General features: G+C 33.9%; 3 protein-coding genes and 3 pseudogenes across 3 annotated transcripts; 3 read left to right on the forward strand and 3 right to left on the reverse strand.

The window, feature by feature from the left end:
* Positions 1-1,616: 1,616 nt before the first annotated feature.
* LOC141559858 (olfactory receptor OR51C1-like) lies at positions 1,617-2,570 on the reverse strand. Its single transcript, XM_074297515.1, has one exon. It carries the CDS (start codon positions 2,568-2,570, stop codon positions 1,617-1,619), a length of 954 nt encoding a protein of 317 aa, XP_074153616.1.
* A 21,909-nt stretch (positions 2,571-24,479) lies between these two features.
* On the forward strand, positions 24,480-29,650 carry LOC141562444 (olfactory receptor 51F1-like; annotated as a pseudogene).
* A 3,615-nt stretch (positions 29,651-33,265) lies between these two features.
* LOC141562445 (protein snail homolog Sna-like) lies at positions 33,266-33,931 on the reverse strand (annotated as a pseudogene).
* A 4,751-nt stretch (positions 33,932-38,682) lies between these two features.
* LOC141562446 (olfactory receptor 51F1-like) lies at positions 38,683-43,948 on the forward strand. The gene is made up of 2 exons (XM_074302482.1): positions 38,683-38,696; positions 43,006-43,948. Exons 1-2 carry the CDS (start codon positions 38,683-38,685, stop codon positions 43,946-43,948), a joined length of 957 nt encoding a protein of 318 aa, XP_074158583.1.
* Positions 43,949-48,655: 4,707 nt separating this feature from the next.
* LOC141562447 (protein snail homolog Sna-like) lies at positions 48,656-49,312 on the forward strand (annotated as a pseudogene).
* A 10,041-nt stretch (positions 49,313-59,353) lies between these two features.
* LOC141559859 (olfactory receptor 51F2-like) lies at positions 59,354-60,319 on the reverse strand. The gene has a single exon (XM_074297517.1). The coding sequence runs from the start codon at positions 60,302-60,304 to the stop codon at positions 59,354-59,356; it is 951 nt and encodes a 316-aa protein (XP_074153618.1). The 5' UTR covers positions 60,305-60,319.
* Positions 60,320-68,970: the final 8,651 nt, after the last annotated feature.

The raw sequence follows: 68,970 nt of genomic DNA on the forward strand, positions 1-68,970 counted from the left end.
GTGGATTTGGAAGTAATTTACATAGAGAAGATGCTTGAACATGCAGGAAATAATGAGAACAATAAGCGATCCCTGGAGTATAACCAAGGATTGGTTATGGATGATAGTTCAATAAAATAGTAGGGCAGGATCATTTTCACAAAATCTCAGGAAGAAAATAATACAAGAGGGAACTCAATAGATAAGTCAAAAAGAAACAGGAATGAAAAATACCTTTAGATTAATAAAAACTGATCATTGCTTGCATTGAAGGGATTAGTTTTATTCAAATTGTAGAAGAAATAGTCTTGTATGAGGTTGACAGTTCAATGATAGATGATAAAATCAAGGTGACACATGTTGATTATTTTTCTTAGGAGTTTGATTTTGAACATAAAATATATAGAATGGCAACTATAAGGCTTATCAAATATCAAGATACCTGATAAGGAAAACTATATGGGTAACAAAATGATCAGAGAGGCTTTGATTTGATGAGTATAAAAAATTAGGGAACTCTGAATTAAGGGGAATGTTGGATTAAATAACTTCTAAAGTGTCTTTATTTCTGAGTTTCTAAAACTAGAAATTTTATGCCTTAGCAAATACAAAAAGATTTAAATGGGAAAAATATAATTAAGATATCTATCACAGATTAGGCTTTTAAAAGTTATTTGAAGAAAATAATCTTTTCAGAAGAGGGTAAATATTGGTATATGTGATATTTGGTCAAATAGTTTGTGTATCATGGTACTTTGTACTTAGGGATGTAACAAAAGTCTTGATCACAAGTTTGCAGAATTCAGAAGTAAGCAATAATTTCAGGAGAACAATGCATTCATTGATGGATTAAAATATGTTAAGTAAAAATTGAAATAATTTATTACCATTTGTACTTTACAGAAATCAGTGTGATCATTAATGTTCTTCTGGAAAGAATAGGAGATATTTTCATCTCAAATAAGGAGCTAAACGTTCAGGGGAAAATGTTAAGGACAATGCCTGGGTGAAGGGCAGGTCAGTTCTCTGAGAGCCTCCACATCTGTGAACCATAACATCTGAAGGAGTTGCAAAGCAGCCTTTACTGACACAGGTGTTGCTTGTGGACTGGGAATGAAATAAATTGGAGGCAGAGGGAAAAAGAGAAAGGTCAGAGAACAGTAACTGCTTTCAGTCTCCTTTTATTATCATCATCCTCTCACATGAAGAGATCCATTCTACAGGTCTAAGTTAGACCTTCAGCAGCCACTGGCAAGTGGCTCCCGTATCACAAGAGGAAAAAACCTCAATTATGCATTGTTTTCATATTAAATTAAAATTCAACACAAATAAATCTAGACATTATGTTGCTGCTGAACGTAGAGATAGTTACAATTGGAGAAAATGACAAAGTATCATATTTGTAACAACTAGAACTATCTTAAATTTGATGAGACTGCATAGAAGATGTTGCTCACTCTGGTTGACAAAGTTCAAAAGGAGAGAAGAAAATCTTCTGATATGGATATTGCAGAGTGTTCTTGAATGGGAGTTTGACTGATTATATAATTTTAAGTTTCTTTTTAATTATAAAATTATGCCATAAAAATAAAAATCTTATTGGAAGATATTTTTTCTGTGCCTGGAGTTAGTAATGGTTAGACTCGGACTGCCTTGGGACAAAGAACTTTGAGCAAAGCTTTACGGATCTCTTTAGTCTTTACACTATAAATTATTGGATTCATCACTGGGGGAATGAGAAGATAAATATTGGCAATGAGTGTAGGCAGGTAGGGAGGAGCTTGTTTCCCAAATCTGTGGACAAAGGATAGACTGACCAATGGAATATAGAAAATAGCAACAGCAGTGATGTGGGAGATGCAGGTGCTGAAGGCTTTCTTGCGTTCCTCTGGTGATGCAATGTTGAGGATTGAGCGGATGATCAGTATATAGGAGAGTAGGATTAATGTGGAGTCCACTCCAGCAACTAAGATTGTTGCAGTTAGCCCAAATGCGCTATTGATCTTGGTATCTGAACAGGAGAGTTTCATCACATCAGGATGGAAGCAATAAGAATGACGAAGCACATGACTGTGACAGAAAGAGAGGCGTCTGAGTAGCAGGATAAGGGGTATTAAGATTGCTGTTGCAACAGTGACAATCGCAATTCCAATTTGGATGATTCTGGAGTTTGTGAGAATAGTAGCATATCTCAAGGGGTTGGAGATGGCCACAAATCGATCAAAAGCCATGGCTAAGAGTACTGAAGACTCCATAATAGTGAATAAATGAATAAAGAACATCTGAGCTAGGCAAGCATTAAAACTGATTTGTCTGGCATTGAACCAGAATATTCGCAGCATAGTCACTAGTGTGGAAATGCATAAACCTAGGTCAGTGGTGGAGAGCATAGAGAGGAAATAGTACATGGGCTCATGGAGGCTTGGTTCAGTGATGATGACAAACAGGATCATACCATTTCCAGAGAGGGCTGTTATGTACAGACAGAAAAAAGGGATAGAGATCCAGGTATGAGCATATTCTAATCCAGGAACACCCGTCAGAAAGAAGGTCAAAGATGGTAGTGATGTGCTATTAGGTAAAGCTGGCATGATGGGATGAAGATTTTTTTTCCTTATGAGAGGTTAATATCCTAAAATAAAATATTTAATTCATGTTAGCTAGAATATGAACCTCTTCTATCACTGACTGCTCATGGTAGAGGCACTTGTATAACTCAATGAAACAGTGAATTATATCATGCAAAGTACTAAAAATAGACCCATCATAGTGGAGAGTTTTAACAAAAGGTGATCTGGAAAAGCAAATGACAAACCATTCTTTTATGACAAGAAAACTCCATACAGGGTCATGAAGAGTCAGATGTGACTAAATGATCAAGCAGAAACAATCAGAGTATAAAATCCCTCAGTTTAATGGAGTATTCCTAATTCTTTAATATTACCTTCTCTGGGGGGCAGCTTGGTGGTGCAGTGGATAGAGCACCAGCCCTGAATTCAGGTATCAAACACTTAACACTTCCTAGCTGTGTGACCCTGGGCAAGTCACTTAACTCCAGCCTCAGGGGGGGGAAAAATATATATATATATATATAGATATATCTATATATATATATATATATAGATAGATATATTTATATATATATAAACCTTCTCTGCCTTAGAAGGTTCCATGTAGCAATTTCTCAATATTTTTTCTTTTGAGGGCCAAATGGGTGGTACTGTATTTAGAGCACCGGGTCTGGAGTCAGATGTGGATTCATATGAGGTATGTAACCCTTGGCAGGCCATTTAACCTTTATTTGCTTTAGTAAAGCACCTAGCACAGTATCTGGCAAAGTGAAAGTACTAAAAAAAATGTTAACTATTAAGCATTAATATTCAAATGAAGTTTCTTTTTTTTCCTTCCCTTTTCTGTGGTATTAATTTTAATAAGCTGTGCTTTTAGGGAAGGGCAGAAATAAATTTTATTCCCAGGAACCATAATCTGGTGGGACAAAGATGAGAAATTTACTTATTTTTATCTGGCTCCTCATTAGAGTGGGAAACATGATTTTTTATCATAGCTTTTTATTTACAAGATATATGCATGGGTAATTTTACAGCATTGACAATTGCCAAACCTTTTGGGGAAATATGATTTAAGAGTATATCCCAGAATATTCCAATTCACTCTTATCTCCTGGAATGGGGCATCTTGGGCCTAAATATTGAAATGTTAAGGTACACATTCTTATTGTCTTTATGGAATGAAGTATAGTTTCACTGGAGTTGAGGTCAGGATTGCATGGCATTTCTTCCACATGCCAGCTCTTTATTTTTAGATAAGACACCTCATCTTTGTGAACTTTTGCTCACTTGAAAATAATTCCATATTTTAATGACTTACTTCAAAGGGCTAGTATACAAATAAAAGTAGAATGCTTGAGATAATGTGTGATGTGTTTGCAGATTCTATATGAATTCTAGGTATTAGTAACATCCTACTCACTCTAGGATCCAGCAAACCTAGCATCCTCTCCATTTCTTATATACATAACTTCATTTACCATCTACATGCCTTTGCACTGGCCACCTAACAAACCTAGAATAAATCTCTCTTTAGCTCTTCCTTGTGGAGTTCCTTTCTTCCTGTAAGATGCATTTCTACACCATCTTCTGAAGAAAGCTCTTTTTGATTCTCACAACTGGTGAAGCTTTTCTATCAAATTACTTTAAATTGAACTACTTTGTATATATGTGTATTTATTTTAATGTGTAATTATGTATATGTAGATTGTATGTATATAATGTGTATAAATTGTCTCCCCTATCAGAATATAAGTTCCCAGGTAGTAGGAATTGTTTCATTCTTTTTACTTTTGCCTCCAGAACTTGACACAGTGAATGAAACATTGTAGATGTTTCAGAAATGAAGATGGATTTATTTTTATACTTTTATATCATCTCTTGTTTAGAAATGGGGAAAGCATGAGCAGAATTGAATTTGCTAAATATCAAGGACTTATTCAACAGAGGGAGAATCAGTTTTATATGTCATCAATACATTCTAAAGGAAGAAAATTTCCCTTACTATAACATCATCAGAAACTTCAAAGATGTTGTCTTCAAATGTATGTTAATTATGAAATAGATCTGAAAAGATAAATATGTTCAGCTAAATAAAGAAAATAATAAAAATCATGATAATACCTGGAATTTAAATAGTACTTTATAGTTTATAACTAGGTCATTAGTTAATTAAAACAATCCTGAAAGAAAACACACTTTAACATAGAGATGTTATAAATAACAACACATTCACATTATGTTAATTGATTGGTTACAGCATTGCCTTTAAAACCCATAAAACATTTTTGATGGCCTCATTCCTCTCCTTGTTTCTCTTTCTTCTTCCTTCTGTCTTTCTGTTCTTTTCCTCCTCCTTTCTCTAACTCCCTGTATTTATATATCTTCATTTTCCTCTCTTCATATTAATGGTGTATATAGGTTTATCTTCAAATGTGTACATTAATAATTGTATATGATTTATATTTTGTATATTGTATATATGTATTATTACATACATGTATGTATACATATATATGCATATTTTAGCAATATTATTTCTAGTATTCCTAATGTTTAACATGTCCCAAAAGACTATTTATTGATTGTGATGCAACAAGAATTATTTTGTTTGTAATGTCTCAAAATTTATTGTGCAAGTAAATATCATCTTTTAAAGATGTTCTCTTTAATATCCAATGACATTGTTCTTGATCAAATCAAAAGAATAAAAATAATCTTCAGAGTCTAGTTATGAGCTTTATAAAAAGCCAATCTTCTTATATCTTGTATATTGTAACTTCTTGTCATTACTTAAAAGATATTCTCCAGCTTCTTCACTCACCTTATTCAACAGCTTTCATGATATTAAAAAAAAAAAAAATAACAACTTGTTGCATGGTCTGAGAACACATCCCCAAATGGTTAAGTAATGGCATTATCACTGAAATAAACAGATCATAAATAAAAGGATGAATAAATGATCAAATAAATAATAGTGATGATTATATTGATTAAAAAAAGTTTTATCAGTACCTGTCATTTCATTGTTGGAGGAAGCTGTTGGTGGGAATTTCTTTCACCTATTCATATTGACTCTTTGCCAATATGTTCATAAATTTATAGAGGTACCTTGCACATGTCCCCACAACCAATAAATGTAAGATTCAGGGATTTTTGACTCCAAGATCAGTCCCACATGTCTTATACTCCATTACTATAAAAAATAACAATCATGATTGATATTTTAAAAGTATTCTAATATTTTCATAGTCCTTCACATGGTTTATCTCATTTGATCCTCAAAGTAATGTTATTGGATAGTTATTGAAAATTTATTGACTCCATTTTACAAAAGAAGAAACTCAGGAATGCTAAATAATGGGGTAATTACCTTACAACTAATAAGTTAAAAGAGACATGATTACAATTCTGGTTTTTCTGTGATTCCAAACTAAATTCCTTTTTCATTTTCTCAGGCATCCCAAGGGGGTAACTATAAAGAGCAATACTCACTTGAATAGGTGCATTCTGGGACATTTGGTAAGAAAAGAAAAAGCAAGTCTATTTAATTAGAGCAACAGTTTTTAATTTTTATGGTTCCGGGGTACTATTCACTCTTAAAAATTATTGAGGACAACCTTAAGAGTTTTTGTTTATGTGAGTTATATCTATCAATATTTATAGTCTTCAAATTTAAAGTATTTTGTATCATTATGAAAATATATTTGACTTCATTGATCTTCCCTGAAAGGATCTTAGAGATTCATAGGCATTCCTGGACTACTCTTTCAGACCTGCAGACTTAGAATCACACTATTTGTATTACAGGGGATATTTTATAGAATACTGAATGAGGTAACACATTCAGTGATTTCTTCATTCCTCTAATTCTGTGATACTGAGACTGGATAGTAGTGCATTGTTCACTCTAAAGCAAAAATAAGCAGATTATCTTATTGTGACCAAAGTTAAATCTCTTTTCTCCACATCCCAATCACTTTATACCAAACTACAAATCATGTGATCTTCAATAAATAATTCTTGTTTAAAATATTGTTAATTATTCCACTTTATGTCTATCCCCACAGTGTCAGTGACCCCTTCAACATACCTTTAGAATAATTAAAAAATTAAACATTCTGGAAGTTAGAAGGATTCCCATTGTTTGCCTAGATCCACTACCTCTTTACATATAAATCTCCATTATAATATTCCTGATAAGACAGAATGTTTAGTATGTAATAATAAATTGGCTCCCTGACAAGTGACCTCCAACAGACAAATCTAGAATCTACTCTTTGTAAAGTATTCCATATGCCATTTAATAGTTCTAATTGTTAGAAAGTGAGGAAAGGTAATTTAATATAAATTATAATTATAATGATCTAATGTATTATTTTTGGCAGGACCTCTGGTTTCACCAACATGTGGAGCATCTGGCAGGACATTTTCCTCTAGCAATTAAAATTCAGGAATAGAAAAGTAAATAAGCATTTTTAAGTGCCTACTATGTGCCAAAAACTTCATGAAGCATTTTACATGTATTATCTCATAACTTGAGAAGAAGCATGATATAGTGGAAAGAGTACTGGCCTTAATCAAAGGATTTAGATTCAAATCATACCACATACCATATGTGACTGTGGGTAAGTAAATTAGCATCACTAGGTCTCAGTACTATAATCTGTAAAGTAAGGGGATTAAACCATACAATTTCTGAGTTTTTAATTTTTTTCATTTTTAATTTATGGAATAAAATAAGCATTTCCATAACATAGACCCTATGAATTTCTGAATTTTTTGAGAAGACAGCAATTATTTCATGATCCTTTACAATTTGAATTCAGCATCACAAAAGTAAAAATTGTAGGAATATGTAACAGGATTCAGGAACTGAGGTTTTGGCTTGAGTTAGAAACTAGGTATCAGGCAAACCAAACATGCTGAGAGTAAAATTTTCTTTATCCTTTTTGCTCTTTCCATTGGACTTTACTTGTAATAATAACAAATAATGATAATATCTTTTACATAATGCTTACTATGTGTTAGGCACAGTAGTAGGCATTTTCCAAATATTACCTTATTTGATCTTTATAACTCTGAGAATCAAGTATTACTTTTATTCCCATTTGATGGTTGAAGAAACTGAGGCAAAATGAGGCTAACTAACTTGCCCCACTCTGTTGCTAAAATGGCTGAGCTAGATTTGAACTGAGTTTTTTTTTTTTACTTCTGGCCCAGAATTGTATCTACTACAAGATTTAACTTCTCCTTTCTAAATATTCACGTGGAAGTTCATGTAATTCCAAATGTATCCACAGATTAAGGTATAGAGACCAGGAAAAGGGTTTTATCTGTTAATGATAAAGTTATGGAGATGAGTGACAGGAAAATTATTAAAGAACCATTCAAAATTTGATAATTTGCTGCTTAAAGGAAAATTATTTTATCTCATTTATGTATCAACCAGCAATGGATTTATCAATACACATTTATAATAATTACCCTATACAGTAGAGAATTACAAAATGATAGGATGTTATCAGAGAAGGGACTAATTACTCACCTTTAGATTATTTGGAAAGTAGAGGAGTCACTGAGTAATGGAGGACTGATTAAAAATAAAAACACTTAGTGTCTCAATATTCACTGCCAACAATTTTTTTCTTGTATCTAACTTAAATTTCTTTTGTTGTAATTTGAGCTCATCTGAAACATTGTAGGACAAACAAATAAATATACAGGGCTGCATCTGTAAATAACTTCCTGCTTCAGAAAGATCTCAAGAGAAAGGGAAAAGATTTGGCCTATCCAAATAGAAAAACAGCTTGGAGGAGGAATAGTGGCTAATTAATGGAAGAGTTTTTATATGGACCCATTATTTTTTGAGGCTGTTGAAGTAGTCTACAGAGAAATTTATTCCTATGGGGAGAACTCTATGAGTCAGTGGCATTTTAAGCCTCTCTGTCCCTGGAAATACATTCTCTGGTGACTTAATGTACAAAAAAAATTTTCTTCTTTTCACTTTATATAGCTGTTGTTATGATTGACTATGGGAAGTGTGTTTAGAGGACAGATATAAGGGACAAGGGAATATTCTCAGATGTTTACTTTTCTGACATGGGAGAAGAAAAGTTATTTAGTATATGAAATGGTGGAGTCATCAGAGAGGCAAGAAAGTTAAGGATTCAGGAAGAAAGGTAGTCCATAGGAGGATGGTACTTGCTATTCATTGGAACTTTTTCATTATTATGGCAATTAGAGGAAGCATATATAGACAGAAGCCACATGAATATGAAGGCTTGATATCTTTTTTAAAATGATAAAATTAAGGGATAGGTTAGGAATGTACTAGAGAAAATAAGAAGGAGAAGTTAGATGGTGCAAATTATCCACCATAAAAAGAGACAAGAAAAAGGTTTTACAATTGAGGGGGAAAAAAGTAGAAGAGAATGAGAGTGAATCTTACTCTTATCAGAATTGGCTCAGAGAGAAAATAACATACATACTCAGTAAAAGTATAGAAATTTATCCTGCAGGAAAATAGGAGTGAAATGGAATATGGGAATGGGGGGAGAGTGCTATATTGCTAGAAGGAGTGGTCAGTACCAAAACACTTTTGAGGAGGAACAGGGTGAAGAGGGAGGGAGGCAGAGATAGAGAAAAGCGAAGACAGGAGAAAGTGGGAAGAAGAGAGAGAAAGAGGGAGGGAGGGAAAAGGAAGGAGAGAGAGAGAGAGAGAGAGAGAGAGAGAGAGAGAGAGAGAGAGAGAGAGAGAGAGAGAGAGAGAGAGAGAGAATGAGAATAAATGGGGGGGGACATATTGTTAGCAATAGTGGTTATAAAAGAAATTTTGAAGCAAGTTCCTTTGATAAGCCCTCATTTCTCAGACATAGAGGGAACTGAGTCCAATTTATAAAAAAGTAAGAACTATTCCCCAATTGATAAATGATCAAAAGATATGATCTGTGTCCAAAGGGCTATAAATTTATGCATATTCTTTGACCTACCAATACCAGTACTTGGCATCAGTACTAAAAGAGATTCCAAAAATGTACAAAAATAATATTCTTAGCAACTCTCTTTTTAGGGGAAAAAAAGTGAAGGGATTCCCATCATTTGGGGAATGGCTCAATAAACTGTTGTGTGTGTTTATGATGGAATATTAATATTTAATATAAAATTATGAGCAGGATGCTCTCAGAGGAAAAAAAACTTATAATGTCCTCCATGAATTCAAGCAAAGTGAAATATAATGCATACAAAATAGTAACAATGTTCTGGGATGATCAGCTGTGAATGACTTTGCTATTCTCAGTAGTAAAATCATCCATGATTAATCTGAAGAATATATGATTTAAAAAAAAATCCTATCCATGCCCAGAAAAGGAAATGATTGTGTCCAAATACAGATTGATGCATTCTCTCTTTCTCTCATTTTTTAACTTAATTTTTCTTGAGGGTTTTTATTTTCATTTGGGTGGGAGATCTATATTTGTTTTTTACAACTTGACTTTCATGGAAATGTTTTGCATAACTTCACAAGTGGTTTCTCAATTGTGGATTGGAATAAGGGAGAGAACCTAAAACTCAAAAAGCTTAAAAACAAATGTAAAAAAAAAAAATATTTGTTTTGAATGTAACTGGGAGAAAATATTAAATAAATTTTTAAAAATTCAAAACAAAAAGAATAAAGGTAATCAACAGTATTAAAAGCAATAAAGAGATTAAGAGAAATACATTTGAGAAAAGGCCATTGGGTTTTGTGCTAAAAAGAAAATAGCTCTTTATTGGCCTTAGAAAAAGTAGTTTCTCTAAACGGATTCTCATCAATTAGAAAATGGCTGAATAAGTCATAGTATATGCATTTTATGGACTATTATTGTTCCATAAGAAATAATCAGCAGGATGATTACAGAGAGGCCTGGAGAAACTTATATGAACTGATGCTAAATGAAGTGAGTAGAACCAAGAGAACATTGTACACAACAAGATTATATGATGATCAATTCTACTGGAAGTGACTCTTCTCAATAGTGAGATGATTCAGGCCAGTCCCAATGATCTTTTGATGAAGGGAGCCATTTATACCCAGAGATACTACTGTGAGGACTGAATGTGGATCACAATATAGTACTTTCACTTTTGTTGTTCTTGCTTGCTTGCATTTTGTTTCCTTTCTCATTTTTTTCCTTTTTGATCTGATTTTTTCTGTGCAGCATGATAATTGTGGAAATACGCACAGAAGAATTTCATGTTTAACATATATTGGATTACTTGCCTTCTACAGGAGGGTGGGTATAAGGGAGGATAAAAAAAATGGAACACAAGGTTTTGCAAGGTGAATATTGAAAAATATCTACACATATGTTTTGAAAATAAAAAGCTTTATATTAAAAAAAGAGAAAAAAGCAGTTTCAGTAATTCTGGGGAAAGAAGATATTTTAATGAGCTGAGTTATAAATAAGTGTCAAATTATTTTCTTTATCTTTTGCATTCATAGTTACTTTTTTCCATTTTGCTAGTATAAATGCAAATATAATACTTTACTCAATTTGTTTAAAACTGTAACTCACAACCATATTTTAAAGACCTTTAAGCATCTTAAAAAAAAAAAGATTGATGGTGCTTATGTTCACCTTTGAATGATGTTATTTGAGATTATAGTTTTAATTTTTTTGCTTTTGGTGAATATTATATTCTATTCATTTCTCTGATTTTCTTGTTGCTACAGACTGATTTTAGGTTTTCTTTTGAATTGATACTCCTTTATACTTATAGGCCTTCTCTTTCCCTGCTTTTAGAAAAAATAATCATTACTGAAATTGTGAAATTTAGCCTCTACATCCTTTTCAATTTCATGAATGGAATTTTTCCTCTGGTGATAATCTGTAAATGTAACAAATTAGAACTTTGCTTCTATATTCATAATTTACAGATGGGCTTTCTTTGATCATTTCTTCAGTATGGCATTTTGGAAAAAAATGTTCTTTTGGTAGACCTATAATCTTTTAAGTCATTTGTACTTTAACTTCAAAATCAGTTGACTCAGAATTTGTGTGGCATTTCAAAGTTAGTGTGTTTGGTGACATGAATAGAATCAATGAAACAATTTTTATAATGACTACAACTTTGGGAAGAAAAACAACTGTGAAAACACAATTGTAAATGACACAATTGCTAATCATGCTGTCAAAATGATAATAAATTCTCTTAGAAGTTTTAAATACTGTGAATAAGTTGACATGCCTAGGCAGTATACTTTCCAGGGATCACTAATAATGAAGTTGATGCACATATTGTCAGAGTTAGCTTAGTGCTTTGAAGACCCTAAAGAAAAGTATGTGAAAAAAGAGGAATTAGACTGTATACCAAACTGAAGGTCTACAGATCCTTTTTGATGACCTTATTGTATGCTTGTGAAACCTGAACAGTATACCAGAGCCATATCAAGGAACAGAATCTTTCCCATTTGAATTGCTTTAAAAAGATGCTAAAGATCACCTAGCAGAATAAGATACCAGATACTGAGATCCTTTTTCACATGAAACTGACAAGCATTCAAACTCCTATGGATTGGCCATGTTGTTCAAATGCCAAATCTATACTTGATTAAAGTGAAAGTGCTAACATAAAGATACGAAGAAATGATAGAGGGACACTTTCGAGGTCTCTCTGAAGTACTTTGGAAACGATTGCATGATGTGGGAGACGTTGGCAAAGACACTGACTGGGACCACCCAGCATGATGTGCCAGCATTAAAGAAGACACTGTGTTTTATGAGCAAAACAAAATTGAAGTAACTCAAAAAAATGTGAGATGTGTAAATTTGAGAATTTCCCCAAATGTTCACATGAACTACTTGTGTCTGACCTGTGGCAGAACATCCTAAGGACACACTGATCTGATTAATTACAGTTAAATACACTCTTACTTGATTCTAATATAAGGATTTTGTTTTGATTCTCTTTAAGAACAAAAGACAACTTTTAATATTACCATAACTTACCACAGTCCCTGGCATCTGGTAAGCACTTAATAGTGCTTGTTGATTTGATTTGACTTGACTTGATTTATGATTTTCCTTTGAATTTTACACATTTTTCTTTTATACCTATGAATCTCATTATTGGTTTACTTAATTTCACAATAACTGCCAATGTAACCACTCTTTAGGGGCCTTTTTTTTCTTCTCACATGTCTTCTTGAATTACTAGTGTCTTGGCTTCTGTGTGTGTGTGTGTGTGTGTGTGTGTGTGTGTGTGTGTGTGTGTGTGTGTGTGTATGTCTCTGTCTCTCTTTGTCTCTCTCTTTGTCTGTCTTTCTCTCCCTGTGTGTATATTTCTCTCTCTTTCACCAATTTTTCATTATCATCTTCTGTATGGGATTCCCTATATCTTAGGTATATTGGTATGGAAATCTGGTTGATTTCTAGTATATAGTAAAGTCTAAAGGGAGGATACAGCGTTGATTCAGGTCTTAGAATCTAATCACATGTAAAGCTAGTTTTCAACCTTCACTTTTGTGAGATTTTGAGTTCCCCCAATTTTTTATCTTTCACTCCCTTACCTTCTTTCTCCCCAAGTTAGCAAACAATCTGATATACATTATAAATGTATAATCATTTTAAATATATTTCCCTATTAGTCATGTTGTGAAAAAAATCAAAATAAAAGGGCAAAACCACAAGGAAAAAACAACAACAAAGTGAAAATAGCATGCTTCAAACTATATTAAGTCTTTATCATTTTTTCTCTTTGTTCAGATAGCATTTTCTATCCTAAATTTATTGAAATTGTCTTGGATCACTGTAGTACTGTGAATAGTTAAGTCTTTTATAGTTGATCATCACACAATCTTGCTATTATTACTGTGTACAATGTTTTCCTGGTTCTGGTCACTTAGCTCGACATCCAGGCTTTTCTGAAATCTGCCTACTTATCATTTCTTATACAACAATAATATTCCATTATATTCAAATGCTATGACTTATCCAGCCATTCCTCCAATTATGAGCATCCACTCAATTTCCGATTCCTTGCCACCAGAAAAAGGGCTGCTACAAAAATTTTTTGCATATATGGGTCCTTTTTTCTTTTATGATTTCATAGAAATACAGACTCAGTAGTGACACTGCTGGATCAAAGTTTTATAAACTTTGGGGAATAGTTCTAAATTTCTCTTCACAATAGTAGTGTTCCAGTTTTTCCCCTTCAACACTCATCATTATCTTTTCCTGTCATCTTAGTCAATATGAGAGGTGTGAAGTGATATGTCCGAGTTGTGTAATTTGTATTTCTCTAATCAATAGTGATTTAGAGCATTTTTTTCATGTGACTATAAATGGCTTTAATTTCTTCAATGAAATGCCTATTCATATCCTTTGCCCATTTATCATATGGGGCATGACTTATGTTCTTATATATTTGACAAATGAGGCTTTTAACAGAAAAACTGGCTGTAAAATGTTCCCCAGCTTTCTGCTTCCCTTTTAATTTTGGATGGTTGGCTTTGTATAAAAACTTTTTTAAATTTAATGTAAAAAATTATTATTTTGCATTTGTTAATGTTCTCTCGTTTGGTTATAAATTCCTCCCTTCTCCAAAGATCTGACAGACAAACTTTCCCTTGTTCTCCTAATTTACTTATAGCATCATCCTTTCTGCCTAAATCATGAACCCATTTAAATCTTATTTTGGTATGGGGGTGAGAAGTTGCCATACTATTTTTCAGTTTTCTCAGAAACTTTTGGAAGTTGGAGTCTTTGAGTTTATTAAATAATAGATTATTATAGTCATTGACTATAGTTCCTTGTGTTTCTAATCTAGTTCACTGACCCAACATTACATTTCTAAGCCAGTACCAAAAATTTGATGACTACCACTTTAGGTCTGGTGTGGCTAGGCCATCTTACTTTACATTTTTTTGGTGAATTCTCTTGATATTCCTGATCTTTTGTTTTTCCAAATGAATTTTGATATTATTTTTTCTAGCTCTATAAAATTATTTTGGCAGTTTGAAATGACGTTGAATAAACACATTAATTTAGGTAGAACTATCATTTATATTATATTAGCTCAGCCTACTCATGAGTGATTAGTATGTTTCTAATTGTTAGGTATAACTCTATTTGTCCAAAAAGTGTTTTATAATTGTGTCAGTACAGTTCCTATGTTTGACTTGGCAGATATGTCTTGCTTCTGGTCTTTGTTGGTATAGAAATGCTGGTGATTTTTATGGGCTTATTTTATATCTTGTTACTTTGCAAAAGTTTTCTGTGAAGTCTGGGCTAGTTCCTCTGAGGGGCTCAGAATCAGCCAGAGTCAGCATAAGCAAAAGTCCTTTCCTCACGCTGGGCGCCAAAATGTGATGTTCTGTTGTCTCTATATTGTGATCCTTCTCTGGGAGGAGGTTTCTTGTGGTGCTTCTGGGGAGGCAGCCTTCACTTTAATTACAATTCAATAATCCCAGAATTCAGTCCTAGATGTGAATCTCCCAGAAGTCCATGAGGAAGGCTTTTTCTTTAGACTTGTGAATCTGCTCTTGTCCAAGTGTCCCCAGTCAGCACCACAGTAGAATCTCAAATGCTCTTCTTCCTGAATCCTGGCTCCTTAAATCCTCCTAGAGAATGGGCTTGTGGGAACTCCTTTACAACCAATGAGCTAGTTCCTTTTAAAAGTGTAAACTCCTTTAAAGGTTTGAACTAAAGGTGTGAACTCTGAGCTAGAGAATTGTTAAGTACCAGACTTAGCACTTAGTAAGGAACCTAATATCTCCCCCTTTCTTTTGATTTAGAACATAGGGTGGTCATGACTTTGAAACAGGTATACATAAATCCATCAATATAGGAGATATTACATATAATTACATAAATTGCATAAACACATAGTATCATAACACATGCTAGAAGTGATGTAACAAATAACATGATCAAATAATCACAAATTGAGAATTTATACATGTCCATAAGTCCTAGAAATAGTTCAAAAGGAATCCATTGTCCATTAGTTCATGTGCCAGGAATCCAATAATTCCTGCAAGTTTTAAAATCCTACAATAGTCTCATCTTGTATTAGGGAATACAATGATTCCTGCTGGTTTTAAAGTTATTTAACAGTCTCCTTATCAGCCATGCTCTTTCAGTGTCAGATGTTTCTTAGATCTTCTCCTTTGTTTTGAGGTTTTTCTCTTTTTCTTTCTCTCTCCAGGTGCTTGTTGCCACCCATCTGTTTCCTTCTACATCTGTTTCCTTCTGTCTGTTAAAATACAAGCAAACCCTCTCTCCCAGGCAGTTAACCTATCTAATTTCCTTCTATTTACCACTTTCTAAATCTCTTATCATCTGGCAATTACATTGGAGCTGTTTGCACTGGACACTGCCCTGTTGGTTTAATAGGCCTGTATTCTCCCCAAATGCTATCTGATTGTTTTTTTGGCTGACTGCTCAGGTAATCCCTTTCTTCCATGTAATTACTTTTTAGCTGATAGGTCACATCAGAGTCCTGACCTTCTAAAGATTCTTTGGGTATAACCTCAGTTGCCATCATACCCCACCTATCTTTTGATTGAGTTCTTGGAACTGGGCCCCACCTTTCATTTCTCTGGGTCAGTCTACATTCTGAGGACCAGTGGAAGCCCTTGTGACATTGTGCACATGGGGCTTTAGGTCTTCTTTCATCCTGTCTTCTCACTCTATCTCCATATCTACACTGAGCTCTTAGATGTCCAACTTTCCACATTGAAAACATGGATAAGTTTCTCTAGAAGTCCTTTGCCAGGAAGGATCCTGTCTTTCCATGTTCAGCATAGTCTGAGCATAATGAGTATTGGTGCCCACTGTAGCACAGGATCTTATGATCTCCTCTAAAGAAGCATCTTTGTCTAGTCCCCATATAATTTTTTTTGCAAATCTCATTAGCATTTCCCATAGCCAAATGTGTAGTCAATATTTCTGTAGCTGCATTTTCTCCAATAGTTCTTTTGACAGCAGTTAGCAGAAGTCTCACAAAATCCGCAAAAGGTTTATTGGGACCTTGCTCTATTTTAGTGAAAGCCTCCCCTCAATCTTTCTGTCTGGGGAGGGAACCCAAAGCTTTTATTGTAGCCTTAGAAATTTGCCCATAATGTCCATCAATTGGAGAATGGTTGGGTAAATTGTGGTATATGAAGGTTATGGAATATTATTGCTCTGTAAGAAATGACCAGCAGGAGGAATACAGAGAGGCTTGGAGAGACTTAAATCAACTGTTGCTGAGTGAAATGAGCAGAACCAGAAGATCACTATACACTTCAACAACAATACTGTATGAGGATGTATTCTGATGGAAGTGGAAATCTTCAACATAAAGAAGATCCAACTCACTTCCAGTTGATCAATGATGGACAGAAATAACTATACCCAGAGAAGGAACACTGGGAAGCGAATGTAAATTGTTAGCACTACTGTCTATCTACCCAGGTTACTTATACCTTCGGAAGCTAATAATTAATGTGCAACAAGAAAATGGTATTTATACACATATATTGTATCTAGGTTATATTGTAACACATGTAAAATGTATGGGATTACCTGCCATTGGGGGGAGGGAGTGGAGGGAGGGAGGGGATAATTTGGAAAAATGAATAAAAAAAAAAAAAAAGAAAAAGACAAGAATATGGATAAAAATATGGAAATAAAAAAAAAGAAAAAAAATTTGCCCATACACTGTTATGGTATAATAAATCTGTTCTGAATTCTCTCCATACTGACCTTCACTTGCTAGTTGGTCAAAAGTGAATTGTATGTTAACTCCTGTTTCCCTATTACATCTAACTTGAATCCTACATAATTCATAATACTATGAAAGCCACAACAAGTTTTGTCCAAGTTCTAAACATGTCCTTTCTATGGATTTCCAATCATTAGGGATTAGGATTTCATAAGACAAATTATCTAGTAACATCTTAACATAAGATGGTGTGGCCCTCTAAAGGGTACAACCTTTTTTCAAATCTTTAATTTTATCCAAATTAAAAGGAGTATAACTTCTTCTTTTTTGACCTGAAGAGTCAATCTCTTCAATCACAGGATATGCATCTATAAAATCACTTACATCTTGTCTTTCTCGATTAGCCTTAACCAATGTTTTTTCTAATCTTGTCATAGACTGCTTCACAGGCGATTCTGTTTGTGTCACTGCCTCTTCCCCTCTTTCTTCCTCCAACCTGAAGAGTTAATTGAGGGAGGAGATGGGAAATGCTCCTGTTGCACGGAATTGTACTTAACTCCATTGTTATCTGAATTCATTCTTCTCACCTAGTTTAGTTGAATACTCCCTCTCTGGCGCTTTCTTCTTTTTTTTTAGTTTAACACATATAATTTCTTAAAGCCACTTGAATTAACTTGTATGTATGAAGTGTATCTTTGGAAATTGAGTTTGTATTGGAATTGTAGTATTCACCCAATTGCTCTCCTACTAATTTCCATTCCTCTAGATCCAATTCTTTTTCTATAGAAAAACAAGAACATATGACCTACACAGTTTTTAAAAGTTCAGTGATCTCCTCCAAAATTATAATCAATCCTTAGCTTTTCATAACCTTGACAATACTCTCTAAACATTTTCCCTGAACAGAAACTGAAGGCTTTTTTCTAAAAAATTTGCCCCATTTTGCTGAAATTCTACTTTAGCTCTTTAACCAAGTTTCCTTGTTACTCATGTTTATTTCTGGGTCAGAGAGACCCAGACTCCTTTATAACCAATGAGCTAGCTCCTTTTAAAAGTGTAAACTCCTTTAAAGGTTTGAACTAAAGGTGTGAACTCTGAGCTAGAGAATTGTTAAGTACCAACAGCACCTAGTAAGAAACCTAACAGCTTTCATTGTTTCAAGAAAAATTTTAGTTGATTCTCTAGGATTCTTTAAATATACCATAATATCATCTGCAAAGACTGTTTTCTCATTGCCTACTCTAATTTCTTCAATTTCTTTTTCTTCTCTTATTGGTGAAGCTAATATTTCTAATACAATATTGAATAATTCTGGTAAAATCAGACATCCTTGTTTCATCCTTGATCTTTTGGGAGTACTTCTATCTTATCCTTATATAGAGCATTTTCTGAATCTACTAAAATAATTATATAATTTCTGTTAGTACATTGAAATTTGTGAGTGACTGGAAGGCTCAAGATATTCTAAATGTAATAATAAAGTTGATAAGAAGGCAAAGATGAAAAGTAATAAGTAATGAGTTCTGTTTTGGATATGTTGGATTTGAGATGCATAGTCAAAATTCATTTCTAAACATTGTAGAAGCATTTGGGGTGGTCAGAATAATCTTTAGGGGAAAGATTAAGGGGACATCAATAGATCTGGGAATCCTTTGCAAAAGAGAGATAATTGAATCCATGGGAGCTGATGATTTCTAAGGGAGATAGCACAAGAGGAAATTGAGAGGAGAACCCGAAATAAAGCTTAGGGAACACTAACACTTTGTGGGCATGATCTGGGATGTCATGAAAATCTAGAAATGATACTATCCAGGAAAATGGTGATGAAACCTAAATAGAAATCTGCTAGATACTTTACTTCCAAACCCTATCAAAAATAAGAAACAGGAGAACATTAAGAAAGGAAGACTAATTGAGGTTCCCAGTTCATTTTCATTCAATATGATCTGGCTGAGTGATGCCATCTCTTGAAACTTAAATTCAATTATCATCTTTCTGCAGATAATTATTAAATGTATATATCTAGCCTTAACCTTTCTCTTGAACTGATATCGCAACATAATCTCTAGTTAGACATTACAAATTTCCTTTTGATCATCTTAATTGGATATTCCTTGGGTATCCCAAATTCAACAAAAAAGAACTCATTATTTTCACTCTGCCCTCCAATTCTTCCTTTTTTCTTAACTTCATCGTTGCTTTTGAATATACCACCGCCCTCCAAAGACTTAAAATTTTGATATAATCCATTATTCCTTATGGTACTTGTTAGGATTCTTACAAGGTACTAAGTCACTGAAATGGATATAATTATCTAATTTAGCATGGTTGATCTGATCCTACAAGGAGATGTTATGGTCCAGAACTGGAAACAAGGTACTTATGTACTTATGTACTTAGTTCATACCTTTAAAGGAGTTCACTCATTGGTTCACACATTAGACTTCATACCTTTAGAGAGCATATAAAAGGACAAGCCCACTGGGAGGAGATTCAGAGTCAGAATTCAGTCAAGGAGGGAACTTTGGGAGTTCACAATTAGGATTGACTTCCAGGAGATTCACAAGTCAGAAACCCACAATTCCACACTCTTGGAGATTCAGAGTCAAGATACATTCCCACTTCCATGTTTGTGCTGGCTGGAGACATTTGGGCAAGAGCTCTCAGGAACCAAGGAGAGAGGAAGGCCTCTAAGAAAGCTAACTGGGCCCAAGGAAGGAGAAAAGACTTGAAGGAGAAAATAAAGGATTTGGACTTTAACTCCTGGCTGCATTTGGAGTGATTATTCTGAACTGAAACTAAAGCTGCCTCAGAAGCTCCCCAAGAAATCTGCCCCCAAGAGAACGATTACAATTTAGAGAAGAACATTACTCATCCCACATATTTAATTCCTTGCCATATTGTATTGTTCAATCTTTACAACACACACATATATATAATACATAAGTATGTATATATATGATCTTTATTACTTTTTCTTTATTTAGACAGGAACAACACTCATTCAGGCCCTCAGAATTGTCATCTATAATACTGCAATAGTCTTCCATCCAGTCTCCTTGGCTTAAATTTCTTCCCAACCTAATCCATTCTCCACTCAGCTATCAATGTGCTTTTCTTAAATTCACTCTCCTTTTCAATAGCTAATTTTTCTGATATGCAAATCACTTTACAACATGTCCCCTTAATAGTTTTTTTTTCCATTTTACTATTTCCTTTGCATTCTCTAATTCAGTTATACTAGTGTACTTCCAGTTTCTCTAATCCTGCACTACAACTCTAGCCTCCATACCACCATATCTACTCAGAAAAAGTTATTGATATAATTTGGTTTGATTTACTTTTAAAGCCCTTTGACACTTCAATTAATTAGGCATGGTATAATAGTACATTGGCAATATTTTTGTATTCTTATGCCCATGTCAGCAAAGAAAATCATCCCCATAGACAACGAAAGATTAGATCTGTTGTTAATTGGCAGTTCTTTAAGGGACAATCATATCTGTGGAGTGACTATTTCATTCAGTCCCACTTTTATATATAGGCTTGAAATTCACAATTAAAGGAGCATGTTCTTTCTAGTGGTGAATAAAGGCAGTCATTTCTTCCTTGCACATGAACCTGGTAAGATGGAGTGATTTTGCTTGACTTTTTCTATCATGAATTTTGACATTTGTTGAGATTGCTAGAACTGCTCTATTATATAGGAAACAGAAATAGAGACTGTACTTATAATTTCATTAGTACTGTATATGGAAATCTCAAATGAGGAAATTCTCTACAAATGAAAGTAATATGTGCCCTATATATGGCTTAAAGTTTTATTAAGTTGGTATTGATGATAAATAACTTGTGACCAGAATGACACAGGAACATTTTTCAGAAATAGATCTTCAACTCAGACTTTCTTGGATAATCATCTAGATCTTTATCTATGACTACCCCTAGGTGCTTTTTTATCATATTGGACTCTATTTTGCTTTCTTGTTGCTATAGATATGTTTCTCTATATGGGATCTGAGCTAGCAGAGAGTAGAAACAAAGTTTGTTCCACAATGTCTGACTCAGGGAAAAGTATATTTAGTAGTCACTGAGTATAAGTCTATTGAATTAAGTTGAATTATGGACCATAAAAGAGGTGGGGCAGTGGGAAAGAGCATCTTAGCCATATAAGTAAAATAGAAGTAGAGGAAATTCAGAGACAAGGAAAGAGGATGAGAAGACCCTACCTTCAATTGTTAAGATTGTTAAGCCTCCGTAAGGTTTTTTTGGGTTTTTTTTTTAATATCTTAATTCTTCTCAATGTAAATTTAAACCTTTTTGAGGAGACAATGGAATCCATGCAGTTGCCTCAACTGAGACCCTTGAAATCACTTTGAATGATTACTTACTAAGGAGCTATTTAGGTTTATATCACTGTGTTTCATGAATGAGCAAATAGGCATGGATAATACTAGTGGCAGCTAGGTGGGGAACTAGACAGAATGCCAGGCCTAAAGTCAGGAAGATGATTCTCCCTGAGTTCTAATCTGACATCAGACACTTATTAGCCATGTGACCCTGGGCAAGTCACTTAACACTGTTTGTGTCAGTTTCCTCATTTGTAAAACAAACAGAGGAAAGGAATGTCAAACTGAGCATAAGAAAAACAATTGACCAAAAACAATATGGGTGATAGGATTAGAAATAGGGAACTAAGACAATGCTACGATAATTTACATAGTTTTAGATATTGCCTTTTATGTTTGGGACATTCTCCTTTATTTCTTAGCTTTTATTGTTGACATCTATTCATTTATTTTTTAAAAATCAGTTTTGCTGATACTGTTTTACATATTTTACCTCCTCTGCTTTCTTGTTCTTTCCCTTGTAACAAATTAAACCAATTAAGAGAAACAAACTACACAGTGAATCATATTTCACAGTATTATGCATTATGTTTTTCATCTGTGTTTCCCAATTGTTTATCCAAAAGAAGAAGGTATGTTTCATTATTTGTTCTTTGGATCCAAAATTGATCATTATGATAACTCATTATTTGATTTCCTTTTAGTACACTTTGAAATTTATATTCCAATAGTCACTGTGCTATTCTATAAACATTTTTTATGATATATGCCTTTCCTATTGTTGCTTATTTCCATCTATGTAAAACTTTCTACATTTCTTCATATTTGTTTTAGTTATGTGTTGCATTCACATATCCAAATTTATTGAGATATTGCTGAAAGGACATTTGTTTTTTATCTAGCTTTTTTTTTTTGCTAGTACTTTTAAGAGTGCTTTGTCATATATAAGATTTTTCTTTCTGTCTTGGACTTCTTTGGAATATATGCTTATTCAGGTAAAACTAGAACAAAGGACATGAATGATTTAATGCCAGGTCTCTTCCCCTCAAACCCAATTTCAAACTATATACTTGTTAATAACACTAAAGATCGCCAAATTAGAAAGTACTCATCTGTCTCCTTTATTTGTTTTTCATTCATTTTCACTCTGTCTTCAATAATTAACTCAATAAATTTGGCATTGGTAAGCTAAGTGTGATCGTGCCATGCATAGAGAGCTAGGTCAAATACTTGATAGCTGTGTGATCCTGGGCAATTCACTTTACTCCTATGAGCCTCAGTTTCTTTTTTTGTAAAATGGGGAGACACCAGGGAAAGAAACAGCAAACAATTCTGGTATTTTTACAAAAACAAAACAAAACAACAACAACAAAAAAAACAACTAATGGAGTGCCCATGAGCTCATGAAGAGTTGTACATCACTGAATGAGTGAAGAACAAGTACAAGAACAGAGCTAAATATAAACTCTGTGCTTATCTAACAAGAAAGAAAGATGTATAGTATAATCCCAACACCTCAGGATTTTACAGTTCACTGCTGTTGCTTAGTCATTTCAGTTGTGTTAGATTCTTTTGTGATTCCATTTGAGGGTTTTTTTTTTCTTTTTGGCAAAAATATTAGAACAGTTTGGCATTTCCCTCTCCAGCTTATTTTTTATGAATGAGGAAACTGGGGCAAATAGGGAAAAAATACTTTCCCCCAATTACACAGCTAGTAAGTATTTCAGGCCAGATTTGAACTCAGGAAGATGAGCATTTTTGACTCTAGACATCAGATTCTGTCCACTGTGTATACTACCTAGCTGCCACAATCGTAATTTAAGAAAATGATAAAACACTATGACATTATAGAAGAACAAGAAAACACATCAGAAATATTAGATAAATCTTTCTAGAAAGAATAATATTTCATCTACTCAAAAGAATAGATTGGATTCTGAAGGGCAAATTAGAAAAAGTCATTAGAGGAGAAATGGATTTGATAGGGAAAGCCATGAAAGCAGGAAAGAACATTACCTATTTAGAAGATAAAAGCCAATCCTGTTAGACCAGTGCCAGTGATACGTATTGAGAAATGGGAATTCTTAAGGTGAGTTAAGAAATTGGAAAGCTTTTGATGCAATAAAAGAAAGTAGAATTTTATTCAGCATACAGTAGGGAATTGCTCATGTTTTCAGAATATGGAACGAGATGATTAGAGACTTCAAAATTTTGTTGTGTTCCTTCTGTTCTTCCAATGTAATGTCCTTTCCTTGATCCACATATGTAAGAAAAAGTAGAACAGTTCAGGATATTGTGGTACAGATGATAATTCAGAGTTTCAACAAAAGTATTTGAGATTTATTAACTTCTCTTCCAGAAAAAAGGGCCTTTTCTTCTTTAACTTCATGAAAATCACTATTACTTCTATTTCTTCACCATCCATGTACATTGTATTCCATTGAAATTTGCTTTTCATTTCCCACTAATCCAAAACTTCTCTCTCAAAGGATATCACTAATGCCCAATTATAAAATCCATTTGCATTTTGAGGATTTTGTTTCTGTGAAACATTTCAATCAACAAAAGCAAAGACAAACATACAAATCACCTGTGGATAAATGGGAGAAATAAATGATGTAGTGCTCAGCTTCAAAGAATTTATGTTCTCCTCAGGTGATATCAGTGAGAAAACAAATAATTTTGCACAACTCTGAAAATCCACCAATAAAGGTATATCAGGGAATATTTTGTGGATAGGGTAGTACCTTAAAAGAAGATAAAAAGTCACAGAGGTAAGATTATAGTACATTCCAACAACAAAAGACAATTTGTACAGATGCATGGAAGTTGATGTGGGCCTGTTGAGTTTAGCAAAGAGTTATTAATCAAATAAAGTTAGGATATAGAATACATGAAAGATAGTATTATGGAATCAGATCAGAAGATCTATCATGGAGGTATTTTCATACAAATTTAGTAGCTGATATCTTTTCGTAGGAGAAATAGGAAGGAATATTCTGGAGGTTTTTGAAGTCATTTGCATTGAAAAAAGACTAAAGATAAGAATACTACTTAGTTTATTAAAATAGTTAAGGTGATAGAGATAAGTGAAATCAAATAAGCATGAATAGAGAAAAGGAAGCAGGCACTAAAGGGTGCATGAAAAGATTTTCAGAACTTGGGAAAATAAATGGATGTGAAATGTAAGAGAGAGGGAAGATTTAGGGATGAGACCTACTTTATGAACTTCAATGGCTGGGAGGACAAGATAAACATGAAAATTTATGGAGAACTGATAGCTTGGGAATAGAAGTAGAAAGCAATGAAGTAATTGATCTTGAGATACTATAAAGAGTACCCAAATATAAAGTTGCCATCAACTAGCATGGGATGCAGGAAGAGACAGTGAAGAAAAACAAGTAGAATTTAAAAAAAAAAAAGCTTACCCTAGGTGAATCAAATGCAATACTACACTTTATTAGTTTATTCAAGCAAATAAGACCCATATATCACAGAGAAAATTTGCTCTTTCAAATGGGAAAAGCAATTGTGCAAGGATAGCATATTATCTTGTTGATATTTCATATTATTATTTTGACTGGGCGCTGTACTTTCCCAATATTGGCAGTTCCTATATATGCACCTATTCTTCTGAACTTTGGTTATTATTATGTACTATGTATCTGGGAGAGTGGCCAAGGACTTATATCTGTGGGAAAAGATGTTGCACCTTCCTTGAATTCAACATGACCTCAGGGATCATCAGTATTACTTAGGATTTAGATTACTTAGGATTTTGATTAGTGTGGTAGAACTAGAGTTCAGATGGGATATCAAGGTGACATATGAATATTTGAAAGCCAACTGCAGGAAGATGATAATTAAATCCTCTCTTCCTAAGATATCATCCTTTAATAGGTCACCTTTAAAAATGAAATTCTCTTACTCTTCCAAACATTTTGAAGTAAAGTGGAGATTTCAATGATTTCATCATCATGTCTCTTATCTTTTAGTTTTATACCTTATTTTTAGACAAATTCATTTTACCTCCTATTTTTAATTTTATTATCTCTATCTGAAACCTTGAATTCCCTTCTGAAAGGTAGATTATGGGTACCTTATTTTCAGACATTTAAGCCTGGATGTCCCACCAGCCTTTCATACTTATTACTTGTAGCTGAGCTTATCTTCCTTGAGTGTCCACATCCCCTCAAATGGGTTACCTTCGTCTGCCTGCCCCATTTATTCCAGTAGCATTACACACCAAATTTCTTGTGACCAAAATCTTGGTGGTTTTTATGTAGCTCTTTCTTTCAATTCTTTTATTGTCATTGGCAAAATCCAGTTATTTCACCTTATATACAATATTTCTCTTGAACCAATGTTTTCAAATCTCACTGCCACACTTTAGTCTTATCTCTGTCATTCTAATATTGGTTTCCTCTACTCTTTCTCTTCTTAAATATATTCTACCTTATAATCCCATCTTGGTTATGTAAAGATCTACTGAAGATATTCTTCTATTAAAAATAATATTCTATGTTTTTCTTTTGTTTACTGAGGGAATATTAAATTCTTGTGCTTAGTACTAGACAATCTCCACTGTATAGAACTAGCTAAGATTATCTACCTTTCCTCATACTACTCCAAGTCATACTAAACTTAAGCCAATCTATACTACAATCAATCATTTATCTCATTCTATACATTCACACCTCCATAACTTTCCTCAGACTATTCTCAGCTATAAATCTTAAATTAAGAAATAGATGATATCTTTTCAAGGGTGCCTTAGAAGATGTTGAATAATAATAGAAAAAGAGGCCACTAGAATGTGCAGGCTGCATATTAATATAGAAAACTACATTAACATTATCTATAATTAGTTGTAGCTTGTTTATTTTGTTAAATGTTTCCCAGTCAAATTTTAATTGAGTTTTGCAATACTTGAGAATGTTGTGGGTCCCATGAAGCCCAAGGAGTCCATATTTGAAACCTCACTCAGATTTTGACCCAATAGGGAAAGTCGATGCTCCCCCCAACCAGTCTGGCATTGACAATTGACTCAGGGATTTTCCCCAATATATCTCAGTGTCCTTCCTTTCCTAATTTGAGTAGCAATTACCTCTTCTCAACCACACCCATTTAAAAAAATTTTTATTATAGCTTTTTATATACAAAGCATATGCATGGGTAATTTTTCATTATTGACCCTTGCAAAAACTTTTGTTTCAACTTTTCCCCTCCTTCCCCCCACTCCCTCCCTTAGATAGCAGGTAGTCCCATTCATGTTAAATATGTTAAAGTATATGTTAAATACAATATATGTACACATATTTATACAATTATCTTGCTGCACAAGAAAGATCAGATTTAGAAAGAGGGTAAAAATAACCTGAGAAGAAAAAACAAAAAGAAAGAGTGGAAATGTTATGTTGTGGTCCGTACCCATTTCCCAGTGTTCTTTCACTAGGTGTAGCTGGTTCTATTCATTACAGATCAATTGGAAATGATTTTGATTCTCTCATTGTTGAAGAGAACCACCTCTATCAGAATTGATCATCATATAGTATTGTTGTTGAAGTGTATAATCTTTTGGTTCTGCTCATTTTACTGAACATCAGTTCATGGACTCCAAGAGTCTCTGTATTCATCCTGCTGGTCATTTCTTACAGAACAATAATATTCCATAACATTCATATGCCACAATTTATTCAGCCATTCTCCAATTGATATCCATTCAATTTCCAGTTTTTAGCCACTATGAAAAGGGCTGCCTCAAACATTTTTGCACATACAGGTTCCTTTCCCTTCTTTAATATCTTTTTTGGGATATAAGCCCAGTAGTAACCACACCCATTTTTAATATAGAAAAGATCCATGCTCAGATCTCTCTTTTAAGTTTATACTCCCATTGAGATTTTCAGGCTATACATATCTCACATAGCCTAAACAACTGAATGAATTACTTTGATTTAACCTCTGTGAGTAATTGTAAGTATATGCATTTTTAGCTTACTTGCTATTGGACATACTAATAAAGCTAATACTGGTACTACTTTCTCAAGGACTAATTCCTATAAACATTCAAACCTGAGGCTTTATTCTACCCCAAGATTTACAAAAAAGATAACAAAAAATATATATACTTTTAATTCAAAAATCAAATGTGACTGATTTAGGCACATTCAACCTTGTAAGAAATCTCTAATTTTCCAAATGTCCACATGATGTAAATACAAACATACATGCACAAAAGAATATTCTTTTATAAAGAGTAAAGACAAAAGTGGGTAAATAGTGCAATCAAGTTCATTTCTACTTGATTCTGAAGAGGGAATCCCAAAACTGAAAAATCCTTAAATGAGAAAACCTTCTTCAACTATGCCTCAGAGAGGGGACTTTACCCCAAGCACAAACAATTTTATCTTTCTTACTAAGTGGGGATATCTCAGTCCCCAAACACATTGATTTCAATTCAAATTCTAACCCTGGCTGAAACCCAGCCAGGAGCCAACCTGGGACTTCATCCACAAGCCCCCTTCAACTTGTACCCCAAACCCCCTATTAGAAAAGAGCCAGACTGGAGCCCTCTCTTTGCAGAGGTTCCAAACGTGCAAGCTACCATGCTTGGCACCCCAAGAGCCTCTGCCCACTGGAATACTGTATCCAGTGCCCTCTTTTCTTTACCAAATACTTTTTACTAATAGATTTGAACCTTACTTCCAATCTCCATATCAATCCAAGTTTTCAGGTCTGTAAATTTCTTTACAGAAAACTGCTTGTACCACTACTAGACCTCATTTTCATTTGGGTACCCCAAATCTAGACCTCATAAATTCAATACTTACAGAAAACAACAATAACAGACAATACAGAATTTTATCTTTATATCAATGCTTAATAATTTAATCAGACATTCACCCTTTCATCAAGGAATCATTGCTTTAGTGTAATAACTGAAGTACACCTTCAGCTTTAGGTGTATTTTATTGTTAAAGAAATAAGACTATGAGTTGGTTCATTGAAGGAAACAATTTTGAAGTGAAAAATCCAAGATATCATTTTTAAACATTGTGAAGGAATTTCTCTTCTGTTCCTGAAGAATTTGAACTCTATGAAAATAAATGCTGTCTTCCTAATCTACAATGGTGACTTTAAGCAACATCTCCGTTTACAACCTTCCATCTCATTGGCATCCCAGGACTTGAAGCAGCCCATATCTGGATCTCCATCCCTTTCTGCTGTCTCTATACTATTGCTCTTTCAGGCAACAGCATGATCCTGTTTGTCATCATTACAGAGCAGAGACTTCATGAACCCATGTACTATTTCCTTTCTATGCTATCCACTGCTGATCTGGGCTTAATTGTTTCCACAATGTCAACAACATTGATTGTTCTTTGGTTTGACTTGAGAGAAATCAGCTTAGATGGTTGCATTGTCCAAATGTTCTTTCTACATGGATTCACAGCCATAGAAACTGGTATTCTGGTGACCGTGGCTTTTGATCGTTTTATGGCTATCTGTGACCCTCTGAGATACAACACCATTCTCACTAATGCCAGAATCCTTCAGATTGTTTTGGTGATACACATGAGAAGGATACTGCTGTTGGTACCCACACTTTTGTTGCTAAAATGCTTGTCATTCTGTAAAATGAATGTGCTTTCCCATTCCTACTGTCACCACCCTGATGTGCTCAAATTGTCATGTTCAGATAACAGACCTAACAGCTTCTGGGGTCTAACTGATCTCATTTTGACTTCAGGGATATATATACCATATATTATCATCTCCTAAATCATGATCATCTGTTCTGTTCTCAGTATTGCATCACCCACAGAGCAGCACAAGGCACTTGTGTGTCCCATATTGGAGCTGTTGCCAATTTCTACATTCCCATGATTACCCTGTCTCTGGTGTATTGCATCTCCTAAAATTGTACAAACAATGATGTCCAACATCTACTTAATCCTTCCACCTGTACTCAACCCTGTCATCTACAGTCTAAAAACTGTATAGCTTCGTGGGACTTTGCTCAAATTGCTTCTTGCAAAGTCACCTCCTATGTCATGTTGAGATTAGATGAGATAAAAAATGACATGTTATGGTAGAATAAAAATATATGTGTGTTTACATATAGTGAGAAATGAACTGCATTTCCCCAGATAATAGGCTTGGGGCTGTGAATACCCATTGATGAAAAATATAACTTGAATTTTAATGAATATATACTTGTTCATGTGGCTCCTGTTGATAGCATCAAGAAGTTGCAGTCAAAAACAGCAAAAGCTGAAGAATTAATGGAGACTTCTTCAGCCCTGGAGTCAGATAAAGAAGAGAATCAATCCAGTACTTATATGGAGGAACAAAAATATAACATAGACATAACACAAATGGTAGGGTGATTTTGCAAGGAAATACAAATGATTTGTTGAGAACTCCAAGGAATCTCTTCTTCACACTTTTTTCCCTGAGGCTGGGGTTAAAGTGACATGCCCAGGGTCACACAGCTAGAAAGTGTTAAGTGTCTGAGATCAGATTTGAACTTGGGTCCTCCTGAATTCAGGGTTGGTGCCCTATCCACTGCACCACCTAGCTGCCCCACTACTTCACATTTTTGGTACATCAACAAATATTGTCTTGTAATCACAGTACTTAAAAGCTTATAGATTCTAAATAATAATTCGGTGGCATCAATAACACTGGAAGAACCAATATGAAGTTCCTATTTTAAAAAAGAGGGACAGAAAGGACCTACTTAATGTTAAATTTAGAGTAGTTCTTAGAGATGACAATAAGTGTCACTTACTATGGATAACTTTCTTGAGTATAGAGAAGACAAAAAGAACAGATGTTTAGTTGTTCAAATATTGGCAGAGTAGTAAAATGGTGTATAGATTTGACTTGCTTTGCTTTGCTTGACCCAGGATCAGGAGTGAAAGGAATAGAAGGTAGAGAGAATTGGAAAAGGAGGACATAGGAAGGAAGGCAAAGATCAGCAAGATATAAAGGACACACATCCCCATAATCATATCTTTCTAAAAGTTGAATTGCAGGTCAAAAGATAGTGGGTTCTTCTTCAGTCAACATTAAGCAAGATGTGGGTTATTACTTGGGCATGTTGTAGTGAAAATACTTGTTCCAGACTGGATAGGTCTAGCTGACTTTTATTTCCATTTCCTCCTTTGAAATTCTGTGATTCTCTGCCAACGGCAATCCTAGAGTGGGACTACAAGGTGCATAGAATATTTGGTACAAAACAAGTTTTCATAATGAGATGACATGAGTTTTTTTTTTTTGGAAAACTACAGATGTATAAACTTTTGTATTTCTTAAACAAGCACCATCTCTTTTTTAAACTCAGTGTCCCAATTCTCAATGTTTCAGTTAGTCTAATTTAGAATTCTTCTAGTTTTTGTAGTATTTCTCTTTTTATCTTCTGTAACAAGTAGCAGCCCATAAAATGATTTTGTCTTCATGATGTTCCATTTATCCCTAATAGACATCACAAGGAAAAAAGCAGAAGTGTCCAACAAATACTCATATTATTTTCTTTGTAATTGGATAAAGATTTCACATTGACTATGAAATAGTATTTGAAAATGCTATAGAAATTATAAGGTTATTAGCCACTTCTGCCTCCTCCATTTAAAAAAAAATCTCTGTTATATTCACTGGGAAATGGGAAATTATCTTCACAGAACAATAATTTTGGGTGTCACTATGGGTAAAGTGTTTATGACTTAGATTCTGACTTCTGTGGTAATAAATATCCTTTCATTAAAGTAGTGTGGTTTTCAGAGAACTCACATGCCATAAATATCCTCCACTTCTTTCTATATAAGGTAATCTGTTGGTGTTTATATTCCACTGACATGGACATCAACAAGATATAAGTTGGACATCACAATGAGACATAGCAATAAGATTGTGATAGCTAGAAATCCCAGCAGGTAGGAAAATATTATCAATCCTTCTACCTCAATCTGAGGTCTCAGAGTAAGACTTATCTACTTAATGATTGTGCCTTCCTCTCTAATTTATCATATATATGTGATACATATGAAATCATGCCAGAGATACATGCAACATGATATACAGATATATGTATAATATACCATATGTATATATATACATGCATTAAAATACATGTGTAGTTTACATAGTGTCTTTCCTACTAGGCTATGAGCTCCTTGAAAACAGAAAGTGTGTTTTACTATTCATTTTTCCCAAAAGCTGAGTATAGTGCTTGACTGACACATAGTAAGCACTTGATCAATGTTTATTATCTAATTGATAAAGACCTATTATAGAATAATATCACTCATGCACCAAATTGACACTCTGAGATCAAAGTTCAAAGAATGCTAGTATGTATCCTATCAGACATGCAAGGAAACTTATGAGTTATCTAATTAAAACTTTAGTTTACATAGATGATAAACTGAAGCCCAGAGAAGGGAAGTAACCTGATTCATATGATAAGTTAATTCAGATCTAATTTATCTTTTTCCTCAGTACAATGTGAGTGATTTTGGAGGTTCGAAACAAGAAGTAATATGCATTATGCTAGTTCTTTTTATTGCTTCTCCTCTTTCTTTGCTATTTTACTAACCATTACATACCTGAGTTCCTTTAGATTTAAATGAGGGAGTTAGGTGTACAATGGAAAGAATATCGGGTCCGAAGTCCTGAATTCAAGTCCAACTTCAACCCCTTATTAGATATATAATCCTTGTCTGGTAATTCAACCTAGTTTGCTTCAGTCCCTATCTATAAAATGAGCTAGAGTATTCCAGGATCTTTGCCAAGAAAACCTCAGGTTGGGTCATGAAGAGTTGGATATGGCTGAAATAATGGAATCACAAAAAAAATCCCAACCTCAGGTGATATTCTCCTGCTGAACCTTCTTTGAATGTTGTCTCTTATTTCAAGAATTCCCATCTATAACCTTTGAATTTTTTAGGTATTATAAACTAACAAAAATATGTAAATTTGGATTTGATTTACATAGGTTGTTCATTTGATGAAAATTGTGCTCATATTCAGACTTGTTAAATCTCTCTTAATTGTCAGTCACATCCTATGCAGTACTTTATACCCCTACACACACATGCCATACCTTCTTTCATTATATTGTTCAAAATATGGTACATCAACCCCTTTTCTACCTATTATCTTCTTACTGAAAAGTCACAGAAAGTTTTTATATGGTTAATTGTTGTGATACTGGAGCCACCTGCTGGTGGCTGCTAGAGGTCTAACTCAGACCTGTAAAATGGATCTCTTCATGTGAGAGGATAATGATGATACAAGGAAACTGAGAGGCAGTTGCTATTCTCTGACCTCACCACTGAGAGGCTGATGCGTTGTCTGACCTCCCTCCTCTTCCCTCTGCCTCCAATTTATTTTATTCCCAATCCACAATTAACACCTGTGTCAGTAAAGGCTGCTTTGCAACTCCTTCAGATGTTATGATTCACAGCTATGGAGGCTCTAGGAAAATTGACCTGCTCCTTCTCCTACACATGGTCCTTAATAGTCAATTATCCACCAAGAAAAGAGATGGAAAATATGATGTTATACTTAGGGAATCCTAGTCTCTTGTCAAATCCTGTTAGTTTCTCTTTAATTTTCTCTTAGAGAAGCTTGATTAACAATATGTGAGCAGGCCACCAAGGAGTGTTTACATTACAAACACCTAGGTTGTCCCATTCCTATATTATGCATTGGATTACCTGTCTCCTGATGTTTGTGAAGGATATTGGAGAGAAAATATGGGAGCAGCTTTTGCAGTAGTACTTCTTGACATCTGAGTGGATCTGCAAGGGAGCCCTGAGTTTGGAATGGTCAGCAAAGACTTGGCTGCAGTGATTGCAGGAGAATGGCTTCTTCCCTGTGTGGGTTCTGAAATTACCCTGCAATAACCAGGGCTGAAAGAAGACCTTACCACTTATCTTGTATACACAGGGAAGTATGTGGTTGCAGATGTGCATTTTGAGAATGCTGAGGCTCATATTCTCCTTCTCATAGACCTTGCGGAAGGAGGACTTTCTAGGCTGAGTGTCTTCACTTTGCTGGAGCTGCTGGTGTTTGGAGGGACTAGCCAAGATTGTGTAAGATTCCCAGAACTGACCACAGGAGAATTTCTCTGCCTCCTCTTCTAAGGAGACTAGGATTGATCCTTTACTAGCATCATAATTATCACTGGATAGAGAAGTCAGGTCCAGAGCCTTAGGCTCTTCTGGGGGTTCACGAACAGCAATAGTCGTGGGGGTAAAAAAAGGAAGAGAGCAGCCCACTATCCCAGACCAGTATTGCTGGACTGAGAACCTCTGATGCTGGAAAAGCCAACATTCATAGAAGTGGGGGAAACCCAATGATAGTTCCATTCAGTATGTATCCCAGTGGTATGGATGAAGGGATATTTGGTACATTTGTTTAACAGTGATGCAAAAAAGGGAGGAAAAAATTAACATATTCAGAGACATAAAGAACCAAAAATTATCTCAATAGCTTAGAATTATGGGCAGAAGGGAACAATATGAGAACAAATAGGGATAAACAAATGCCACTTTTAGCCAGTTATATAATGAATATTTATTGAGCATCTACATTATACAAATCTCTATATCAGATTCTCTTGAGGGATACACAAGAATAACACTAGATGGTCTCACTAGGATGTAGGGTAACACAATCCCAAATATGAAATGATGTGATGATGGCAAACTGCCAAAACTATGTGATATGAATTATAGTACAGTAATATAAGACAGAATTCAAAGAAGAATGGACCTCCCCCAGATATATTAGAAGAGATGAAGCTTGAGCTAATAAATCCTTGAAGATGAAGATTTATATGACAACTACTCCTAGGTTTTGGGGAAAAGGACTAATCATATAATTAATCATATCTACTCAGAAAAAGTTGATGATATAATTCAGTTTGATTTACTTTTAAAGCCCTTTGAGACTTCAGTTATTTACTCATGATATGATAGTGCATTGGCAACATAACTGTATTTTTATGCCCATGTCAGCAAAGAAAATCATCCCCATGGACAGCCAAAGATTAGATCTGTTCTGCATTGGTAATTCTCTAAGGGACAATCATATCTGTGAGGTGGCCACATCATTCAGTTCCACTTTTATATATAGGCTTGAGATTCACAATTAAAGGAGCATGTTCTTTCTAGTGGTGAGTAAAGGCAGTCATTTCTCTCTTGCATATGAGCTGGTAAGATGGAGGAATTTTGTTTGACTCTTCCAATCATGAATTTTGACACTTGTTGAGATTGATACATTGCTTTTTTATATATATTTAATATATACTATATATAATATATATATATATTATGTATATATATAGACTGGACTTATAATTTCATTAGTACCATATATGGAAATCTCAAGTGAGGAAATTCTCTACAAATGAAGGCAATATTGCCATATATATATATATATATATATATATATATATAACTTAAAGTCTTAGAAAGTTGGTAATAATAATGATAAATAACTTGTGTCCAGGGTGACACAGGAACATTTTTCAGAAATAAATCTTGAACCCAGACTTTCTTGGATATTCATCTAGCTCTTTATCTATGACTACCCCTAGTTGCTTTTTTATCATATTGGACTCAATTTTGCTTTCTTGTTATTGTAGGTATTTTTCTCCATATGGGACCTAAGCTATTAGAGAATAGGAACAAGATTTGTCGCACAATGTCTGACTCAGGGAAAAGCATATCTAGTGATCACTGAGTATATGTCTGTTGAATTAAGTTGAATTATGGACTATAAAGGGGGAAAGGAAAGGAGCAAGATAGTCTTATAGGTAAAACAGTAGTAGAAGAAATTCAGAGACAAGGAAAGAAGATGGGCAAAATCTACCTTCAGTTATAATATTGCTAAGGCCCTGTAGGGTTATTTTTTTAATTTAATATCTTAATTCTTCTCAATCCAAATTCTTCTCAATCTAAATTTAAACCTTTTTGAAGATACAAAGGAACCCATGTAGTTATCTCAAATGAGATGCTTGACATCACTTTGCATGACTACTTACTTTAAAGAGGAGCTATTTAGGTTTAAATCATTTTGTGACATGAATGAGCAATAAGCATGAGTAATAGTGTCAGGAAGGTAAGGTACTGAACAGAATGCTCAGTCTAAAGTCAGGAAAATGAGTCTCTCTGAGTTCTAAACTGGCCTCATACATTTACTAGCTGTTTGATCCTGGGCAAATCACTTAACCCTGTATGCTTCAGTTTCCTCGTTTGCAAAATGAATGAAGGAAAGACATGGCAAACCATTCCAGTTTCTTTGCCAAAACAAAACAAAACAAACAAAAAAACAAATGAGGTCACAAAGATTTGGACATAATGAAAACAATTGACCAAAAAGAATATGGGTGATAGGATTAGAAATGGAAAACCAAGACAATGTTGAGATATTTTACTTCCACATAGTTTTATATATTGCCTTTTATGTTTGGAACTTTCTCCTTTATTTCTTCACTTTTATTGTTGACATCTATTCATTTTTTAAAAATCAGTTTTGTTGATACTATTTTCACATATTTTTACCTCCCCTGACTTCATGTCTTTTTCTTTCTCTTTGTAACAAATTTCTCTTATAACAAATTAAAACAATTAAGGAAAAAAACCACACAGTGAACCATACTTCACATTATATATATTATTTTTCATCTGTGTTTCCCACTGTTTATCCAAAGGAAGGTTTGTTTCATCATTTTTTCTTCATGTCCAAGATTGGTCATTATGATAACTCATTATCTGACTTCTTTTTAGTGTACTTTTAAACTTATATTACAATAGTCATTGTACTATTCTGTATACAAGCTCTACTATATATTGTTTTCCTATTTTTGTTTATTTCCATCTCTGTAAAGCCTTCCATATTTTCCCATATTTCTTTTTTTGTTATGGTATTATAATATTTTTATTACATTAATGTATTCAAATTTATTGAAATATTACTAATCAAATGAACACTCATACTTTTAAGAGTACTTTGTCATATATAAGACTTTTCTTTTTGTCTTGCACTTCTTTGGTATATATGCTTATTCAGGTATAACTGGATTAAAGAGTATGAATTATTCAGTGCCAAGTCTATTCCCTAAAAGCCCAGTTTCAAGCAATATGCTTGGCTAAATGCACTAAAAATCACCAAACTCGAAAGTATCCATCTATCTCCTTTATTTGTTTCTTATTCATTTTTACTATCTTCATTAATTAATTCGGTAGTGGAAAGCTAAGTGTGATGGTGCCATGCATAGAGTACTAGGTCTAGGGTCAAAAAGATCTGAGTTCAAATGTGGCCTCAAATACTTGATAACTGTGTGACCCTGGGCAATTCATTTAATTCTATTAGCCTCAGTTACTTTTTTGTAAAATGGGGAGACACCAGAGAAAGAAATGGCAAACAATTCTGGCATCTTTGTCAAAAAGAAAAAAAAAAAAAACTCACTAATGGAGTCCATGGGATCATGAAGACTTGTACATCACTGAACAACTGAATAACAATTATGACAACAAAGCTAAGTATGAACTCTGTGCCTATCTAACAAGGAAAAAAAGATGTATATTATAATTCCAACTCCTAAGGATTTAACAGTTCTCTGCTTTTGTTATTTAATCATTTCAGTTGTGTTGGATTCTTTGTGATCCCATTTGAGGGTTTTTTTTGGGGGGGGGCAAAACAATAGTTTTCCATTTCTATTTTGTGAATGAGAAACCAAGACAAATAGGGAAAAATTTCTTGTCCAGAATCACATAGCTAGTAAGCATTTTGGGCCAGATTTAAACTCAGGAAAATAAGTATTCTTGACTCTGCACATGAGATTCTGTCCATTGTGTGTACTTCCTAACTGCTTAAACTGTAATTTAAGAAAATGATAAAGCACTAAGAAATTATAGAAGAGCAAAAAATCCCATCACAAACATTAGAAAAATCTTCCTTGAAAGAATAATATCTCATCTATTCTAAAGAATAGATTGGATTCTGAGGGGCAGAGTAGAAAAAATCATTAAAGGAAAAATGAATGGTACAGGAAAAGGCATGAAAAGAAAATATATTGCATATTTAGAGAATAAAAACCAATCCTGTTTGACCAGTGCCTGTGATATGTATTAAGGAATTGGAAATCTAAAGGTGAGTTAAGAATTTGGAAAGCCTTTGATAAAATGTAAGAAGGTAAGATTTTATTCAATATATAAGAGATTCACTTAAGTTTTCATAATATGGAACTAGATGATTAGAGATTTATAAATTTTATTGTGCTTTTTTCTATCCTTACAATGTGATGTCCTTTCCTCTACCCGCATATGTAACAGTGAGCAGAACAGTTTCAGGAAATTGTGGTACAGGTGATAAGACAGAGGATCCACGAAAGCATTTGGAACTAACTTCTCTCCAAAAAAAGAAAGGATTTTTTTTTCCTTTAACTTCATCAAACTCACTAGTACTTCTATTTCTTCATTACCTATGTTCATTGTATTCCATTGAAATTTGTTTTTCCTGTCCTACTAATCCAACATTTCTCTCTCAAAGGATATCACTAATGCTGAATTATTGCATTTTGAGAATCTTGCTTCTATGAAACATTTCGATCAACAAATATTTACTAAGCAAATATACACATACAAATCACCTCTGGATAAAAGGAGGAAAAAATGAAGTAGTGCTCAGCTTCATAACTCAAATAGTGCTCAGCTTTAAAGACTATGTTCTCCTCAGTTGGTGTCAGTGAAAAAACAAATAGTTCTACACAATTCAGAGAGTGCACCTATAAAAGGAATATCAGGGAATATTTTGTGGGTAACCCTGGAAGTAAACCTTTAAAAGAACAAAAAGAATCACAGAGGCAAGATTATAGTACATTCCAACCATAACAGACAATTTGTACAGATGCATGGAAGTTAACGAGCTTAACAAGTAGTTATTAACCAGATTAAGTTGGGATATAGAATACATGAAGGAGAGTATTATAGAATCAGATCAGAAGACATATCATGGAGGTATTTTCATACAAATTTAGTAGTTGATATCTTTTCCTAGGAGAAATAGAAAGGAATATTATGGAGGTTTTTTAGTCATTTGCACAGAAAAAGGACTGAAGGCAGGGTTACCACTTAGGTTATTAAAATAGTTGAGGTGATAGAAAATAAAAGTGAAATAAAATAATCATGAATTGAGAAGAGGAAACAGGTATTAAAGGATATATGGAAAGATTTTCAGGATTTGGGAAAATGAATGGATATGAAATGTCAGAGAGAGGGAAGATTTAAGGATGAAACCTTTATGAGCTTCAATAGCTGGGAAGACAAGATAAATATGAAAAATTTGGGAGAAATGATAGCTTGAGAAAATGAGTAGAAAGCAATGAAGTAATTGATCTTGAGATACTATGAAGAGTATCCAAATATAATTATCCAGTTGCCAGCAACTGGCATGGGGTGCAGGGGAGAGGCAGTGAGAAAAAACAAGTAGAATAAAGAAAAATCTTGGAGTAGGCAAGTCAAGATGCAATACTAGATTTGACTAACTTATTCAAGCAATATAAAAGAGAAAACTTGCTTGTTCACATGAGAAAAGCAGTTGTGCAAGGACAACATATTATTTTGTTAACATTTCATATCATTATTTTGACTGGGTGCTGTACTTTACCAATATTGGCAGTTACTATATATGCACCTGTTCTTCTGAACTTTGGTTATTATTATGTGTTACATATCTGGTAGAGTGTCCAAGGACTTAAGTCTGTGGGAAGAGACCTTGTACCTTCCATGTATCCAAGCTGAGCTCAAGGATTCTCAGAGATTCTCATTTTTGAGAGATGGCCCTCCATATCCAATAAGAAATTAGTGAAGCAGAACTAGAGTTCAGGAAATTCTTTTTTTTTTTTTTTGACCAGGAATCAAAGTCAACTTTATTTTCATTTAGTTTGAAGAATCCATTCTACTTTCTTTTTTGAACATATGGACAATATTAGCCTTTTTCCAGTTTTATTGCTTCTATTCTCCTTTGATCTTTAAAATTTAATTGTCAGCATTCATATTTGCCAATTCTTTTTTATTATTATTATAGCTTTTTATTTACAAGATTTATGCATGGGTAATTTTTCAGCATTGACAATTGCAAAACCTTTTGTTCCAACTTTCCCCCTTCTTCCCCCCACACCCTTCCTCAGATGGCAGGTTGACCAGTACAGGTAAAATATGTTAAAGTATATGTTAAATACAATATATGCATACATCCATGTCCATACAGTTATTTTGCTGTACAAAAAGAATTGGACTTTGAAATAGTGTGCAGTTAACTTATGACAGAAATCAAAAATGTAGGTGGACAAAAATAGAGGGATTGGGAATTTTATGTAGTGGTTCATACTCATTTCCCAGAGTTCTTTCACTGGTGTAACTGGTTCAATTCATTTCTGCTCTATTGGAATTGATTTGGTTTATCTCATTGTTGAAGAGGGCCACGTCCATCAGAATTGATCATCATATAGTATTGTTGTTGAAGTATATAATGATCTCCTGGTCCTGCTCATTTGACTCAGCAGCAGTTCATATAAGTCTCTCCAGGCCTTTCTGAAATCATCCTGTTGGTCATTTCTTTCTTTCTTTTTTTTTTTTTTTCTGAGTCTGGGGTTAAGTGACTTGTCCAGGGTTACACAACTAGGAAGTGTTAAAAATCTGAGCTCAGATTTGAACTTGGTTCCTCCTGAATTCAAGGTTGGTGTTCTATCCACTGCACCACCTACCTGCCCCTAAGCAAGTTTTTTGTTGTTGTTGTTGTTGTTTTGCTGAGGCAATGGGGTTAAGTGACTTCCCCAGAGTCACACAGCTAGTAAGTGATTTGAACTCATGTCCTCCTGATTTCAGGGCTGGTGCTCTATCCACTGCACCACCTAGCTGCCCCTGTTGGTCATTTCTTACAGAACAATAATATTCCATAACATTCATATGCCACAATTTATTCAGCCATTCTCCAATTGATGGGCATCCACTCAATTTCCAGTTTCTGGACACTACAAAGATGGCTGCCTTAAACATTCTTGCATATGCAGGTCCCTTTCCCTTCTTTAAGATCTCTTTGGGATATAAGCCCAGTAGTATCACTGCTGGATCAAAGGGTATGCACAGTTTGATAACTTTTTGAGCATACTTCCAAATTGCTCTCCAGAATGGCTGATGTATTCACAATTCCACCAGCAATGAATCAGTGTCCCAGTTTTCCCATCTCCCCTTCAGGAGGAATATTCAGGTGACACATATATATTTTGAAGCCAACAGCATAAAGATGATTAAATTTTCTCTTCTTAAGATGTCATCATTTCATAAATCACCTTTAAAAATGAGTTTTCTCTTACTCTTCTGAAAATTTTAAAGTAGAGAGGGGAGATTTCAATGATTTCATCATCATGCCTCTTGCTTTTTAGTTTTGTACTTTATTTTAAGACAAATTCATTTTCTCTCCTATCTTTAATTGCTTTCCATGTGAACATATTGACTATATCTCTATCTGAAACCTTGAATTCCTTTCTGAGAGATAGATTGTTTGCACCTGATTTTCAGACATTTAAGCTTGGATGCCACACCAGCATTTCATACTTATTATTTATAGCAGAGCTTATCATCCTCGACTGTGCACATCGCCCCAACAGTGTTTTCTTCATCTGCCTTCCCCATTTGTGCCAGTACCATTTCACACCAAGTATCATGTGATCAAAACCTTGGTGGTGTTTACTGAGTTCTTTCTTTCAATTCTTTTATTGTCATTGGCAAAGTCCAGTTATTTCACCTTATATAGTACATATCTCTTGTATTGAATCAATGGTTTCAAATCTCACTGCTACATTTTAGTCTTCTCTCAGTCATTCTAATACTAGTTTCCTCTACTATCTCCCTTCTTAAACATTTTACCTTATAATCCCATCTTGGTTATGTAAAGATCTATTTAAGATATTCCATTAAAATTATATTCTATGTTTCTCTTTTGTTTACTGAGTGAATATTAAAATCCTGTGCTTAGTACTAGAGGATGTCCACAATATGGAACTACCCAAGATTATCTATCTTTCCTCATACTACTCCAACTCATACTAAACTTAAGCCAACCTATGCCACAATCAATCATTTATCTCATTCTATACCTTTCTACCTCCATAATTTTCTTCAGACTATTCCCAGCTTAAAATCTTAAATTAGGAAATAGATGATATCTTTTCAAGGGTGCTGTAGAACAAGGGTGTTGAATCATAATAGAAAAGGAGGTCACTGGATTGTGTATAAATATCCCTGAAGGTTGCACATTAACATAGAAAACCACATTAACATTATCTATAGTTAGTTGTAGCTAGTTTATTTTTTTAAATGTTTCCCAGTCAAAATTTAATTTGGTTTTGCAGCACTTGAGAATGTCGTGGATCCCAGGAGGCCCCAAAAGTTCATATTTAAAACATAACTCAGATTTTGACCCGATAAGGACAGTGCACCATACCAGAGTCTGGTATTGACAACTGACTCAGGGATTTTCCCCAATACATCTCAGTGTCCTTCATTTCCTAATTTGGGCAGAAATTATCTCTTCTGACCATACCCATTTTAGTGTAGAAAAGTTCCCTGCTCATATCTCTTCTTTAAGTTTATACTCCCCTTGAGATTTTGAGGCTATATATATATATATCTATATATCTATATATAGATATATATATATATATCACATATAGCCTAAACCACTAAATGAATTACTTTGATTTAACCTCTGTAAGTAATTGTAAGTATGTGCTTACTTTTAGCTTACTTGCTATTGGACATACTAATAAAGCTAATACTTGTACTAGTTTCTCAAGGACTAATCTCCTGTAAACACTCAAACCTGAGGCTTTATTCTACCCCAAGGTTCACAGTAACAAAAAATATATACTGTGATTGATTTAGGCACATTCAACCTTGTAAAAAAATCTCTAGTTTTCCAAATGTCCACATGATGTAAACATAAATATATATATTCTTTTATGAAGAGTGGAGACAAAAGTGGGTAAATAGCGCAAAATAGAAACTTTATTTCTACTTGAGTCAATACTTACAGAAAACAACAGTAACAGACAATACAGAATTTTATCTTTATATCAATGCTTAATAATTTAATCAGTCATTCAGCCTTTCATCAAGAAATCATTGCTTTAGCATGTTAACTGACGTACACCTTCAGCCTTAGGTTTATTTTATTATTAAAGAAATAAGACCATGGGTTGGTACATTGAAGGGAATAATTTTGAAGTGAAAATCTAAAATATTTTTAAACATTGTGAAGTAATTTTTCTTGTGTTCCTGCAGAATTTGAACTCTATGAAAATAAATGCTGTCTTCCTAACCTACAATGATGACTTTAAGCAACATGACATCTCCATTTACAACCTTCCATCTCATTGGCATCCCAGGACTTGAAGCAGCCCATGTCTGGATCTCCATCCCTTTCTGCTGTCTCTATACTATTGGTCTTTCAGGAAACAGCATGATCCTGTTTGTCATCATCACAGAGCAGAGTCTTCATGAGCCCATGTACTATTTCCTTTCTATGCTATCCGCTACTGACTTGGGCTTGATTGTTTCCACAATGTCAACAACATTGATTGTTCTTTGGTTTGACTTGAGAGAAATCAGCTTAGATGGTTGCATTGTCCAAATGTTCTTTCTACATGGATTCACAGTCATAGAAACTGGTGTCCTGGTGGCCATGGCTTTTGATCGTTTTGTAGCTATCTGTGACCCTCTGAGATACAACACCATTCTCACTAATGCCAAAATCCTTCAGATTGTTCTGGTAATACTCCTGCGAATGATAGTAGTGTTGATGCCCCTACTTTTGTTGCTGAAACGCCTGTCATTCTGTAAAATGAATGTGCTTTCCCATTCCTACTGTTACCACCCTGATGTGCTTAAATTGTCATGTTCAGATACCAGACCTAACAGCTTCTGGGGTCTAACTGGTCTCATTTTGACTTCAGGGATAGATATACCATGTATTATCATCTCCTACATCATGATCATTCGTTCTGTCCTCAGTATTGCATCACCCACAGAGCAGCACAAGGTCTTTAGCACTTGTATGTCCCATATTGGAGCTGTTGCCATCTTCTACATTCCCATGATTACCCTGTCCCTGGTGCATCGCTTTGGACAGTCATCTCCTAAAATTGTACAAACAATGATGTCCAACATCTACTTAATCCTTCCACCTGTGCTCAACCCTGTCATCTATAGTCTGAAAACTGCACAGCTTCGTGGGCTTTTGCTCAAATTGCTCCTTGCAAAGTCACCTCCTTTGTCATATTGAGATTAGATGAGATAAAAATGACATGTAGCAGAATAAAAATGTTTGTGTTTGTAGTGAAGAAGGAACTGCATTTCCCCAGATAATAAGCTTGGGACTGTGAATACCCACTGATGGAAAATGTAACTTGAATTTTAATGAATGTATATTTGTTCATGTGGCTCCTGTTGATAGCATCAAGAAGTTGTGGTCAAAAACAGTAAAAGCTGAAGAATTATGGAGACTTCTTCAGCCCTGGAGCCAGATAGAGAAGAGAATCAATCCAGTACCTATATGGAGGAACAAAAACATAACATGGACATAACACAAATGGTAGGGTGATTTTGCAGGGAAATAAAAGTGATTTGTTGAGAACTCCAAGGGATCTCTTCTTTACATTTTACGTACAAAAACATATGTTGTCTTGTAATCATAGTACTTAAAAGATTATAGATTCTAAATAGTAATTTGGTGGCATCAATAACACTAGAAGAAACAATATAAAGTTCCTAGTTATTTTAAAAAGGAAGGACAGAAAGATCCTATTTAATGTTAAATTAAGAGTAGTTTTTAGAGATGACAATAAGAAGTGTCACTGTCTATGGATAACTTTCTTGAGTATAGAGAAGACAAAAAGAACAGATGTTTAGTTGTTCAAATATTGGCAGAGTAGTAAAATGGTGTATAGACTTGACTTGCTTTGCTTTGCTTGGCCCAGGTATCATGAGTGGAAGGAATAAAAGATAGAGGGAATTGGAAAAGGAGGACATATGAAGGAAGGCAAAGATCAGCAAGATATAAAGGACACACATCCCCATAATCATATCTTTCTAAAAGTTGAATTGCAGGTCAAAAGATAGTGGGTTCTTCTTCAGTCAACATTAAGCAAGATGTGGGTTATTACTTGGGTATGTTGTAGTGAAAATACTTGTTCCAGACTGGATAGGTCTAGATGACTTTTATTTCCATTTCCTCTCCTGAAATTCTGTGATTCTCTGCCATGGGTAGTCATAGAGTGGAATTACAAAGTGTTTAGAATATTTGGTTCAAAACAAGTTTTCATAATGAACTGACATGAGTTTTTGTGGAAACTTACAAATGTACTCTCTTTGTCTTATGTAACAAGTAGTAGCCCATAAAATGATGTCCTCATGATATTCCATTTACCTCTAATAGACATTACAAGGAAAAATGCAGAAGTGCCCAATCAATACTCATATTATTTTCTTTGTGATTGGACAAAAATTTCACATTATCTATCAAATAGTAAATTAATATTTGAAAATGTTATAGAAATTATATGGTTATTAGCCACTTCTGCCCCCTCCATTTAAGAAAATTCACTGGGAAACAGAAAAGTATCTTCACAGAACAACAATTGTTGGGGTCACCATGGGTAAAGTGTTTATGATTTAGATTCTGACTTCTATGGTAATAGATCTCCTTTCATTTAAGTAATGTGATTTTCAGAGAGCATACATGCCCTAATATCTTCCACTTCTTTCTATATAAAATAATCTGCTGAAGTTTATATTCCACTGTCATGGACATCAACAAGCCATGGTAACTTGTACACCATGATAAGACATGTCATTAAGATTGTTGTGGCAGGTAGAAATCTCAGCAGGTGGAAAAATACTACCAATCCTTCTACCTCAATGTGAGATCCTCAGAGTAAGACATATCTACTTAGTGCTAGTGCCTTTCTATCATTGACTATCTCTAATTTATCATATATATATATATATATATATATATATATATATATATGATATATATATACACATATATGTGATGTATATGAAATCATGTCAGAGACATATATGACATGATATATTGATATACCTATATCATATTGTATGTGTATATATATATATATACATTCATATGAATACATATGTAGTTTACATATTGTCTCTCCCACTAGATTATGAGCTCCTTGAAGGCAGGGAATGTTTTTTGCTATTCATTTATCACCAAAGCAGAGCATAGTGCTTGACTGACACATAGTAAGCACTTGATCAATGTTTATCTGATTGATAATTATAGCATAATATCCCTCATGTGCCAAATTGACACTGTGAGGTCACAGTTCAGAGAATGCTACTACATGTCATATCGGACATGGAAGGAAATTTATGGGTCATTTAATGAAAATTTTATTTTACATAGAAGATAAACTGAAGTCCTTAGACAGGAAATGACTTGACTTACATGATAAGTTAATGCAAAACCAGACCTAATTTATGGTGTTCTTCAGTTCAATGTGAGTGATGTTGGAAGTGAGAAACACAAGAAGTAATATGTATTATACTAGTTCTGTCTATTGCTTCTCCGCTTTCTATACTATTTTTCTAACTGTTACATACCTGAGTCCTTTAGATATGAATGAGGCAACTAGGTAGTACAAAGGATAGAATGTGAGATCTGAAGTCCTGAATTCAAATCTGATTTCAAACCCTTATTAACCTGTAATCCTTGTCAGGTAATTTAACCCAGTTTGCCTCAGTCCTTCATCTGTAAAATAAGCTAGAGTATTCCAGTATCTTTGCCTAGAAAACCCCAAGTTGGGTCATAAAGAATTGGATATGACTAAAATAAATGGAATCACAAGAAAAATCCCAATGTCGGTTGATGTTTTCCTGCTGGACCTTCTTTGTATGTTGTCTTTTATTTCAGGAATTTGCATCTATGATCTTTGAATTTTTTTTTTTTTTGCTGAAGTTAATTGAGGCAAATTGACTTGCCCACCGTCACACAGATAGGAAGTATTATGTCTGAGGCCACATTTGAACTCATGATCTCCTGACTGAAGGACTGGTGCTCTATCCACTGCATATCACTGAATTTCTTAGGTATTATATCCTAACAAAAATATGTAAATTTGAACTTGATTCACATAGGTTGTTCATTTATACCTGAAAGGAGAATTATGCTCATACCTAAACTTGTTAAATCTCTCTCAACTGTCAGTCACACCCTATAGGGCATACACACACACATGCCATATCTTTTTTACCTACCCATACACACACATGCCATATCTTTTTTCACTATACTGTTCAAAATATAGTACATCAATTTTTTTCCACCTGCTACTTTCTTACTGAAAGGTCATTGAAAGCTTTTATATTGTTAATTATCTACCAAGAAAAAGAGATGGAAGATATGATGTTATACTTAGGGAATCCTAGTCTCTTGTCTAATGCTGTTAGTTTCTCTTTAATTCACTCTTAGAGTAGCTTGATTAGCAGGCAAAAATATCTGAGCAGGTCACCAAGAGGTGTTTGTGAATTATGAATTAGCAATCACTGGATGGATCTGAAATCAACTTAAGGATGAAATGAAATATTGCTCAAAATACAAAAATATAAAATACACTAGTTATACATACATTATAAGCCTCCACAGAATTTATCTTCCCTCTCTGAATGTATAGTCTACTTTATTTTTAAGGGTCAGAGATTTAGCCTATTGTAAATTATATAATTTATTATATATATTATGAAGTGAAAAAATAATCAGATGCTTATGAATGGATTTTCCTTCTCAGATATATCAAAATTTGTGGTATACAATCAAAGTAGTACTTAGGAAAAATTTTTATATCTTTAAATTTGTATATGTATAAAAGAGAAAGAGTAGATCAATTAATTGGACATACAATTAAAAAAAATTCAAGTCCCAATAGAATATTTTTAAAAATTGATAATCAAAGAAAAGATAAATAAAAGTGAATATTAAAAATTGAAGTAATAGATGAAATTAGGCACTGATTTTATGAACACAAAAGCAATAAAATATTTAAATTTTTGGTACTGTGATTTTAAAAAGAGAAAAAAAACCAAATTATCTGAATTGAACATGAAAATGATGAATACATCACCAATGGAAAAGAAATTAAAGGAATTTTTAGGAGTTTTGTCAAATTATATGCTGATAAATCTTCCAACATTAGTGAAATGGATAAATATTTACAGAAATATAAAATGTCCAGACATACATGAGAGAAAATAGAATACTCAAAAAAAAAAAAAAAACCATAGAAAAAGAAATTGAAGAGGTTATAAAAGAGTTTCATAAATAAAAATTGGTGGGGCCAGATGCATTTGCAAATAAACTCCACCAAATATTTGAGGAATAATTAACCTTACTATTATATAAATTGTTTAAAACATGAATAACAAGGTAGACCTGCCAAATTCCTTTGATTTGATACCAAACCCCAGGAAGAGTAAAAATTATAAATGAAACCTACATGCCAATATTTTTTAACAAATTCTAATGTTCAAAAAATATGTTAAAATTTACATTACATGTTTGCACTATTGTCTTTCTTACTTATTACTTATACCGTATACCTTCAGAATCCAATACTTAACATGCAACAAGAAATTTGGTTTTACACACATATATTGTATCTAGGTTATACTGTAACACCTTTAATGTGTATGGGATTGCCTGTCATCTAGGGGAGGGAGGGGAAAATTTGGAAAAGTGAATACAAGGGATAATGTTGTAAAAAAAAAATTACTCATGCATATGTACTGTCAAAAAATTATAATTATAAAATTAATTTTGAAAAATAATAATAAATAAATAAAATTTACATTACAGTCCTAAGCAGGCTACAGTTAAGCAGGGATTGAACAATAAAAAAATGTATTGAATTTCCATTAGGGGAACCCAGGTGCAGTGGTCAGTCATCTGAGGCTCAGTCCAGCAATTAACATGTTTCATTCCTTTCTAGTCAAAAAACATTTCTGCACCTGCAAGAAACCCAAATACAGAGAACTGGAGAGTCAGACAGTGATTGAATCTCTGCATTTGTATGCATGTTGGCCATTCCAACACCAGAGATCCTCAGTCCAACAATATTGGCCTGGGACAGTGGGCTGCTCTCTTACTTCTTTACCCCCATACCTGTAGCTGTTCCTGAACCTCCAGAAGAGCCTAAGGCTCTGGACCTGACTTCTCTGTCCCATGATAATTGTAACACTGGTAAAGAATCAATCCCAGTCTCCTTAGAAGAGGCAGAGGAGTTCTCCCGTGATCAGTCCTGAGAATCCTACACCATCTTAGCTCCAAACACCAGAAGCTCCAGCACAATGAAGACATCAGCCTAGGAAGTCCTGCAAGGTCTGTGAGAAGGAGTTTATGAGCCTCGGCACCGTCAAAATGCACATCCGAAGCTACATACTTCCCTGTATATGAAAAATCTGTGGGAAGGTCTTCTCCTGGCCTTGGCTGTTGCAGTGTCATTCCAGAACCCACACAGGGAAGAAGCAGTTCTCCTGAAATCACTGCAGGTGAGCCTTTGCTGACAGCTCCAAATTCAGGGCTGGCCTCCAAAGCTGCTTTCAGACTTTCTCTCCTTCACAAGCATGAAGAGTCCAGCTGTTCAGGTTCTAAATACTGAGGATTGAAGGTGATACTATGCAAGAAGGTGCTCCACTGCTGCCGGGATTTTCCCTTTGTTCCCTGCCAGGAATCATTCCCATATTCTGAAAGAGCTAAGTGAATATTTGCCATTGTGATTTTCAAGGGGGAAAATTTTTTTCTATAGGTAATAGCTCCCTCTGTATTAACTCCAGCTGTGGAGTAAAATTCCCTGCCCTCCCCCATCCAGGTTCCCCTCTTCTCTTCCCCTCCCCCAACTTGCTGCTTCATACTTTAATGAAAAGAGCTGGGGACAATTTTCATCACACTGCCCCCCACCCCGACCCCAACCCCTTTTGGACTTTGTCTTTTTTTTTAAGGCCTTTCCAGAATTTCCTGACTGTAACTTACAATTTGAACCGTGACAGTTAACAATCTGAAATGTGATTCTCTTGGAAGTGTTGTCATTCCAAGAACTCCTCCAGTGAGAGTATGTGGAGTGGAGGAGGAATAATATATATTTTTTTCCTTTTTCTTCTTTTGGTGTCACTATGCTTGTTCAGAATCCTTCATATTCCACATTGCACCCCCTTCTTCCACCAAAAGGAAGAACAAAAAATATTAAATCAGGGAGTTCCCCAATCAATCTTTCCCAGAGATCTCGGAGCATCTGTCTGTTTCTATCTGAAGAAAGCCAGTGAATGTTATAAAAAAGTAACTGAATTTGGCTGTCACAATGATTGACTCTTGGGATACCACAATAGGTGACAGCCTCCCCAAGAGGCATGAGGAGCAATTTCAAGTCTAAATACTTATTTCTAAGGTTATTTTGAACTGGAGCACTGTTATGGGCCAGAACTCTGAACTTGAGACAAGGAGCTAAGTCAGTGGAATTGATGAGACAATGGTTATCTAGTTTAGCATGGTTCAGTATGGTTGATTTAATCTTACAACAAATAATGGTTTCCTAGTAATATAATGATTGGTTTATACTCAGTGTGGAGTATATAAGCAGGCACTGAGAGCCACAGAATCTCCTCTTTCAGAGCTTTCAAAGGGCAGAGAAGACAGATGGGAGCTCAAGCTCTTGGAACCAAGGATAGGCATTCATTCTATCTTCTGCTATTTATATTTTGATGCACCATTTCATACTGATGAAACATTTTTATAATTATATACACATAATATACTGATATTCAATAAAGTGCTTAATTTACAAAAATAAGTAATCACAAAAAAGACATTAGGTCTCCTTCTCTAATGGCTGACTTTTTTCCCCTTCATAACCTACATGTTTTGCTTGGATGGTTCTTAATTATTTTTTTAATTTTTGTTTAATCTGCCTCATTTGATTATTGGAGTCTTTTTTGAGTTCTATAAATTCTTTTTTAGTAGGTACCATTTGTCATTTATTTATAAAGGTATAATTAACATTTAGTTCATTGTCTTTATACAAAATCAATTCCATTTCCATATTTCACAGTTATAGTGGAGAGCATCAAAATTCTCCTATTTTCTCTAACTTTGTATCATCACAATTACATTTGTTTCCTCATTTGTATATCTACCCTGTTTTCAAATTGTATCATTTCCATCACAATAATAGCTCTTTACCTGATTCCTTTTCTATTTTTCTACTTAATGGGCCAAAAGGCAAATTTAAGACCTCAGCTACTGAAATAAAGTCTTACTTAAATCTCAATCTTAAGACATTTCCTATTTCACTTTTAAACAACTGTCAAATGTACCTTTATAAAGGAAAAATCAAAGATGTAAGTATACTACAGTAACTAATTTGCTTTCAAGAATAAATACATAATGTCCAGATTAGCTTTTGAGGCTCTTCAAAGCATTACTTCAAATTAATTTTTTATCTGTATTATACATTATTTAATTTTCCACATTCTATTGTCAAGTTGAACCAAACTGCCTTTTTATCTTGATATAGTTTATGCCATCTCTTATATCCATGCTTTTTTCAAGACTGTGCCTTCTTTCAAAATTCTTTTCAAACTTGTTCTACATAATGCCTTTTCTTATATCTCATTTTTGTTTCATTTATTTATTTATTTTTAAAAGTTTCCTCATATACATTCAAATAATATTTTTTACATTTTTTTCTAATATTTTTGAGTTCTAGGTTCTCTCTCTTATCCCCATCCCCACTACTTATGAAGTTATGCAAAACATTTCCATGAGTCATGTTGCAAAAGAAAATATAGATCTCTATTATATACTTCAACAACAATACTATATGATGATCAATTCTGATGGATGTAGCCATCTTCAACAATGAGATGAACCAAATCAGTTCTAATAGAACAATAATGAAGTGAACAAGTTACACCCAGCAAAAGAACTCTGGGAGATGACTATGGACCACTACATAGAATTCCCAATACCCCTATTTTTGTCTGCCTGCATTTTTTATTTCCTTCACAAGCTATTTCACACTATTTCAAAGTCCAATTCTTTTTTTATGACAAAATAACTATTTGGACATGTATACATATATTGTATTTAATTTATACTTTAACATATGTAACATGTATTGGCCAACCTGCCATCTTGGGGAGAAGGGAGGGGGAAAGGAGAGGAAAAATTGGAACAAAAGGCTTGGCAATTGTCAGTGCTGTAAAATTACCCATGCATATATCTTGTAAATAAAAAGCTATAATAAAAAAAAGAAAAGAAAAGAAAAGAAAATATAGATCTCTCTTCCCGCTTCCAAAAAAAAATCCTCAAGAAAAAATGTTTTAAAAAATAGTATGCTTCAGTCTATATTCAGACACAATCAGTTTTTTTTTTCTTTCTGGGTACAGATAGGATTTTTCATCATTAGTCCTTCAGAGTGGTCATGGATGATTGTATTGCTAAAACCAGCAAAGTCACAGAACATTGCTATTATTTTGTCTACAGTACATTTCACTTTGCTTGAGTTCATGAAACACTTTCCAGGATTTTTTTTTCCTTCTTGATAGCATCCTGCTCAGAATTTCCCATAGAAAAAAAAATAATGTTCTATCATAAAAACACACCATAAACACACATATTATCAAGCCATTCCCCAATTGATGGTTATCCTTTCAATATTCATTTTTTTTTTTTGTCCTGAGAAGAGAGCTGCAAGGAATAATTTTTGTATTTATAGGTAATTTTCCTTTTTATTTTTCAAATCCCTTTTGGTATTCATGCCTAGTAGTGGTGTTGTTAGGTCAAAGGATATGCATGAATTTATAGCCCTTTAGGCACAGATCATATCATTTGATTATTTATCATTTGGAGCATGCCTCTTATTTATTATAAATTTGACAGTTCCGTCTGTGTTTGAGAAATAAGACTTTATTAGAGAAACTTGCTTCAAAATTCTTTTTAGAATTACTATTGCTAACTGTATTTCCCCCCATTTATTCTCTCTTTTCCCCCGTCACTCTCCAAAAGTGTTTTGGCACTGACAACACCCTCCCCCAATATGTCCTCTCTTTTATTACTCTCCCTCCCTTCCATTATCTCATTTCCCTCTAATTTTCCTGCAGGGTAAGATAGATTTCTATCCCCCTATTCAGTATCTATGTTATTTCCTCTTTGAGCCAATTCTAGTGAGAGTAAGGCTCACTTCTAACCTCTCTCCCCCTCTTCCCCTCCATTGTAAAAGCCTCTCTTTTATGGCAGATAATTTGCACTATTCCATTTCTCGCTTTTCCTTTCTTCCAGTACATTATGCAAATCACACCAATGCCCTTTATCTATATGTACTCTTTCTAACAGTCATAGCAAAGAAAAAATTCTAATGACTTACAAATATCATAGTCCCAAGTAGGGATGTAAATGGATAAATCTTATCAAATTCCTTATGATATCACTTTCCTGATTACTTTTAAGTTCTGTATCTGAAAATCAAATTTTTCATTCAGTTCTGGTCTTTTCATCACAAATGGTTGAAAATCCTCTATTTCACTGAATTCCTCTGAAGGATAATATTCAGTTTGTCAGAATAGGTGATTCTTGGTTCTAATCCTAGCTCCATTGGTTCCCAGAATATCATGTTCCAAGCACTCTAGTCCTTTAATATAGAAGTGGGTATATCTTGTGTTATCCTGACTGTGGTTCCACTGTATTTGAGTTGTTTCTGTCTGGATATTTGCAATATTTGACCTGAAAGTTCTGGAATTTGGCTATAATATTCCTGAGAGTTTTCATTTTGTGATCTCTTTCAGGAGGTGATTGGTGAGGCATGAAATAAAGTGCTGTATGACAACTAAGGAAACTTATAGAAGAAGTATATTTCCCTTAATACGGTTTGTTTAGGTGAAAGAGACATCCATTTTGCTGGAACAAGAAGTATATGTGGAAGGAAGCAGCATGAAATAAGCCTGAGAAAGTAGGATGAAGAACTAGAAAAGATCTTGAATGGCAGACTGTAGAATACTTTGGCCAGGTCCTATTACAATGCCTGCTAAGTCCTCACTGCTGTACATAGATTTAGAATGAGAAAGAAGAAAGACAAAATGAGACAAAAAGAGAATTTAGTGAAATGTAATGAGAAAAACTAGATTCCACATCTAATACGCTTATCCACTGCATAATCTAGTTAGGGAATGGAATTCAGTAAGAGACTCTAGGAAAAATGGAGGTAAGGAGAAATCATTTGAGTGATCTACCTATTGCACCTAATATTGACTTCAATTTTTCCCTATGTATTTTTGATTCATATATCCTTTAATTATTTTCATTAAAGATATAATTACATTATTATAATCTGAAAATCTGTTCATTCTGAAACAAATACTTATCTTGTTATCTTGCAGAAGTATTCACAAACAAGAAATTTTGATCATAGTAACTAATAAGGAACCACTGAAGATGTTTATAAAGGGAAAGACAATGCTAGATCTATAAGTAAGATCATCTTTGCAATTGTTCTGAAGATGTCAGCGGTAGATGGGGGAAGAGTGTGGAAAGCAGACAAAAATATATCTGTAAATAAGGAAATCATTCCATAAATTTAGAGATAAAAAGGAACATGGTCATATATCCCAATCTTTATATTCTTGAATAGGAAAAATAGATTCACATATATTACAAGGTTGGGTGATTTACCCCAAGTCACTCAGGTACTAAATAGAAGACCTGTAAATCAGCTTCATGGTCTCTCAACTTGAAAGTAGATATGCTTTTGATTATGTCATGCTATAACTAGGAATAACTTGCTTCTTAAAAAATCACTATGGATTATTTAAGTATAAAGCACCATGGTCTAATATTTCTAAGTCTTTTGAATCTTGTCATTTAAATGAAATATATGGAGAAGGTGAGAGGAAATAAGAGCCAAAATAAAAGCTAATTAGGGCTGCTGTAAAGTGCGTATTCCTTTATATATATATACATATATATATAAAGGATCCTTTGTAATATAGCTGGAAGTGGGCATGAAAGGATTATAAAAGCTGAAAGCCACTTAAGATGGAAATCTCATGGGTATTGGTGTTTTTCAGACTAAATTCCAGGTTATGGCAAGATCATGGAAATGTTACCCAAAAGTTATTGCAATCATGAGCTAACAGAGCCTTGTCTGATTCCTTGATATGCTTAGGAAATTATTTGTCTTGACAGAGTTTGCTACTACTCTTTAATTTAGTGAATATATCCCCATTCTACTTTTCTTTTCCATATCTTTGCCTCACTATTTGCATGATGAATTGGAATCATTATCTCAAGATTTTCCTGCCTTTTAAAAATCTTTCTTATTCGCCATACATATGTATTTTTATAATAAGCCTTGTCTCTAGATAAAGATCTTCTGCCTTTTTAATGCATTATGAGTGTGTCAGCAATAAGTGAATGAGCCACACCATGAGGAAAGACAATGATGAATCCCTGGAGCAATAGAATTAATATATTTGACATTAGTGCTGTTTTGAAGCAATCTCTTTCAGTCTGTCTTTCTTGTTTTCCCCCAAATAAGAATAGAAGCTTCAAATGTTTTACTCAAAACCTCAAAGCTTTCATTAAATATTCTTGTTTTCCACAAACAAAAGTGGCTAGCAGAAAAATCCTTAAGCTTTATGCTATAATACATATTTAGAGTTTAAAAAGCTGCTTGTTGAATGAATATGTGTATCCTCTCACAATATATTATATGCATCATAAATATAAGGATCACATCTTATCTAAAGTTTCTATCCCTTCTCCACAATAGAGAATTGTTACAAAATCAATGTATCTCAGTGCCCTATATTCTACCCACATCCAGGAAACTTAGAAGCAAGAATGCAACAAAATTATAGTATTTTAAGGTGAAGGAAGCAAAACGTGTAGACTTGCCACTTCCCTTGATAAAAAAAAAAAAAAAAAAAGGAAACAAGTATAGAAAATGGACACGTCAAAATGTCAAATGTTAAAGAGGCCAAAAATAGAAGAGGAGGGGCTCAAATCTTTAACATTTGCTGAAAATTCAGTGCTCTTATAATAAAACTATAGCTAATGGTACCTACCTGTACTGAACAAGAATCAGCTTGTGAAATATTACAAGATGATTGCAATTTGAGGACAGATTATATTATACTATAGAATTTCCAAGGTTCCTGGAAACTGTATAGTTCTACAATACTAGAATGGTGTCATCTTTCCTCTCCTAATACACACTCATGCCTTCTCCAACATCAATGGAGGGACATTATTAGAGACAAAAGGAGTAGATAATATGAAAGACTAATAATTTAATCTCAAACCTCCATTCCTTTCCTTAAATGTAAGACAATAGTCAACATCTGAGAATGAAATTTAAGCCATTAATCTTTATTATATATAGTTTTTAATATAAAAAAGGATAAGAAATTCAACATTGTTTCTTGATTATGTTTTCTAAAGAACTTCCTTCTATATTCTGTGCATTTAAAAAATGTGATGGTGAACTGGTTTTCTTTCTTTTCATTTCTTTATTTTTGGATGAACAACATTATCACCAGTTCCTTCCCTCCCCCCCCCCCCCACCAAAAAACACCTTCAATAAAAAAACACTATTTTAAACAAATAAATGTAGTTAAGCAAAAGAAATCCACCTTTGATATATTCAAATTCGAATATATCTCCTTTGATACAATAGAATAAAGAAACAGTTTTATCCAGACAAATGATTCATTTTGCAAAACATACAGTTGCAGAAACCATTTGGATCCAAGTTTCTCTGTAGCACTAGAACAATGACCATTGGTTTCTGCACTGATGATATACAATCTGGAAGGAATAAAAGGGATTGAGACACTTGATTTTATTGATAGACAACAGACAACTGAGGTGAGGAGAGGGGTAATCTGATGATATACCCAAAGTCAGATGATAGGAATAGATTACTTCTGACCTCCAAAATCAAGTGACTTTGCGACAACTTTTCAAAATGGTTGATAAAAGACAAAATGGGGTATTTGTGCTATTTTAAATGTAACATTCTTGCTTTGATCCTGGGATTCCTAGCCCCTATAATATCTTATCTAATAGCTTCATCTGTTAAGAGATTCTTTGGACAGAATGATAGCCTAACCTTAAGGAATATGATATGAATATGGTGAAAGGCACAATGGATACAAATGATAATCTAATGTATTCTCTAAGAAAAAAATATTGGATAAACAGACTACAAGCAAAGCAAGGCAGTTTATAGAGTAAAACACTTAGAGGACTCACTAGACTAATATGAGAGGAAAGATTTACATGTCACCAAGGTAACAAAAAAAAAAAAACTAAGCAAAAACAAACATCATAAAACAAAAAGCTGAAGCAATAGAACAATTATCAACATTGAGTCTCCTTGCAAGCTGGTAATCCATTCCCAATTTCCATTTAATCAGTATATTTACTTTGAGTTCCAGATTTGCATGTAGTTATCTGGTTTCTGGAGTAATGTTCTCTTAGACAGTCTGAAATTTCATTATCAGGAGTGTTCTGAAGGAAAATCCTCTCAAAGATCTGATTCTCTGATTCTAAGTGTTAGGTAATTCTACTAAAATTTGTCAGTAACAAGACAATAAAATTTAGTACAATTTCCCAAATTTGGTTTTCCATTAACTCACATCACTCATTAATTCACATGGTAAAAATCAGCTCAAGTCTTATGGTTCTGATTTTCTTAACATTTTATTAAAATTTCTTAAAATTTGTTAGTAACAAGACAATAAAATTTACTACAATTTCCCATATTTGGTTTTCCATTAACTCACATTAATTCAAATCACTCATTAAATCACATGGTAAAAATCAGCTCAACTCTTTCGGTTCTGATTTTCTTAACAACAGAAGTATAAGAGGAACATCAAATGAGGAATCCATAATTCATTTGAAACTTCAGAGGATTTCAGTATTTATATATGACTTGCTATTTTTGTCTTTTCCTAAATCCCATACCAAATTTTGATACAGGCTGAAAGAAGAATCTTAAAACAAATTCAATTTAAAAAGTGAAATCTTCTGTTTCTTAAACTTATCAGACATATACTTCAATAGGAAAATCCTTATAATTATTATTGCCATTTTATATGTTAAATCATTAATATAATTTTGAGAACATACTACTAAAACATATTCAAGTTCTGCTTATCCCATTAGGAACAGTTGAAAACTAGACAGATAAATAGATGTATACCTATCTATCTACATATGTATGCATATATGTATAAACACACATTTATATTATATTTATTTATACTGATTCTTAGAGAAATTATTCTGATCCTGTTTATTTCTCAAAATATATTATTCCATTTAATTAGAAAAAAAATTACATGTTTTTCTTATTCCTGCTTTAAGGATATTATCTCTATATCATAAAATTCTTTAAGGACTAATTTTATGCAGAAATATATAACTTTTAGCAAGTATATGGCAATCCCAAGAACCCATTCATTTAGATGCTTCAGATAAATAAGAAGACTAAAATAATAATATCTTTCATATTTGCATCCTATTGCAGCAAGTCAGATGCTTCAGTATTAATTTATCAATTAATTTGGCATTGCAATGACAAATTTCTACTGGTCACCTGACCTGATTATAAAAATTTATTATGAAAGGAAAAAGAAGGGACATGGTTATGACAACAGCAAGAATACTTTCTTCAAAGACATATATTGACCTGAAACAAACTATAACAGGGGGAAAAAACATAGCTCTTTTTATTTCAAGTCAAAAGTCATTGTTAATAGCCAATTACACAAAAAAAAGTTCTACATTATTCACAGGGTGATTATCAGTACTAATCAGATGGATACATTCCCTATTCATCTAACAAATAGCATAGTGGGGAAACTGAGTCAAGAGGATGTTGCCTTGCCCTATGTCAATGTCATTCCTTCTAATTTTCCCAGGGACAAACATCCACTTGTAGCAATTCTCAGACTGCAGTCCCTTTGGGCACAAGCCATTTTCCTTGAATGATGGACTATTGATTTAATGACAATTCAGAAAATTATCTGTAATCAAAACTTAAGATAATACCAAATTATATTCTCATGATATTTTACCTAAAATAGAAAGATTTCACTAATTATAACTTAAGAGAAGATTGTTATTATTTTTCTCATGTTTCAATAACAGCTAACAAGCAGCACATATAAGGATGTCGTATCAGTCCTTCACTTATAAGTTAAGAATATTTACATTCTGGAGTTTCACACATAACAAATGCATACTAATTATCTCAGAACCTCAGAAAAAAAATGCTAGCTATATTAAGCCTCCAATCTGTATTGCCTATTCACTCTTAAGGCAAGGTTGGTTTAAAATGTGAATTTAAGGGATACTGTTACTATGTTGGCTCAGAATTGTACCTCTAATTCAAATTATTGATTAACAGGTAAAATTTTATAATTTTTACTAATGATAGCCAAATAATCTATTGGATAAAACTCATTCTTTAGTATGAGCAAAGCTAAAATTCCCTCACTTGCACTAAATATGTTCCTAGTTTATTCAATAATTTTATCAGAAATAAATTCTGTTAGTTTTCTCATTCTTTTAATCTCTTTGAGGAGGAACTTCCCTTTTATAATTCCTCATTCATATCTGGTCCCCTATCTTTATAAAATGCTTAATAATAGCCCTGCGAATCTGTTTGGTCTTCACACTGTAAATGATGGGGTTAAGAACAGGTGGGATAAGAAGGAAAATATTGGCCATCATGGTGTGGACAAAAGGGGGTGCCTTCCTACCATATCTGTGCACAAGAGACAAACTGACTAGGGGAATATAGAAAATAGCAACTGCACTGATATGAGAGACACATGTGTTAAAAGCTTTGTGTCGTTCTTCAGGGGAGGCAATATTGAGCACAGAGCGGATGATCATAACATAGGATATAAGAATACAAGGGCAGTCAATACCTGTTGTTGAAAAAAGGGCAAAAAGTCCCATGATGCTATTGATCCTGTTGTCATTGCATGACAGCTTGATTACATCCACATGGTAGCAGTAAGAATGAGAAAGAATCTTTGACTGACAAAATGACAGCCTTTTGAGAAGTAGTACTACTGGAGTCATGATTGCAACTTCTCTTACAACCAAGGCTACACCAATTTGAGCAATTTTGGTATTGGTTAGAATGGTAGCATAATGAAGTGGAGCACAAATTGCCACAAACCGGTCAAAGGCCATGGCTAGGAGGACACCAGACTCCATGAATGTTAGTGAATGGAGGAAAAACATTTGGATGATGCAAGCATCCAGGTTAATCTCTCTTTTATTGAACCAGAAAACTCCCAGTGTGGTAGAGAGTGTGCAGATAGTCAGGCCCAGGTCGGTGGCTGAGAGCATGGAGAGGAAATAGTACATGGGTTCATGGAGACTCTGTTCACGGATCACTACAAACAAAATCATGCTATTACCTGAGAGGGCAATGGCATATAGGAGGCAGATGGGAAGAGATATCCAGATTTGAGATGCTCCAAGGCCAGGAATTCCAGTCAACAAAAAAATCAATGGCTGGGAACTAGTGTTATTGACAATTGTCATTGTAGGCTGAGGAGACAGGAGTAAATAATAAAATTCCATGCTGTAAAAACCAAGCTATAATTTACATACACAGTGTATGTTCACCCAAAGAATACTTTATGATATTTCTTTCTAGATGTGTATATTCACCAAGTGATTTGATTATTTAGGTGATTTTTTTTAAAAAGTATATATTTATACCTTATAACCTGAGCAACTATATGATGATTTCATAGCCACCAGACATCCCTATTTTATTTTGTACTTTATTGGCAATAGACCCTATAGATTTCTTTCTCTTTTTTTCTTATATTCAATGTTTACCAGAATTTTTATGTAAAATAATCCCATGGTCATATTTGTAAGTTTGTTTTGTTTAAGCCAAGGTCTCCCTATCTCATTCAAACTTGAAGTACAGAGTCTACTTCATGGTTGCTATGCCATTTCTAATTAGTACAGTAAAGTACAGAAAAGTTGACCTAAGTCAATGTACCTCTTTTTTGAGAAACCTGTTAGACCCTTCACTAGTTCATTAAGACTAAGACTAATTCACTATATAAATATCACACAAAAGTAAGACACTGAAATGATTTAGCTCACTTCAGTTAAAAACTCCCAACTTTATGAAATTGACTAGTTTCAGTTCTCCTGGTAGCTATGATTACAAGCATATACTATCATGCCTGCTCTGCTTTATAAATAAATGTGTGAGAAGATATCAAATTTACAAGGATTTTCATAAGTAAGCTGCTTATTCAAATTCTGAAGAAGAAAAATTGGTTAGTATTATTTCTGGTATAAATGTGAAATCAAATATAGAATTTCCCTGAACACACTTGGAATAGTTTGAGAAATCAATTAAGAAACAAATTATATATACTTATGTACAGAGAGAATGTTAGCAAAACATATTCTTAAACTTTCAATCCAGTTCCTTCACAAATTTTGGGTAGGGAAAAAACGAAATAATATCTATAGTAAAAATTTTGAAGGTGGTAATGAATAGATTGCTACTGTTTATGAAACAATAGGCTTTTAGGGGTGGGAAAACCTAGGAGGTAATAAAGTTCAATTGCTTCTCTACTGCACTAATCAATGTACAACTTCCTTATTAGATTATTGTCCAAACTTTCCTTTAAAACTTCTGAGATGGGGAAAACACTATTTCAAAAATTTCATTTTCAAATAAATTGGGGAACTAGCTGAGATTAGCCAGGTCAAAAGAAGAGTGAAGAAGGATGCAATAAAAATATTCATGAAACTGAAGGCTATCTCAAAGAAGATGTAGACCTGGCTTCTGTGATTTTATTTTTTTTGAGGCAATTGGGGTTCAGTGACTTGCCCAGGATCACACAGCTAGGAAGTGTCTGAGACCAAATTTGTACTCAGGTCCTTCGGACTTCAGGGCTGGTGCCCTATCCACTGCACCACCTAGCTGCCCCTACTTCTGTAATTTTAAAGAGTAATTAGAATTATTGAATAGAAGTTATAGGGATGGAGACTCTATTAAATTTAAAGAAAAACTCTGTAAAAATTATAGATAATTATCAATAGGATGGACTGCCTCATGAACTCTAAATCCTTTGGAATTCAGAGAGGACGAATAATTAAATGTTGTGGATATTGAAAAGAATCCTATGCTAAGTTGAGAATAGTCAACATTATAGAATTATAGAATAAGAAATCCAAAAGAACTCAGAGACCATTTAGTTGAAGAGTTCTTAACCTGTGACCTTACACAAAATTTGAAAGAGTTCACAAATTTGTATGGGGAAAACTCCATCTTTTTACAATACTGTGTTTCCTTTGTAATCCTATGTACAAAGGGCATCTTAAAGAGCATTTTTAAGTATTGTTCTAAGAATGGGTTTATAGAATTCACCATGTTGCCAGTGGGGTTTATGACACACACAAATGCTAAGAACTATTCTAATTCAATTCTTTATTTAACAAATACTAAGAACTATTCTAGTTCAGTTCTTAATTGACTTCACCAGAGTCACATATTTGGAAGGCAGAACTAGGAGCGGGTAGAAGATGAAGAGGAAACACACTGAAATTCAACATAAAAAAATGAAATGAAAACTTACTACCAAAAAGGAGAATAAATTATCAAGAAATATACCTGGAAGTCTTCAAGCAAAGGCTGGATGACCCACTGCCATATATATGGTAGAAGTGATTCCAGGCCAGGTAGAGTTGGAGTAGAATACCTTTGAGGTTCCCTCTAGGCTTAAGATTTTCTGATTCTGTAAGGGAGACAAGTATTGAAGACATCTATTCTGTACAAATGTGGAAGTTTTTTCTTTCAAGTAGTACTTATTTTATCATATGTTTCCTAGTAAATTGAGAGAAATCAATAAATGTGAGAAATACTGAATAGTTAGGTTTCCAGGGAGTGTTACAAGCTTCAAGGTAGTATAGGATAGTGAATACCACTGACCAATAGGTTTTCAGAATGTGAGAGGTTAAGGAAGGTTAAGATTCCACAGAATAATTAAGTTTCTATTTCTCAGAAGCCTTAAGCAAACAAGGAATTAGGGAGCTAGGAAGTCACAGTTGAACTCAGCCAATTAGAAAAAGTCTTGTGGTTTTGAAAACAAAACAAAACAAAACAAAACAAAACAAAACAAAACAAAACAAAAAAAAAAAAAAAAAAAAACAACAACAACTGGAATTTAAGATAATAATTGATCCAGGCAAACTAGTTGGAGTCAATGATCTGACTTGGCTAAATCACTATTAAGTTACTTAATAGGCTAATTAAATATTAATCAACATACCCTAAAGGAGAAGTTTTTCACCATTTTTGAACATGGGATGTATGATGAGGGAGGGGGCAACATGCTTATACATTTAGGGGAAAACATATAATAAACATATCAGAAAGATTGTAACCCAGAAGGGAATTGACCAATCCATTCTCTGAAGAGAGTATAACAAGTATAAAGCTGCTCTCACCTCTATGCTCAGGGTTTCCTCTTCCCAAAGAGGAGCAGAGTTCACTTCTGGCCCGAAACATTAAGACTAATTCTTAAGATTCTTCTTTAATAAATTTTCTTCAATACATGATTTTCAATGTCAAGAGTGTGTTTTTAACAATAAAAAAAGACATGTCTTATCAGCAAACACCTGTTATGGACCTTCAACTTACTTCTTCTATATCCTTCCTTTTTCAAATGAAACCTCCTTTGTGTGAAAGGTCCTAGTGTTGTGCTATGCTCTGTCACTTCCTCTACTTCAAGTAGTGATGAACCCAAAAAGAAACAGGAACCATTAAACTGTTCATAAAAATCCTTGCAGACCACTTTTGCATTTAAAAAATTACATTTCCATATTTTCTAATTTTATTACATTTTTGTTTATCTTATTAAATATTTCTAATTATATTTTAATCTACTTTTGGCCCCCTTTGGAAGTATAGCAGATATTCTGTGTGAATAGGGTTTATGAAGGATACCTTATACTTTCTTGCTGCTTGGACAGTTACTATCATATTAATTAGATTATGATTGTCATTGCCTGTGTTTCCACATTTGGTGAAATACGGTATTTCATTTTTCAGATGAGGAAACTAAGGCTCAGAGATTTGAAGTTCTTGTCCCAATTCACACAGCTAGCAAGCTAAAAGGTGGTATTTGATTTTAGTCCCCTAAATTCGTGGCTCACATGTACCATGTTGCTTGGGGGAAAAAAATGCAGAGAATTCTTCTTTATCTTTGAAAGAAGCTCAGAGGACTAGAAGTTCTCCTTGCCTTGTATCCTTTTTCTACTCCAAGTGTCCTCCAGGTCCTGTGCACCCCTAAAATTCTGGAATAGAGCTCACCTGAGGTCAGTTTAGGAGATATCATAAGTAGCATATCCTAGTTCAGAGACAAGAATAGAAATTCATATCTCTTTTCTGTCTGAGAAGATGAGATAGAATATCAACAAAACCACAGATGCTAGCCATGATTAAAATGCAAACTAAACCACAATGAAACATTAGAATTTGAGAAAGAAAATTCTAGACCAACTTCTAATGTGGAGCACCAATCTGTCCTGTATAGAAATTTTCACTCATCAAGTTCTTCCTGTCATTTTAATCATTTTTTGCTCTTATGCACCTATTATGTGCAAGACATTATGCTAAGTACTGGCAAAAGAATAAAATATGACCAAAATTCTGACTGCTCTATTTTAAGTCAATTTTTGTGACAGCCAAGGGCACTGCCCTGTTAGCACTCTTAAGGAAAGCAATCACTTCTTTTGTTACTCTGTGATTAAATGAACATGGGCCATGATTTTAATTGACCCAAGTACTCCTATTTTGAGCACAGGACATTTCTCCACAGTCATTTTCCAACCCAGATTTACTTACTAATTTCTGCCAGTTGTAGGCAATAACAGGCTTGGCCTTAGTGTGAACTGATTTGGCCCAACCAGTTAAGAAGCTTTTATTGACTTCATTAGAATTATAATCCCCTGGGTGTAGAGCAGACATATGTAGTTTTGTAACCTGGGAACAGGGAATTCTCTAACTGCTTGTGGTGTGTGTGTGTGTGTGTGTGTGTGTGTGTGTGTGTGTGTGTGTATTTTTCGGAGATGAATCAAAGGATTTAAAGCTAAACATTATCTTAAAAGTTTTCTATTTCAATATTCTCTTTTTGCAGAGGAGGAAGCTAAGGATTAGAGAAAGAAAACAATTAGCCTAAGGTCACTCCAGGATGAGATAGACAAACTTTGATGGAAATCCAGGTCTTCTGAAAAAGAATCCATTGTTTTTTACTACAAAAAATATTTAAGGGAATGGTATTTGGAAGTATTAGATTTGTCCCTGCTTGGTATAGGTCTTCCTGTTGTATTTGTATTCCTGCCTCTGCATGGAAAGGTCAATTTCACTGATTGAGAATCCATAATCACAGCAATGAGTGGAAGTGACAGTCAAGTAAAGGAAGAATTTTGCAGCAGTTAGATCAGGGATTTTAAACTTGGACTTTTGCATTAACTAATTTTCTTTTTATTAAAGCTTTTTATTTTCTAAACATATGAATGGATAATTTTTCAACATTGACTCTTGCAAAACCTTGTGTTCCAAATTTCCTTCTCTTCCCCCAACCCCTCCTCTAGATGGCAAGTAATGCAGTATATATTAAATATGTTCAATTCTTCTATAAATATTTCTACAATTATCATGTTGCACAAAAAAGATCAAAAAGGAAAACTAATGAGAAAGAAAACAAAATGCAAGCAAACAATACCAAAAAGAGTGAAAGTGATCCACACTCACTTCCCATACTTCTCTCTCTGGGTACAGATAGCTCTCTTCATCATAAAATCACTTGACCTGGCTTCAATCATATCATTTTTGAAAACAGTCATGTCCATAATCTTTGTATAATCTTATTGTTGCCATATACAATTACTTCCTTGTTCTGCTCATTTTATTTAGCATCTTCAAATTATCTTGCTGATCATTTCTTATAGAACACCATTCCATATAATTCATATAATATAACTTATTTATCCATTTTCCAATTGATGGGCATCCATTCAATTTCCAGTTTTGTGCCGCTACAAGAAGGGCTGCCACAAACATTTTTGTATGTGTAGGTATGCCCTTTGGACATAGTTCAAAATTATTTTCTGGAGTGGTTGAATCAGTTAACAATTCCACCAACAATGTTTTCATTAGGGCTAACATTTCTCATTATCTTTTTATGTCATCTTAGCCAATTAGAGAGGTTGTAATGGACCTTAGAGTTATCTTAATTTGCATTTCTCTGATCTGATTTAGAGTACCTTTTTATATGACTAGAAATGGTTTCAATTTCTTCATCTGAAAATTGTCTATTCATATCCTTTGACCATTTATCAATTGGAGAATGGCTTGAATTCTTATAAATTTGATCGATTCTCTATATATTTTGGAAATGAGGCTTTTATCAGAACCTTTAAAGGTAATTTTTTCCATTTATTGCTTCTCTTCTAATCTTCTCTGCATTAGTTTTTTTTGTACAAAACCTTTTTAACTTAATATAATCAAAATTATCTATTTTGGATTCAATAATGTACTCCAGTTCTTGTAAGGGCCCTTTAAATGGGTGGACACAGTGCATCGAGAGATTGAGGCCCAGAAGTAATTTCTGTGGATATTAGGACTGCCCTTGGGCGGGATCCTGGCCATATTGAGATAGTTTTGTAATGGGTGACTCTCTCGCTGATTGGCTGTGTGTGTGACCTCACAGGCCCTATGTAAGCCCACTGCAGGCAGCAACCGCTCTCTTTAACCTGGTGCTGTTCACCCTGGCTCCCCAGCCTGGGTGGCCAAGCCAAGATGAGTAGCCAAAAGAGGTAAGGGTTTTGGTAGTGAACACATGGGTCTTCTGACCAGGTGTTCACTCGGGAACCAACAAGTCAGGGTATCAGTTAGGGCATTATGTGAGTAGGTATAATAAAGGCTTTTAAGATTACACGTGGTTGTTCTTGAGTGCGCTACCGGTTATTAAGCTATAGATTCAAGAGATTGTGGCCAGAGACCTTAGAAGGCCTCAGAGGAGGCGAGCCAGGTAGAGTTCACACTGCAAAGGACAGTGGTCAAAGGTACTCTGGTGGGTCTAGGACAGACTAGTAATTGTAACTGCCAGGAGAGCACGTTACAAGTTCTTCTTTTACCACAAATTCCTTCCTTCTCCACAGATCTGAGAGGTAAACTATGCTTTGTTCTTCTAATTTGTTTACAATATCACTCTTTATGTCTAAATCATGAATTCATTTTGACTTTGTCTTGGTATATGGTGTTAGGTGTGGATCAATGCCTAATTTCTGCCATATTAATTTCCAATTTTCCCAGCATTTTTTGTCAAATAGTGAATTCTTATCCCAAAAGCTGTGGTCTTTGGTTTTGTCAAACACTAGATTACTATAGTTATTGACTATTTTGTCCATGGGCAGCTAGGTGGTGCAGTGGATAGAGCACCAACCTTGAATTCAGGAGGACCCGAGTTCAAATGTGGTCTCAGACACTTAACACTTCCTAGCTGTGTGGCCCTGGGCAAGTCACTTAACCCCAGCCTCAAAAAAAAAAAAAGACTATTTTGTCCTGTGAACCTAATCTATTCCTCTGATGACCTACTCTAAATTTTTTTAGCAAGTACCAAATGGTTTTGATGACTACTTTTTTACAATATAGTTTTAAGTCTGGTATATTTTGCATTTTTTTCCATTAATTTCCTTGAGAGTCTTGACCTTTTGTTCTTCCAGATGAAATTTGCTAATTTTTCTAGATCTGTAAAATAATTTCTTGGGAGTTTGAGTGGTTTGTCATTGAATAAGTAGATTAACTTAGATAGATAGACGTTGTTGGTGATTTATGGGAATTTATTTTGTATCTTACAACTTTGCTAAAGTTGTGAATTGTTTCTAGTTTTTAGTTTGATTCTCTAGGATTCTCCAAGTATACCATCATATCATCTGCAAAGAGTAATAATTTGCTTTCCTCATTACCTATTCTAATTCCTTTAATCTCTTTTCTTTCCCTTATTGCCAAACCTAACATTTCTAATGCAATATGGAATAGTAATGATGATAATGGGCAACCTTGTTTCATCCCTGATTTTATTGGGAATGGTTCTAGTTTGTCTCCATTATATATGATTCTTGATAATGGTTTTAAATAGATGCTACTGATTATTTTAAAGAAAATGCCATTTGTTCCTATACTCTCTAATTTTTTTAATAGAAATGGGTTTAATAGAAATTGGATTTTACCAAATGCTTTTTCTGCATCTATTGAGATAATCATATGATTTTTCTGTTAGTTTGGTTATTTATATAGTGAATTATGTTAATAGTTTTCCTAATATTGAACCAGTCCTGCATTCCTGGTATTAATCCTAATTGGTCATGGTGAATTATCCTGAGAATCATTTGCTGTAATCTCTTTGCTAATTCTTTATTTAAGATTTTTGCATCAATATTCATTAGAGAAATTGGTCTATAATTTTTTTCTCTGGTGATCCTAGCTGATTTCAGTATTAGCACAATATCTGTATTATAAAAGAAATTTGGTAGGATTCTTTCTTTCCCAATTTTTTCAAATAGTTTGCAAAGTATTGGGATAAATCTTTCTTAAAATGTTTGGTAGAATTCACATGTAAATCCATTTTTAATTTAGTTATTTTAAGAAGTTGATCGATAGTTTGTTTAATTTTTTTTCTACAATTGGATAATTTAAATAATTTATGTCTTCCTCTGATAATCTGGGCAATCTATAATTTTGTAAGTATTCATCACTTAGATTATCAGATTTATTGATATATACTTGGGCAAAATAACACCTAATTATTGCTTTGCTTTCCTCTTCATTGGTGGAAAATTTTCCCATTTCATTTTTGATACTAACAATTCGATTTTATTATCTTCTTTTTTCTTATCAAAATAACTAAAGGTTTATCTGTTTTGTTTGTTTTTTCATAAAACCAACTTAGTTTTGTTAATTCAATAGTTTTCTTACTTTCAGTTTTATTAATTACCTCTTTTATTTCAGAATTTCAAATTGGGTATTTAATTGGAAGTTTTTAATTTGTTCCTTTTCTAGCTTTTTTAGTTTCAAATTCAATTCATTGATCTTCTCTTGCTCTATTTTATTCAAGTAAGCACCTAGAGATATAAAATTTCCCCTAATAACTGCTTTGGTTGCATCCCAT

This window comes from Sminthopsis crassicaudata, chromosome 3, assembly GCF_048593235.1.
Source record: "Sminthopsis crassicaudata isolate SCR6 chromosome 3, ASM4859323v1, whole genome shotgun sequence".
NCBI classification, from domain to species: Eukaryota; Metazoa; Chordata; class Mammalia; order Dasyuromorphia; family Dasyuridae; genus Sminthopsis; species Sminthopsis crassicaudata.

Coding starts and splice junctions, on each gene's coding strand:
- LOC141559858 (XM_074297515.1), bottom strand. CDS start 2,570: ATGCCAGCTTTACCTAATAGCACATCACTACCATCTTTGACCTTCTTT.
- LOC141559859 (XM_074297517.1), bottom strand. CDS start 60,304: ATGACAATTGTCAATAACACTAGTTCCCAGCCATTGATTTTTTTGTTG.